The 72,089-nt window shown below is 45.0% G+C and overlaps 1 protein-coding gene across 1 annotated transcript; it reads left to right on the top strand.

The window, feature by feature from the left end:
- The first annotated feature begins 16,607 nt into the window (after positions 1-16,607).
- On the top strand, positions 16,608-58,998 carry nmu (neuromedin U). Its single transcript, XM_078220867.1, has 9 exons — positions 16,608-16,734; positions 22,636-22,694; positions 32,244-32,291; positions 32,386-32,445; positions 47,617-47,646; positions 47,750-47,800; positions 56,146-56,220; positions 58,433-58,486; positions 58,963-58,998. Exons 1-9 carry the CDS (start codon positions 16,608-16,610, stop codon positions 58,996-58,998), a joined length of 540 nt encoding a protein of 179 aa, XP_078076993.1.
- Positions 58,999-72,089: the final 13,091 nt, after the last annotated feature.

Here is a 72,089-nt window from a genome sequence, read left to right as displayed (position 1 = left end):
ACCTTCATCTTATAGCCTGTTATGTCATCTACGAAGAGTGCCGGACAGAGTCTTTTCAAGATTATCAGGTCAAGTGATGCCAGTGACCAGATCTCAGATGGCGCTCTGATATATTGTGTCGATGTCTGCTCTGGAAGAAGATGTTGGCAATGCAAAGTTCATGCTGTTCCCCCTCCTCTTCAATCCCCTTTGTCAAATATATATACTGAAAGTTGAAATAACTTTCCCCAGTACATAGCTTAAGGTTTGAATGAAATGTGCCATTAATCACCATTTGACATGAACTCATTAACAAAGCTTGTTTCGCTCAAAATTCTGTATGCCGATCTCAGTTTTGTTATTTATACTTTCAATGGCCTGTGCAGACATTGACTCAAAGGTGCAATTAGAAGCATGGAAATGTCAGTGTTGACCAACAGAATATCATCTAGCACTCACCTAATTGAGCTTTGCAGTTCACATATTTGATGAGTGGACTCATGACAGCAGAGACATTTTCTTGTTTCAAGTTGATACAGTTATACATAATCAATTTCTCAACTAGAAAACAAATCTATCGGAAACAATCTAAACACTATGGGATAATGGGCATCAATTATATTGATGATAGGTTTTCCAAAGTTCTTTGCCTCATTTCAATTCCAGAATACATGGAAAGTCTTTTAATTGAATATCTGGACTGATTTCCAGTCCTATTCACCAGAAAATTAGCACTTCCCTTTGAAACTCATCTTAATGTGCTAAATGAAAGCACCATGTGTGATAGGCTATTTCCAATGCCTTTTTGTTCTGATTTTTGCACAGGGGAGGAGCAAAAACAAAGAAATGCATTAGTCATAAAGGATTCAACTGTGTGCGGAATGGGTAGACGTTTCTGTGGCTGCAAAAGAGACTCCAGGATGGTATGTTGCCTCCCTGATGCTAGGATCAAGGATGTCCCAGAGCAGTTGCAGGACATTCTGAAGGGGGAGGGTGAACAGTCCATTGTTGTGGTACACATTAGTATAAATGACATAGGTAAAAAAAGGATGAGGAATTAGTTTTTGATCCAGATACTACCACCTTGAAGAAATTTGCTTTGGACCACATGAAGTAGGCCTCATAGTCTTGACAGCAAGTCTTTATTAACAACTCATCACTATATGTATATATACAGAAAAGTGTACAAGTATGGAGCTGACTCCATCCTAGGTCTTTACACATCTCTGTCCATCTCTAGCCTTGATGTGGAGATGCCGGCATTGGACTGGTGTGGGCACAGTAAGAAGTCTCACAACACCAGGTTAAAATCCAACAGGTTTATTTGGAATCACGAGCTTTCAGAGTGCTGCTCCTTCATCACTTACCTGATGAAGGAGCAGCGCTCCAAAAGCTCGTGATTCCAGATAAACTTGTTGGACTTTAACCTGGTGTTGTGAGACTCCTTACTGTGCCCATCTCTAGCCTGACCCTGGCTCTGAGTTACGTGCCTTCTTACATCACTGTGCAGGTGGTACTGTGCTCAATCCCACATTAACCCTGTGTGTGCCAGATCCAACTACAGAGATGGGGGCATTTAATCAGGTGGGAGGGTGCCAAGTAGGGACCCTTCTTCCTTCCCACCTCGGCCATGATTAGGTTCAGCACAGGAAGGCTCCTGGATGTATTCAAACAGTAGTGGGCCGGGCTGCCTCCATGCAGGGAGACACATGGTGCCTGATCAAGGAACTTTGCAGCAGAAATGGGATGGGTATGAGTCCACTGAGCGCCAACTCTCTGTCCTTTCTTTTGAACCCTTTCCTGCCCCTAGCCGGTGACCTTCCTATCCATGACACTCAGTCTCCCTCACTTAACTCTGGCCTGGGTCCTTCGCTGATTTTCTTTGCTGATCGTGGTCCACCAGTGGCTGTATTTCCTGCAGCTGCCACCAGTCCCACTGGTGCTGATAGAAATAAGGAGCCACTCCGGGAAGGTGGGATTTCCATCCTGGCATCCTTGATCCCAGTTAAGGCCCACCGCTGGCATCTTACGTGCCTAACTGGTACTTCATACAGTGGGTCTTCCCCAAAGGAGGCAATGCTGGGCTCTCACTGGCTCTCTACCCAATGAGTGAGATCCCTGTTGTCTGGATTAAATTGCACCCAATGTTTTACATCAAGTAATACAGATCTGGTGAATCAAATTACAAAGTTAAGCAAAGACAGAGAAAACTGGCTTCCGTTCACATAACCATGTGTACATTTATTCTGATTTATCAAGATAAGCCCAGAGTAAGATTAACAATCTATTTTATTAAATCAGATGGAATACAATGTTTCCAAAAGCAGCGATTCACTATTGAACGGTGAGTAGGTTAATGAAGTGAACTGTAAATGTCACACTAACATTGTTCAGAGATAAGTTAATCGTTGTCTTTTGAGAATCCCTTGCTCATCTCTCCGTGATGAAAAAGGGCATGACATTTTAAGCCCTCAGTCTCATGTTTGAGATGTCTTTGCTGCAATGATATACCGTTGAAGCATCAATATACTCCTGGCCAGCACACTTTTTTGAAAAACAGGTCTTAAAAATAAATTTGTACAGAATGTGAGTCTGGCTTCAAATGTTCTTTTCACAAATGTAATAAACATCTTTTCAAAATGGGCAATAACATATGTGAATATGTCCTCCCTCTAAATTAAGGTTGTATTGTTCAACATTGCTCATCACCTGGTGATGGGAATTAGTAATACCACTAAATTGAGAACTTAGCTCAAAAATGGTCATTTTCATGGTGAAGTTCGCCAAATGTACAAAATCATCCTGATTTGGACACCACTCAAATCTGACACAATTTTAAATGGGGTTGAAAGGAGATCAAGGAGGGGTGCTCTGGGGCTACACATTCCAGAGCTTAGATCTTAATTGTTGAAGGTGCATCCATCGATGGCGGTGGAAGAGATTTGGGGATGCACAAGGGGCCTGAATTGGAGGAACATGTATTTCCCGAAGGTTCAACTGGTCAGCTCGCCCTATAGAGAGAAACAGACATTTCAGATCAACAATCTTTCATTAGAACTGACACTCTTGCAGATTGTGGCAGTCATTTTGAGGTTAAGTCACAAAAAAAGCAAGTTCTAATTGGGCAGAATGGATAGTGCGCATCCCCATCACCCCCCTCCCCCCAACTCCCCCCGCCACCCCTTGCCAACGTACTTGCAAATCACTTTGGGCTCCTACTGATATCACCTGACTCCCATTCGTATGGGTTAATTGGGATCACACCTGTTTTTGCTGGGCACTTGAGTTACTATTTCAAGGCCCACAGCAAAATGACGAAGATCCAGATATGGTGGAATTGTGGCAGTGAGTACAGCACCATTTTAATTGTGCTATTGTCCATTTGCATCTGGCAGGTGGAATGTATACTGGCTTTATAGGTACAACTAAAATAAATCTTTGTCTTTGAAAGCTAATTATCAGGGCAATGTTATACTACAAACAAATGCAATTTGCATAAAGGAGTTATGTGTGTATTGGGAATACCGAATATTATTTGTCCAAAGCAATGATTTTTTAATGTTACCTCTATCTATATTTTATGTTAGCTTGAGGCCAGAATACTTCTGCTTAATTTAAATGCAACTTAGTATTTTAAGCATATGCTATGCTGATGTGAAGAACTGAAGAGCGCACAATGTTCATAGAATCCCTGCAGTGCAGGAGGAGGCCATTCGGCCCATCGAGCTTGCACCGACAACAATCCCACCCAGGCCCTATCCCCGTCATCCCACATATTTACCCTGCTAATCCCCCTGATACTAAGGGGCAGTTCAGCATGGCTAATCAACCTAACCCACACATCTCTGCAGTGTGTGAGGAAATCGGAGCACCCGATGGAACCCACGCAGACACAGGGAGACCGTGCAAACTCCACACAGACAGTGACCGGAGCCAGGAATCAAACCCGGGTTTTTGACGCTGTGAGGCAGCAGTGCTAATCACTGTGCCACTGTGTCCTCTAAGGTAGAACTGAAATTTGCAGAAATGTGTTTTTGTAGAATCTGCAAACCTAGTAACTTTTCATCAGGGTGCCTACAGCTCATGTGCTTATCAAGTATGTTAAAAGGTTTGGTACCTGGGTGAGGTATAAGCTTCTAACCCTGACAGGTTACAGTTCAGATGATAAGTCACAGGACATCAGGTTATAGTCCAACAGGTTTATGAGAAACCACAAGCTTTCAGAGTGCTGCTCCTTCATCACTTCACCTGACGAAAGAGCAGCGCTCTGAAAACTTATGATTTTAATTAAACCTGTTGGACTATAACATGGTGTCCTGTGACCTCTCATCTGAACCCGAGAGTAACCTGTCAGGGTTAGAAGCTTATACCTCACCCAGGTACCAAATTTTTAACATACTTGATAAGCACATGAGCTGTAGGCACCTTGATGAAAAGTTGGACTATAACTTGATGTTGTGTAACCTCTCATCTTGTCCACCACAGTCCAATCCTGACACATCTATGGTTCAGGCATGAGGATTATGAGAAATAAAGAGACAACACTTAAAGCGCCGTAAATTCTGAGCTCCCCAGAGTTGGATTTGAAGGAAACCTAAAGATGAACTCGGAAATATTTCTTGGAATTTCACAGCATTTACATGCCAATTGCCCAGAAGTGCAAACTTCCTCTGGGCAATTGCCCTGCATTGTGAACCATCCGAAAAGGTGAGTTAAATCCCAAACTTTTGGATGGTTCTAGCAGGGTTACACTAATAGTTACACTATCTCTTCTAACTTCTGGGTAACCATTGTAAAGACCCAGAGCGGCTGTCCCATGGGATTACACCCCCACTCCCAGCTTCCAGGGAAATCTCCAGATTCCCTGATCCCCCAGGGGACACCCCCCCACACCCCTAACTAATCAGCCCTCCCAACAGATTCCTCCCCCCTCCCCCCACCCCCAAGCATCCCATGGGTTTCCCCCCACCTGCACGGATTCCTCAACCCCCTCTATCCCTGGGCTCGATTCTCATCCCGATGCAACTGGAAGCCCCTCCTTCACCCAACTCTCCTCAGAGGTTTGACTTGATATCAAAACAAAGCATAGCTTTTAAAACAAGTTTGTTCATCAGCTTTGGATCATTCACCACTTTTGCGAGCTTTAAAATGTTTTACCAGTGACTGTTCATCTAACACGAAAACCATCCTGCAGTTGTACACAGCAAACAGCATTCTGTATTTCATTTAAACTAGTGATGTTCCCCCTGTGTTGAATAGTTTCTGCAAAGCTCAACTACATATTTTGTTATGATTAAGTCAATTGAAAATATGACAGCCATTTCCACCTATATTGTCCAGAGTTTGCCCAGAGGTGTATGTGTTATGAGTCTGCATTGTCAGTAAAAAAGGTGTCTTTAGATTTTTCAACAAGGAGAGGCACTTTGTGTTCCTCTGAATCGTTCATATTGCCTGAAATGATGGGGCTCCCTTTAAATTTTGACCTGAAGATGGAAATTTCCTGCTCCTGCATTATACAATTTTTAAAAAGCCTCCTCTTTAGGCAGGATCGGCAGTCTTCTTTTTACATTTTACAGGATGGATGTAGCTGGGTAAAATTTATTGTCCATCCCTAGTTGCCCTTGAGAAGGTCATGGTGTGATGCTTTCTTTAACTGCTGCAGTCCCTGAGGGGTAGGCACACCCACAGTGTTGTTAAAGCGAGAGTTCCAGTATTTGACTAAGCAACAGTGAAGGAACGACAATATTTCCAAGTCAGGATGAGGAGTAGCTTGCAAGAGAGCTTCCAGGTATCTGCTGCTCTTGTCCTTCTAGATGGTAATGGTTGTGAGTTTGGAAGATGGTGCCCAAGGAATCTTAATGAGTTCCTGCAGTCCATCTTGTAGATGGTTCACGCATGCCACTGTGCATCAGTGGGGGAGGGATTGAATGCTTGTGGAATATTCAGCAATCAAACAGGCTGCTTTGTCCCGGATGGTGTTGAGCTTCTTGAGTGTTGTTGGAGCTACACTCATCCAGGCAAGTAGAGAATATTGCATTACACTCCTGACTTGTCCTTGTAGATGGTGGGCAGGCTTCAGGGAGCCGTGAGGTGAGTTACTCATAAGAACATAAGAACTAGGAGCAGGAGTAGGCCATCTGGCCCCTTGAGCCTGCTTCACCATTCAGTAAGATCATGGCTGATATTTTTGTGGACTCTGCTCCACTTACCCGCCGGCTCACCATAACCCTTAATTCCTTTATTGTTCAAAAATTTATCTATCCTTGCATTAAAAACATTTAATGAGGTAGCCTCAATTGCTTCATTGGGCAGGGAAATCCATAGATTCACAACCCTTTGTGTGAAGAAGTTCCTCCTCAGCTCAGTCCTAAATCTGCTTCCCCTTATTTTGAGGCTATGCCCCCTAGTTCTAGTTTCACCCGCCAGTGGAAACAACTTCCTTGCTTCTATCTTATCTATTCCCTTCATAATCTTATATGTTTCTACAAGATCTCCCCTCATTCTTTTGAATTCCAATGAGTATAGCCCCAGTCTACTCAGTCTCTCCTCATAAGCCAACCCTCTCAACTCCGGAATCAACCTAGTGAATCTCTTCTGCACCCCCTCCAGTGCCAGTATATCCTTTCTCAAGTAAGGAGAACAAAACTGTACACAGTACTCCAGATGTGGCCTCACCAGCACCTTATACAGCTGCAACATAATCTCGCTGTTTTTAAACTCCATCCCTCTAGCAAGGAAGGACAAAATTCCATTTGCCTTCTTAATTACCTGCTGCACCTGCAAACCAACTCGCTGCAGGATTCCTAGCCTTTGACCTCCTCTGGTAGCCACATATAGTCATAGAGTCATAGAGTGATAGAGGTTTACAGCATGGAAACAGGCCTTTTGGCCCAACTTGTCCATGCCGCCCTTTTTGTTTTAAACCCTAAGCTCGTCCCAATTGCCCACCTTACCCATATAACTGTCTAAATGCTTTTTAAAAGACAAAATTGTACCCGCCTCTACTATTACCTCTGGCAGCTTCCAGACACACACCACCCTCTGTGTGAAAAAGTTGCCCCACTGGACACTTTTATATCTCTCACCTTAAACCTATGCCCTTTAGTTTTAGACTCCCCTACCATTGGGAAAAGATATTGACTATCAGCTGCTCTATGCCCCTCATTATTTTATAGACCTCTGTAAGATCACCCAGTCTGTCCAGCCTCTCCTTATAACTCAAACCATCAAGTCCCAGTAGCATCCTAGTAAATCTTTTCTGCACTCTTTCTAGTTTAATAATAGCCTTTCTATAATAGGGTGACCAGAACTATACACATTATACCAAGTGTGGCCTTTCCAATGTCTTGTGCAACTTTAACAAGACGTCCCAACTCCTGTATTCAATGTTCTGACCAATGAAACCAAGCATAATGAATGCCTTCTTCACCACTCTGTCCACCTGTGACTCCACTTTCAAGGCGCTATGAACATGTACCCCTAGATCTCTTTGTTCTGTAACTCTCCCCAGCACCTTACCATTAACTGATTAAGTCCTGCCCTGTGTAGCGGGATCCCCTTTTTAACTCCACTGGGCTTATTTTAGGTTTGGTTCTCCGTTACCCAAACCCCACCAATGCCCGAGTGATTCTCTCTCTCGCCGATGGAACAACGGCCACCTTGCGTCTACTTCACTAGAGTAGCGCTCCCAAGAGAGAGAAAAGGAAACTGCTGCCTATCCACTACCTGGCAGCCTTTCCTGAGTGGGCGGTTTCGAAGCGCCCAGGGTACCCTCAGTTCTAGACTCCGGAATTATGGTAAGGGATATTTAATATTGTGACTTGGTCAGAGATCGTTGGTGAGAAATTGAAAAGATCAAAACGGACTCCAATGGAAGTTAAAGATATATATATATATATTTGTTAAAACATCAAGGTCAATCACCAAACACCAGGAAAACAACACACAATGCCTTATGCTCTATAAGACTATAGCTATGGAAGGAATACTAAAACGGGCACAACGGAATGCTTACTTTACACAAGTTTACCAGTGTCTTAAACTATGAAAGGTGCATGCAAAAGCCCCCCCTTTCCCCAATGCCTCATCCACTATGATGATCTCGGGAACTTCGCGAATTACCGGAGGGTACTCACAATCCTAGTTTAAATTGCTCAGTGGGCTTCGGGCTGCGTGCTGGAGACGAACGAGAGGCAGGAACAGGAGAAGAGAGTGGAGAGAGCTGCCATGCTGGTCCAAAGAGAAAAGAGAGAGAGCAGAGCTTGCTTGTCCCTTTTTAAAACCTGAAGCAGTGATTCTCTCACACAAAAACAGTTTCTGATCATTGATAGTTTCGATTGACTGGGACAAAAGGGCTGGAACTGTCGGGACCGCCCTTAATTGACATTTTAATGTCTTTTAAATGTTCTCTGAGTCATCCTGATTGGAATCCCATCAGCGAGCTGAGTCATTGATGTTGTCTGTGGATGAAATGATCTCTGTTCTCATTGTCTTGCTGCTGGGCTATTTACTTCTCGTCTGCTGGTCATGGTTTCTCCTTTGTTTCCTGTTGATTAGATTATCCCTGTCTCGACCTTCTCGTTATTCCCAGCCTCTTGCATATTCATGTGGCCTGACAACCAGTCGGCCATTTTCCTCATCTCTGGGTTCTTTAATCATGGAGGATTTGCCCTAAAACTTACACCTGGTTCAATCTATCGAAATGCATCACCTCTCATTTATCTAAATTAAACTCCATCTGCCATTCGTCAGCCCACTGGCCCAATTGTTCAAGATTGCAATTGGAGATAACTTTCTTCACTGTCCACTATGCCACCAATCTTGGTGTGATCTGCACACATACTAACCATGCCTCCTATATTCTCCTCCAAATCATTAATATAAATCACAAAGAACAGTGGACCCAGCACTGATCCCTGAGGCACATTGCTGGTCATAGGCCTCCAATTTGAATAACAAACCTCGACAACCACCCTCTGGCTTCTGTCATCAAGCCAATTTTGTATCCATTTAGCTACCTCATCCTGGATCCCATGAGACTTAACCTTATGCAACAATCTATCATGTGGTAGCTTGTCAAAGTCCTTGCTAAAGTCTATGTCAATAACATCAACTGCATTGCCCTCATCTACCTTCAAGAAATTCAATCAAATTTGTGAGACATGATTTTCCACTCACAAAGCCATGCTGACTGTCCCTAATCAGTCCTTGCATCTCTAAATGCCTGTAGATCCTGTCTCTCAAAATACTTTCCAACAACTTACCCACCACAGATGTAAGGCTCACTGGCCTGTAGTTCCCAGGCTTTTCCTGCAGCCCTTTTAAACAAAGGCACAGCATTTGCCAACCTCCAATCTTCAGGCACCTCACCCGTGACTATTGATGATTCAAATATCTCTGCTAGGGCATGCGCAATTTCCTCCCTAGCCTCCCACAATGTCCTAGGATACACTTCATCAGGTCCCTGGGACTTATCTATCTTGATGCGCTTTAAGACTTCCAGCAACTCCTTTTCTGTAATATGTACACTCCTCAAGACATCACTACTGTGACTAGTTCAGTTTAAAGGCTAGTTTCAATTAATGGCTAGTTTAGTTCAGTTTCTGATCAATGGTAACCCCATGGATATTGATAGTTGGGGATCCAGCAATGATAATGCTATTGAATGCCAAGGGACAATGGTCAGATCCTCCCTCGTGGAGATGGCCATTGCCTGGCACTTGTTGGCATGAATGTTACTTGCCACTTGCCAGCCCAAGCCTGCATATTCTCCTGGTCTTGCTGCATTTGGACATGGACTGCTTCAGTATCTGAGGAGTTATGAATGGTATTGAACGTTGTGCAGTCTTCATTGAATAGCCCCACTTCTGACCTTATGATGGAAGAAAGGAAGCTAAGGTTAACATAATGACAACAACTAAGGCGTACCCTGTCACAAAGGCCAATGGCAGACTGCAAGATTGGGAAGCTTTTAAAGATTGATAAAGGGTTACTGAAAAAGTCATAAAAAGAGCAAAGGTAAATTATGAAAGAAAACTTGGGCAAAATATAAAAATGGACAGCAAAAGCTTCTAGAAGAAAGAGGAAGAGAATAACTAATATGAATGTTGGAAGATGAGACCAGGAAAGTTAATAGTGGAGAAAGCAGAAATGGCTGAGATGCTAAATCAATATTTTACCTTAGTTTTCATGGAGGAGGACATGAGTATCACCCCAGTAATAACAAAAAATACAGAGGTGATAGAAATAGAGGAACTTACAACTATCATCATCACTAGAGAAAAAATACTGAGTTAATTATTGGGATTGAAGGCATGGAAGTCCCCCGGGCCTGATGGCCTGCATCCTAGGGTATTAAAGAAAGTGGTGTTGGAAATCGTGGATCCATTGGTTACAATACTCCAAAATTCTCTGGATGCGGTAATAAGAACATAAGAACATAAGAACTAGGAGGAGGTGTAGGCTATCTGGCCCCTCGAGCCTGCTCCGCCATTCAATAAGATCATGGCTGATCTTTTTGTGGACTCTGCCCCACTTACCCGCCCTCTCACCATAACTCCTTTAATTTCTTTCCTGTTCAAAAATTTATCCATCCTTGTCTTAAAAACATTCAATGAGGTAGCCTCAATTGCTTCACTAGGCAGGGAATTCCACAGATTCACAACCCTTTGTGTGAAGAAGTTCCTCCTCAACTCAGTCCTAAATCTGCTTCCCCTTATTTTGAGGCTATGCCACCTAGTTCTAGTTTCACCCGCCAGTGGAAACAACTTCCTTGCTTCTATCTTATCTATTCCCTTCATAATCTTATATGTTTCTATAAGATCTCCCCTCATTCTTCTGAATTCCAATGAGTATAGCCCCAGTCTACTCAGTCTCTCCTCATAAGCCAACCCTCTCAACTCCAGAATCAACCTAGTGAATCTCCTCTGCACCTCCTCCAGTGCCAGTATATCCTTTCTCAAGTAAGGAGACCAAAACTGTACACAGTTCTCCAGGTGTGGCCTCACCAGCATCCTATTCAGCTGCAATATAACCTCACTGTCTTTAAACTCCATCCCTCTAGCAAGGAAGGACAAAATTCCATTTGCCTTCTTAATTACCTGCTGCACCTGCAAACCAACTCCTTGAGATTCCTGCACAAGGACACTCATGTCCCTCTGCACAGCAGCATGCTGCAATTTTTTACCATTTAAATAATAGTCCATTTTGCTGTTATTCCTACCAAAATGGATGGCCTCACATTTACCAACATTGTACTCCATCTGCCAGACCCTCGTCCACTCACTTAGACTATCTATATCCCTTTGCAGACTTTCAGCATCCTCTGCACACTTTGCTCTGCCACCCATCTTAGTGTCATCTACAAATTTTGACACAATACACTTGGTCCCCACCTCCAAATCATCTATGTAAATCATAAACAATTGCGGTCCCAACACTGATCCCTGAGGCACATCACTAATCACTGATCGCCAACCAGAAAAACACCCATTTACCCCCACTCTTTGCTTTCTGTTAGTTAATCAATCCTCTATCCATGCTAATACATTACCCGTAACATCGTGCACCTTTATCTTATGTAGCAGTCTTTGGTGCGGCACCTTATCAAATGCCTTCTGGAAATCCAGATGCACCACATCCACAGATTCCCCATTGTCCATTGCACATGTAATGTTCTCAAAGAATTCCACCAAATTAGTCAAACTTGACCTCCCCTTCATGAACCCATGCTGCGTCTTACCACTGGGACAATTTATATCCAGATTTCTCGTTATTACTTCATTGATGATAGATTCAAGCATTTTCCCTACTACAGAAGTTAAGCTAACCGGCCTACAGTTACCTGCCTTTTGTCTACCTCCTTTTTTAAACAGTGGCATCACATTTGCTGCTTTCCAATCTGCAGGAATCACCCCAGAGTCCAGTGAATTTTGGTAAATTACCACTAGTGCATTTGCTATTTCTCCCGCCATCTCTTTTAGTACCCTGGGATGCATTCCATCAAGACGAGGAGACTTGCCTACCTTTAGCCCCATTAACTTGCCCAACACTACCACTTTCGTGATAATGATAGTTTCTAGGTTCTCACCTGCCATAGCCTTCCTGTCATCAATTTTTGGCATGTTATTTGTGTCTTCCACTGTGAAGACCGACACAAAATACCTGTTCAATGCCTCAGCTATTTTCTCATTTCCAGTTATTACATCCCCCTTCTCATCCTCTAAAGGACCAATTTACTTTAGCCACTCTTTTTTGTTTTATATATTTGTAGAAACCTTTGCTATCTGTTTTTATATTCTGAGCTAGTTTACTCTCATAATCCATCTTACTTTTCTTTATAGCTTTTTTCGTGGATTTGTGCTGTCTGTTAAAGATTTCCCAATCCTCTAGGTTCCCACTAATCTTTGCCACTTTGTACGCATTTTCTTTCAATTTGTTATCCTCCTTTATTTCCTTAGATATCCATGGCGGATTATCTCTTTTTCTACAGTCCTTCCTTATCACTGGTATATACTTTTGCTGAGCACTGTGAAAGATCGCTTTGAAAGTCCTCCACTGTTCCTCGATTGTCCCACCATAAAGTTTTTGCTCTCAGTCTATCTTAGCCAACTCCTCCCTCATCCCTTTGTCGTCTCCTTTGTTTAAGCACAAGACACTGATATTGGATTTTACCTTCTCACACTCCATCTGTACTTTAAATTCAACCATACTGTGATCGCTTCTTCCAAGAGGATCCCTAACTGCAAGGTCATTAATTATTCCCATCTCATTAACAGGACCAGATCTCGGATAGCTTTCTCCCTTGTCGGTTCCATTACATACTGTTCAAGGAAGCTATCTGGTTCTGGTGGATCGGAAAAATGCTAATGTAACGTCCCTATTGAAAAAGTGAGGGAGGCAGAAAGTAGGAAACTATTGACTAATTAGTTTAACATCTGTCATTGGGAAATTGTTGGAATCCACATGAAGGAAGTAATAACAGGATATTTACAAAGTCAAAATGTAATCTATCAGAGTTAGCATGGATTTATAAAGGGTAAATCATGTTTGACTTATTTTCTAAAGTTCTCCGAAGATGTAACAATCCAAGTGGATAATGGTGATCCTGTAGATGTAGTGTATCTGGACTTCAGGAAGATATTTGATAAGTTCCTGCACAGAAAGTTAGTGCATAAGATTAGATCACATGGGTTAGAGGTCACTTATGAGTTTGGATAGAGGATTAGCTAACCAACAGAAAGCAGAGAGTCAGGATAAATGGGTCTTTTTCAAGTTGTCAAGATGTAACCAGTGGAATGCCACACGATTCGGTCTTTGGGCCCCAACTATTTACAATCATTTTAATAACTTGAATTCAGGGACAGTAGGTACTGTAGCCAAATTTGCAGATGATACTAAAGTAGGTGGGATAGTAAGTTGCGATAATGAAATAAGAAATTTACAGATGGATATGGATAGGTTAAGTGAACGGGACAAATTATGGGAGATGGCAGATTTTGACAGAAATTTTGGCAATTTTGGCCTCAGCCTTCAACACCTTTGTTCCTACAAAACTCATCTCCAAACTCTGTGGCCTGGAGCTCAGCTCCTCCCTCTGCGACTGGATTGTAGGCTGCCTAACCCACAGACCGCAATCAGTAAGGATAGGCAGCAACACCTCCACGATCATCCTCAACACCGGTGCCTCACAAGGCTGTGTCCTCAGCCCCTTACTATACTCCTTACACCTATGACTGTGTGGCCAAATTCCCCTCCAACTTAATTTTCAAGTTTGTGAATAACACCAACATAATGGGTTGGATCTCAAAAATGATGAGACGGAGTATAGGAAAGAGATAGAGAAACTAGTGAATTGGTGCGATGAAAATAATGTCTCCCTCATTGTTAGCAAAATGAAGGAGATAGTCAGCAACTTCAGGAAGCATAGTGGAGGACATGCCCCTGTCTACATCAACAGGGATGAAGTGGAAATGATCGAGAGCTTCAAGTTTCTAGGTGGGCAGATCACCAACAACCTGTCCCGGTCCTCCATGCCGACACTATAGTTAAGAAAGCCCACCAACGCCTCTACCTTCTCAGGAGACTAAGGAAATTTGGCAAATCTGCAACGACTCTCACCAACTTTTACAGATGCACCATAGAAAGCATTCTTTCTGGTTGTATCACAGCTTGGTATGGCTCCTGCTCCGTCCAAGACCACAAAAACTACAAAGGGTCGTGAGTGAGCCCAGTCCATCACGCAAACCAGCCTCCCATCCATTGAGTTCCCGCTGCCTTGGAAAAGCAGCCAGTATAATCAAGGACACCATGCACCCCAGACATACTCTTTTCTACCTCCTTCTGTTGGAAAAAAGGAATAAAAGTCTGAGAACACGTACTAACCGACTCAAGCACAATTTCTTCCCTGCTGCCATGAGATTTTTGAATGGACCTACCTCATATTAAGTTGATTTTCCTTTACACCCTAGCTAAGACTAACACTGCATTCTATACCTTCTCCCTTCCTTCTCTATGTATGGTATGCATTGTCCATATAACACACAAGGAACAATACTTTTCACTGTATACTAATACATGTGACAATAATAAATCAAATCAAATCAATGTAATAGCTCGGATAGAGGATTGGCTAACCAACAGAAAGTAGAGAGTCAGGATAAATGAGTCTTTTTCAGGTTGGCAAGATGTAACCAGTGGAATGCCACACGGTTTGGTCTTTGGACCCCAACTATTTACAATCACATTAATGACTTGGATGCAGGGACAGTAGGTACCGTAGCCAAATCTGCAGATGACACTAAAATAGGTGGAATAATAAGTTGCGATAATGAAATAAGAAATTTACAAATGGATATGAATAGATTAAGTGAACGGGGCAAATTATGGGAGATAGAGTTTGTCAGCTGAGGGGGGATGGTATGCGATAATCAGCAGATTTCCTTGTCCATGTTTGACCTGATGTCATGAGACTTCATGGGGCCCAGAGTCAATGTTGGGACAGAACATACGCAGGAATGATGATGGTAGTGTCTGAGACATTTATCTGTAAGGTATGATTCCATAAATATGACTGAGTCAAGCTGTTGCTTGACTAGTCTCAAAACAGTTCTCCCAGTTTTGACACAAGCCCCCAGATGTTGGTAAGGAGGATTTTGCAGGGTCAACAGGGCTGAATTTGCCATTGTCATTTCCAGTGCCTCGGTCCTTTCAATTTCATTCCTTTTTTAAATTTCCTTTGTAGTGGTTGAATACATTTGAATGGGTTGCTAGGCCACTTTAGAGGGCATTTCAGTGGGTCTGGAGTCACGTGTAGGCCCTAAAGGACATTAGTGAACCAATTGGGTTTTTATGACAATTGTTTCATGGTCATCAAGAGATTTTTAATTCCAGATGTTTCATTGAGTTTTTTAAAAATTCCACCATCTGCCATGGTGGGATTCAAACCCAGATCCCCAGAGCATTAACCTCGGTCTCTGGATTACTAGTCAAGCAACAATACCGCTGTGCCACTTCTCTCTCTCTCCCCTTACCACCACCCCCCCCCCCCCCCCCCCCCACCCCTCCCAACTCATTGAAAGTACACCTAAACATGGATTGGAATTGCTTTTGAAAGATTGGTCAGTTTATTTCACTTATTTAGGAATAGATTAACATGCAGTTAACCCTGAATACTAACATTACCATGAATAAAATGCTCAGGTGCTAAAATGCAATGGGGAAAGGATTGTCCCAGTTGTCAAAAGGACACTGTGATTCTGCTAAATAATGAGCATAGGAATTGTCCGCAAGATGTGAATTTAAAGTTTACCAGATTTCTTTGGGATTATATGAACATAATCATGTGCAGAAGCAATCTTAGTCTTGCTGGTCAGGATTACACATTTTAGTAACTTGAGCAGAATTTAAACAAATTCCAGTTCAGATTTTAATTCTGTGCGAATAGAACCACCGAATCTAAACAGTGCAGAAGGAGGCCACTTGGACCATTGAGTCTGCACCAATTCTCCAAAGACTCTCTTACCTAGACCCACCCTGCCACCCTAACCTATACCCGTAACCCTGCACATTTACCATGGCTAATCCAGCTTACCTACACATCTTTTCGACACTAATGGAGAATTTAGCATGGCCAATCCTCCTAACCTGCATATCTTTGGACTGTGGGAGGAAACCCACACAGACACGGGGAGAACCTGCAAACTCCATGAAGACAGTCACCCAAGACCAGAATTGAACCCAGGTCCCTGACGCTGTGAGGCAGTATTACTAACCACTGTGCCACCCGAAATGGGTTTCGAATGAGTTAAAATCTCACCCACCTCCAGAACTAACTCAGCTAGTTTATCCACATTTAGTGACACACTTGGAGGAAAGAAGTATCTTTTTTTGCTTTGGAGTGGAAATCATAAAAGGTGAGTTGCAGGACTGAAGGTGTTGTTTAAAGTCAGAGCTGAGAGTGAATGACAGCACATGATCTGTCTCATCCTGCCCCGGGAACAGGGCACATGACGTTTGATCCAGTCGGTGCTGACGTGGGGAATCTAAGGGGTGGTTTAAAGAGTGCAGCTACACAGCAGTGAAAATCCACAAGTATCCCAGTTGCCTGACTCAGATCGTGTGGGCCAACCATGCTGAGCTACAACCTGTGTCAGTACCGAGGAGCAGAAAGAGCGCCGCACAGCATCACTATGAAGTACTCCCACTGCATCTTCGCACTCACATTGTTACTCCTCTCCAGCTGCTGCTTCTCACAAGGTACGAATGTTGCTTTCACTCTCTTCCTCTCCCTTGTTTATCCATTACATTTCTGTCCGCATTGCCTTACTTTCCCCCCTCCATTCGAAGTGTTTTTTCAATTCGCTTAAGCTCGCGCTTCACTAATTTTTTTTCGCCCTTGTTTTTAATCTTCCTGACCTTTCCTGTTTCTTTTAATCGTTTCTTTTTTTTAACCTCCTGGTGAATTATTTAAAACATGTCTATCGTCCTTATTCTCTGGTTTCTCCTTCCCCTGGTAAATTCTGTCGAAAACTTTTGATTTGTTGATGCGAAGAACATTTCTGGACATAAACAATGACATTGTTTTAATACAGTACAGTATTCTACGGTGTTTGATATTCATTCACGTGTGAAATCTGAAGCTGCCTTGTCCTCTCTGGGGTCCCTGCAGAGTGGACTATATTTAGATAGAAAAAAAAGGAAATCAATTTCACCCCCCTCCCCCCTCCCCCATTGCATAGGTTAAAATTGGTACCGTTTGAGCTGGTTTTTCAAGATTTTCATTAATGAGTTGCTATTGGAAATGAAGGGGAAACCTTTTTTTTTAATCAACCCGGTTCAGAGACTTTCCAAGAGTTCGTGCTCTGTTTGGACATAAGTCCACCTTGCGCTGCCTGTTGAATGAAGCGCTTTGCAGCAATGTGCAGCTAAACAAAAAGAGAGAAGCTGTTTTATGTTACTCGGCTGTTCAAATAGAAGCAGCAGAAATTAGCATTCTTTGGGGGAATGTTGGAGCTCCAATACTAAGTTATCTTAGTAATTATATTGCCATCTTCCACCCAGCCTCTCCTGGAGCTCGCACAGATATGTAAAGAGAACATTGTAGCTTCACTCACAGTTCTTAGATTTGGGAGAAAGTACATTGGCGAAGCGGCGGTATTTCTTTACGGTATCCCAATTACGCATCTGTAACAAACGCTACATGAAGATTGGCTTTCACCTTCGATGGAGTCTGAATGTAATTAACTATCGGGAAATGAATGAGGCTGGTTATTTTTTTGTTATTACAGCAGAGGCTCAGTGTGACCGACCAATCTGTAATTGTGAATCTAAGGATAGAGACATTGCAGCTTCGAGCGCTTGCAGAAAAAAAATACTTTATCCAAATCCATTGGTTCAAAGCTTTCAGAAAAATTAAAGTCCTGTTTTATTATGAATAAAAAGGAGGGAGTTGTAGGTAGCCATTCTTAATGCTGTGTCTCCTGCAGCTCGAAAGAATTTGAAGAGTATGCGGGTAAAGACAATAAGCATGTTAAAAAAAATCTAAAACAAAGTTTTGATTAAAATTCGGAAATCAAAATTTGTTTGTTAGTTATTGTCCTCTGCTCCCATGCTTAGAGTCTAATGATGAAAGCATTTGGAGTAATCATATTTAAATACTGGTGTTTAAGTGTGAATTGTGATGTACAGATGCAAATAAACTATACTATTTAAATATGGGCATTATTGAGTTAAAGTGCTTTAGAAGCATGCAAAAAGGTTTAATATATTACTGATTTAATAAAAATATTGTCAAGGCTAAAGTAAAAATATTAATAAAGTAATTAATTAAAGTGGAAAAAGAACTGCAATTTCCAACTATTGTGCATAAATAAAACAGTGAAATATAATTAATATTTAAGTTTTAAATATTTAATATTGTCACTTTAATCCTTTTCAAACAAATTGGAAATTAATACTTTTTCTGTTTTAAATGGTACACAACAAATAGAGACAAGCTGTTATATTTACATTTGTGCTTTTATTGTTGTGTTATTAAAGTGAGAATGTTTTAAATGAATTTGTTTTTTAATCAAAGTAAATAGAAAATCTGAAAATCAATTCTGAAATCAAATCAAATCTGAAATCAATTTGATAGCATAAGTCAATTGCAAAAGAATGCATTTTGATTTAATCTATATCCAAATATTCAGTAAGTGTAACAAATTTGCTTTTGTTAAGGAGACATCACAGCACTATTTAGCGGATCACTTTTTTCTCTTTGGTACACAATAGCGTAGGTAATGCATTAATCAATTGCAAAAATATTATTGGAGTGAGAGAAATAGTTCCCATTTAAAGCAGTGAATGGGATACTTTTTAAAAATAACTTTTTAACTAAAGCATGAAACAATTATGTGAAAAAAGTAAAATTGTATGAAAACTTTCTCTGAACTACTCCCATTCTGCCACTTCAACTTTGTCAGAATTGCATTGAAAACTCTGATTGTACTGCCCTTTCTGTGAGATTCAGCAGCAGAGCAGATCTGAGGAAATTCCTGGTCATTATTTTGCTGCATAAATCAACATTGTGGATAAAAGTCAAGCTTAATTATTTACTACAGTTTCTCAAGACCTAAAATCTGATGATTACAAGGAAGCAAATAATGCATATTTGATACTACTGGTCAATAAAGGATAATGCAATTATTAATTCATTATAGAATTATTTAGCGCACAGCAAAAGGGTCTTCTAAATTTATCCTGCTAAAAAATGACTGATACATTTTTACAATATTAAATAAAATTTTAAAATCTTATTTATTATTGTATTTAACATTGTCACACTGAGAGTATTGGATGTTGCAACCATATTTCTCAATGTTTCCAGAGAATTCTTTCCAGAAAAACAAACCCAAAGTTATCCCTGTTTAAATGCAAAAAACATTCTGATGGTTCAAATTGGCCTGACTCACCTACTTCTTGAAACTAATGTCACACAATTGGTAATAGAATCATAGAAAAATACAAGCATACAGTGCAGAAGAGGCTCTTTGGTTCAACAAGTCTGCATCAACCCATGAGAAACACCTGACCTCCCACCTAATCTCATTTACCAGCACTTGGCCCGTAGCCTTGAATGATATGATGTGCCAATTTAAAGGATGTGAGGCAATTCACATCCACCACCCTCCTAGGAAGTCCCAGATTGTCACTACCTCTGGTTAAAAAATTTTTTCTCACATCCCCCGCCTGCCCTCACCTTGAATTTGTGTCCTCTTGTGACTGACCCTTCAACTAAGGGGAATGGCTGCACTTTATCCACTCTGTCCATGCCCCCCATAATCTTATACACCTCGATCAGGTCGCTCCTCAGTCTTCTCTGCTCCAACAAAAACTACCCAAACCTACCCAACCTCTTTTCATAACTTAAATGTTCCATCCCAGGCAGCATTCTGGTGAATCTCCTCTGCACCCCCTCCAATACAACACATCCTTCCTATAATGTGGCAACCAGAACTGCACACAGTACTCTAGCTGTGGCCTCACCAAAGTTCCATGCAACACCAACATGACTTCCTTGTTTTTGTAATCTCGATTGTTGAAGCAAGTGTCCCATATACCTTTTTCACCACACTAAATGCCCTTTCACCTTTAGAGATCTATGGACAAATACACAAAGGTCCCTTTGCTCCACAGAATTTCCTAGTGTCATGTCATTCATTGAATACTTTCTTGTCAAATTACTTCTTCCAAAGTGTATCACCTCACACTTTTCAGGGTTAAATTCCATCTGTTACTTACTTGCCCATTTGACCATCCCGTCTATATCTTCAAGACACTCAACCTCACTGCTAACAACCGTGTCAATTTTTGTGTCATCCACGAACTAACTAATCCTACCCGACACATAGTCATCCATGTTGTTTATATAAGTGACGAATAATAGGGGACCCAGCATAGACCCTTGTGGTATGCCACTGGACACTGGCTTCCAGTCACTAAAGCAACCTTCTGTCATCACCCTCTGTCTCCTATAACTGAGCCAATTTTGAATCCACTTTATCAAATTACCCTGTATCCCATGTGCATTTACCTTCTTTACAAGTCTCCCATGTGGGACCTTGTTAAAGGCTTTGCTGAAATCCATATAAACTACATCAACTGCACTACCCTCATCTACATATGTGGTCACCTCCTCAAAAAGTTCAATCAAATTTGTTAGGCATGACCTCCCTCTGACGAAACCATGCTGACTATCCCTAATCAAGCCTTGCTTCTCCAAGTGGAGATAGATGCTCTCCTTCAGATGTTACTCCAATAGTTTCCCTACCACTGATGTGAGACTCACTGGTTTGTAGTTCCCTGGTTTATCTCTCTAACCCTTGTTAAATAGCGGAACCACACTACCTGTTCTCCAGTCCTCTGGCACCTCCCTCATGATTGCCCACTCACCTGATGAAGGAGCAGCGCTCCGAAAACTAGTGGCGTTTGCTACCAAATAAACCTGTTGGACTTTAACCTGGTGTTGTTTGACTCCTTACTGTGACCTCCCTCATGGCCAGAGAGGAATTGAAAATTGGGTCAGAGCCCCTTCCATCTCCCCCCTTGCCTCCCATAACAGTCTGGGGCACAATTCATTCAGACCTGGAGATCTGTCCACTCTTAAACCTGTCAACACCTCCAATATCTTGTCCTTCCCTTTGTCAATTTGCTCAAGAACCTTACAGTCTCTCTCCCTGAATTCCATACCATCATCCTCATTCTCTTGGGTGAAGACATATGAATAAAGCAATGATGCCTCATTTGGCAAGAAAGAATGCAAGCAAATTATCAATCTCTTGTAGAAAAATCTGAATATTTTTGTTGGAAAATTAATCACAGTACATGACAATTAGAGAATTTTGATTTCAAAATACATAAAGTTAAAGTTAATTTATTAGTTACAAGTAGGCTTACATTAACACTGCAATGAAGTTATTGTGAAAATCCCCTAGTGGCCACACTCCAGTGCCTGTTCGGGTACACGGAGGGAGAATTTAGCATGGCCAATCCACCTAACCTGCACATCTTTGGACTGTGGGAGGAAACCAGAGCACCCGGAGGAAACCCATGCAGACACAGAGAGAACGTGCAGACTCCGCACAGATAGTGACCCAAGCCAGAATTGAACCCAGGTCCCTGGCTCTATGAGGCAACAGTGCTAACCACTGGACCACCGTGCAGCCCATCACATTTGAAATTATGGCAGGTGTTCAATATCTGGTAGGTGGGGGGTCATTAGTCATATGGAAATGTATGGGCGTTAACCTGACTACGGTGCTGGTGAGAGGCGGTGAAAATTGGAAGTCGCGATCTTGCCAGCCTGATACACAACTTCCAGGTTTTGCCATATATCGAGTCCTCGCCACCAGTTCCACTGACGGCGAAAGCAGGCTCAATATCCCACCCAATATCTCTGTCTCTGACTCAGTTTCAATTTCTATCTGCACCTACAAAATACTTTGCGATATTTTATTATTGTAGAAACTCTAGAAATGCAAGATTTTTTTTCACATTATCAATAGACAATAACAAGATACAGAAAAAAGTACTGGGGTCATTTTAATTTCGTGTGACAATATAAGTACAGTGATAGCAAATCAGCAGCCCTTTTACATCTCTCCTGATTTTCATTTCCATTGATGTCATTTGCAATTGCCTGTTTTACACTGTCACACAGTGAAAATCTAGAACAAGAGGTCACAGGTATAGGTTGCGAGGTGGTAGATTTAAAACGGATATGAGGAGGAACTACTTCTCGCAGAGGGTGGTGAATTTATGGAACTCGCTGCCCCATAGTGTGTGGAGTTTGAATCATTGAATGGTTTCAAAAGACATATTTCTCATAAAAGAAAGGGAAAGTGGGATATGGGGAACAGGTGGGGAGGTGGATTTGAGACCAAGGAGAGATCAGCAATAATCTGATTGCAGAGCAGGCTTGAAGGGCTGAATTTGCCTACTTCTGCTCTTAATTCCTATGAAAATTATACAAATGTCCTGAAAAAATAAGCATGAAAAAATAATCATAGCCAAGTTATGGATATTTGTTGTGTTAGAGTTGCAAGATATTTGTAGCTTCAGATAGGATAAATTTCCTAAATGTGATTGAAACAATCTAATGTCCAATTTATTTGACAGGTGTACCTGCATCACCCCTCGGGTTTCCAGCAGAACAAGAGTTACGTCTGTGGAGTGAGGTAATTATAGCCAAATTTTATTTGAAGAAAGTAAACCAACTAACTTGTGGTATTCTTAAAAATCAAGGAAAGAGAAAAACACATTATCAGGCAAACTGCAGGTATGGAGATCGCAATTTTCTGTGTCTCATTTCCTGTTGGAGGTACTATCTTAATTCCATTATTCACATGTTGAGAAAAGAATAGTCAAACGTTCACCTGTATCTTAAGACAGGTTTACTTATAAGGCCGTAGAGTAAATGTGGACTATTGCAATTCTCCCCTGACACCATGGCTGTAATTAAACATAGAAACATAGAAACCCTACAGTACAGAAAGAGGCCATTCGGCCCATCGAGTCTGCACCGACCACAATCCCACCCAGGCCCTATCTCCACATCCCTACATATTTACCCAATAATCCCTCTCACCTACACATCTCAGGACACTAAGGGCAATTTTTTTTTAGCATGGCCAATCAACCTAACCCGCACATCTTTGGACTGTGGGAGGAAACCGGAGCACCCGGAGGAAACCCACGCAGACACGAGGAGAATGTGCAAACTCCACACAGACAGTGACCCAAGCCGGGAATCGAACCCAGGTCCCTGGAACTGTGAAGCAGCAGTGCTAACCACTGTGCTACTGTGCCGCCGATCTTGTTTGCCCCGCCACCACTGCCAGCGAGAACAGAGTATTTGGCGCTAAAACCAAATTTTCATTCACTGCAGCGGGACTGGAGAATCCCAGCCACAGATGAGGTCAGAGAATTTTGGCTTATGTGAACAGGACCAGGCTGAGGAGAAGGCAGTTGGTTTGTTCACTACATTTATTTATTTATTTTAAGTTAAATTTGTGTAAAAAATCGGAGGTTTTTTTTAAAACAGGAAGTGGGCCCAGCAGGAGTCTGGGAAGGTTTTTGGAGGGTTTAAAAGTAGGCCGCACTTTTGAGCGGGCAGCAGAGTGAGCAGGAGGCAGAGTGAAAGCTGTAGGGCTTTAGCTCACAGGGCTTGGGCGAGCAGGGGTGAGTTAATTCATTTTTTGCTGTTTCTACCTGGTACTGGCAAGGTATCTAGAGGGGATGGGTGTGAAGGCAGTGCAATGTTCCTCTTGCACTATGTTCGAGGTGAGGGACGACGTCAGTGTCCCTGCTGATTATACCTGTGAGAAGTGCATCCATCTGCAGCTCCTCCAAAACCGTGTAAGGGAACTGGAGCTGGAGTTGGAGGAACTTAGGATCATTAGGGATGCAGAGATGGCCATAGACAGAAGCTTCAGGGATACAGTTACTCCGCGGAATGAAAATAGATGGGTGACGGTGAGAGGGGCTGGGAAGAAGCAGTCGGTGCAGGGATCCCCTGTGGTCGTTCCCCTTAGCAATAAGTATTCCGCTTTGGATACGGTTGAGGGGGACGACATACCAGTGGTGAGCCGCAGTGAGAGGATCTCCGGCACTGAGTCCGTCCCTGTGGCTCAGGAGGGTAAGGAGGAGAGCGGGAGGGCAATAGTTATTGGGGACTCGTTAGTTAGAGGGATAGATAGGAGGTTCTGTGGCAGCAAAAGAGACTCGAGGATGGTTTGTTGCCTACCGGATGCCAGGGTCCGTGACGTCTCGGACCGTGTTTTCCGGATTCTTAAGGGGGAGGGGAAACAGTCACAAGTCGTGGTACACATTGGTACCAACGACATAGGTAAGAGAAGGGACAGGGATTTAAAACAGGAATTTCGGGAGCTCGGCTGGAAGCTGAGAGCAAAGACAAAACATGTGGTCATCTCTGGTACGCTACCGGTGCCACGTGATAGCGAGTTGAGGAACAGGGAGAGAGTGCACTTAAACATGTGGTTGCAGGGATGGTGCAGGAGGGAGGGTTTCAGATACGTGGATAATTGGAACACGTTCTGGGGAAGGTGGGACCTCTACAAACAGGACGGGGTGCACCTGAACCAGAGGGGCACCAATATCCTGGGAGGGAAATTTGCTACGGCTCTTCAGGGGGATTTAAACTAATTTGTCAGGGGAGTGGGAAAAGGAGTTGTAGTCCAGAAGTCAGTGTTGAGGGTGGTGAGGTATTGGGGAAGGTATCAAGGTCAAGGGTGGGTACCGGTAGACAGGAAGATGGGTTGAAGTGTGTCTACTTCAATGCAAGGAGCATCCGGAACAAGGTGGATGAACTTGGGGCGTGGATTGCTACTTGGGACTACGATGTTGTGGCCATTACGGAGACGTGGGTAGAACAAGGACAGGAATGGTTGTTGGACGTTCCGGGGTATAGATGTTTCAGTAAGTGTAGGGAAGCTGGTAAAAGAGGTGGAGGAGTAGCATTGTTAATCAAGGATAGTTTAACGGCTGCGGAAAAGCACTTTGAGGGGGATATGCACACTGAGGTAATATGGGCTGCAGTTAGAAACAGGAAAGGAGCGGTCACGTTGCTAGGAGTTTACTATAGGCCCCCAAATAGTAATAGAGATGTGGAGGAAGAAATTGCTAAGCAGATTATGGATACGTGTGGGGGTCACAGGGTAGTTGTCATGGGGGACTTTAACTTTCCAAATATTGATTGGAACCTTTGTAGGTCAAATAGTTTGGATGGGGCAGTTTTTGTGCAGTGTGTGCAGGAGGGTTTCCTGACACAATATGTGGATAGGCCGACAAGGGGTGAGGCCACATTGGATTTGGTACTGGGAAATGAACCGGGCCAAGTGTTAGATTTGGTTGTGGGAGAGAACTTTGGAGATAGTGACCACAATTCGGTGTCTTTTGTTATTGCAATGGAGAGGGATAGGGCCGGACGGCAGGGCAAGGCTTACAATTGGGGGAGAGGTAATTATGATGCGATTAGGCAAGAATTAGGGGGCATAAGATGGGAACAGAAACTGTCAGGGAAAGGCACTGATGAAAAGTGGAACTTTTTCAAGGAACAAATACTGGGTGTCCTTGATAGGTATGTCCCTGTCAGGCAGGGAGGAAATGGCCGAGTGAGGGAACCGTGGTTCACAAAAGAGGTGGAATGTCTTGTGAAAAGGAAGAGGGAAGCTTATGTAGGGATGAGGAAACAAGGTTCAGATGGCTCGACTGAGGGTTACAAGTTAGCAAGGAACGAGCTGAAAAAGGGGCTGAGGAGAGCTAGGAGGGGACATGAGAAGTCCTTGGCGGGTCGGATCAAGGAAAACCCCAAGGCTTTTTACTCTTATGTGAGGAATAAAAGAATGACCAGGGTGAGGTTAGGGCCGGTCAAGGACAGTGGTGGGAACTTGTGTATGGAATCAGTAGAGATAGGCGAGGTGATGAATGAATACTTTTCTTCAGTGTTCACCAAGGAGAGGGGCCATGTTTTTGAGGAAGAGAAGGTGTTACAGGCTAATAGGCTGGAGGAAATAGATGTTCGGAGGGAGGATGTATTGGCAGTTTTGAATAAACTGAAGGTCGATAAGTCCCCTGGGCCTGATGAAATGTATCCTAGGATTCTTTGGGAGGCGAGGGATGAGATTGCAGAGCCTTTGGCTTTGATCTTTGGGTCCTCGCTGTCCACGGGGATGGTGCCAGAGGACTGGAGAGTGGCAAATGTTGTTCCTCTGTTTAAGAAAGGGAATAGAAATGACCCTGGTAATTATAGACCGGTTAGTCTTACTTCGGTGGTTGGTAAATTGATGGAAAAGGTCCTTAGGGATGGGATTTACGACCATTTAGAAAGATGCGGATTAATCCGGGATAGTCAGCACGGATTTGTGAAGGGCAAATCGTGCCTCACAAATTTGATAGAATTTTTTGAGGAGGTAACTAGGTGTGTTGATGAAGGTAGGGCGGTTGATGTCATATACATGGATTTTAGTAAGGCGTTTGATAAGGTCCCCCATGGTCGGCTTATGATGAAAGTAAGGAGGTGTGGGATAGAGGGAAAGTTGGCCGATTGGATAGGTAACTGGCTGTCTGATCGAAGACAGAGGGTGGTGGTGGATGGAAAATTTTTGGACTGGAGGCAGGTTGCTAGCGGAGTGCCGCAGGGATCAGTGCTTGGTCCTCTGCTCTTTGTGATTTTTATTAATGACTTAGAGGAGGGGGCTGAAGGGTGGATCAGTAAATTTGCTGATGACACCAAGATTGGTGGAGTAGTGGATGAGGTGGAGGGGTGTTGTAGGCTGCAAAGAGACATAGATAGGATGCAAAGCTGGGCTGAAAAATGGCAAATGGAGTTTAACCCTGATAAATGTGAGATGATTCATTTTGGTAGGACTAATTTAAATGTGGATTACAGGGTCAAAGGTAGGGTTCTGAAGACTGTGGAGGAACAGAGAGATCTTGGGGTCCATATCCACAGATCTCTAAAGGTTGCCACTCAAGTGGATAGAGCTGTGAAAAAGGCATATAGTGTGTTAGCTTTTATTAACAGGGGGTTGGAGTTTAAGAGCCGTGGGGTTATGCTGCAACTGTACAGGACCTTGGTGAGACCGCATTTGGAATATTGCGTGCAGTTCTGGTCACCTAACTATAAGAAGGATGTGGAAGCGCTGGAAAGAGTGCAGAGGAGATTTACCAGGATGCTGCCTGGTTTGGAGTGTCGGTCTTATGAGGAAAGGTTGAGGGAGCTGGGGCTGTTCTCTCTGGAGCGGAGGAGATTGAGGGGAGACTTAATAGAGGTTTATAAAATGATGAAGGGGATAGATCGAGTGAACGTTCAAAGACTATTTCCTCGGGTGGATGGAGCTATTACGAGGGGGCATAACTATAGGGTTCATGGTGGGAGATATAGGAAGGATATCAGAGGTAGGTTCTTCACGCAGAGAGTGGTTGGGGTGTGGAATGGACTGCCTGCAGTGATAGTGGAGTCAGACACTTTAGGAACATTTAAGCGGTTATTGGATAGGCACATGGAGCACACCAGGATGGTAGGGAGTGGGATAGCTTGATCTTGGTTTCAGATGAAGGTCGGCACAACATCGTGGGCCGAAGGGCCTGTTCTGTGCTGTACTGTTCTATGTTCTATGTTCTATACTCCTGTAATGAAGCTTTAATACTTACCCAACTGGGGACAACTGACCTCGATTACCAACATAAAGTATGTTATCTATTGCAGCATAATTCCAACTTTCACTGGTTCCCTTACCTTTTTTAAAAAAAGACAAAATATAATGTTGGCGCTGATGCCATGAGGTGGGAAAGCAGTCTCCCAAAAGGGTGACCAGGAGAAGGGGGATGCGGAAGCCTAGGCATACTGGACCAGAACATAATTCGAGGGGCTTTTGGAGGTCATGTGCCAGCTCCGCCTATCTAAGGACACGGTCCAGCACCTGTGTGAGGTGTTCGCACACCTGGCACATGAGGGGAGGGGCAGCCACCCCCTGCCAGTAGAAGTTAAGGTGACGGCAGCACTTAATTTCTATGTGACAGGGTCATTTCAGACAAGCAGTGGTGACTTTTCTGGAATCTCTCAGGCCTCAGTCCACAGGTGTGTTTGCCAGGTGACAGATGCCTTGTTCGCCCGAGCAGGCCCATACATCCACTTTGATGTTGGACAGGGTCAGCACGAGGCCTGGGCTGCAGGCTTCGCTGCCATTGCCGGGATGCCCCATGTTCAGGGGGCAGTGGACGGGCCACACATCACCCTGCGGTCTCCTCAAGGGGAGAGGCACCCATTTATTAACAGGAAGGGGTTACACTTCAGCATTCTGTGAGCTAGCCAGGCTCTGGAACCCCTCAGCATTAGCCTTCTGAGACTGGGCTAAGTTGTCGAGGCTCACAGCCACGACCTGCTGTGTCTCCAGAATCCCAGCGAGAGCCCCAGCCATGGCCAGCAGTGTCTCCTACATGCCCCCGACACCCATGGCCATGGACCGATGTGCCTCCAGAATGCCGGCAACACCCTCGGCTGTGGCCCGCTGTGTCTCTGCCATGGCCCGCTGTGTCTCTAGGATGGCCTCGATCCTGTCACCCATGAGGCCAAATCCCTGTGCCAGACTTTTCACTGCAGATGCCACCCTTGCAGTGTTGGCCTGGTTAACAAAGTTAAAGTTTATTTATTAGTGTCACTATTAGGCTTACATTGATACTGCAATGAAGTTACTGTGAAAATCCCCTAGTCGTCACACTCCGGCGCCTGTTCGGGTACACTGAAGGAGAATTTAGCATGGACAATGCACCAAACCAACACATCTTTTGGACTGTGGGAGGAAACCGGAGCGCCCGGAGGAAACCCATGCAGACACGGGGAGAACATGCAGACTCTGCACAGACAGTGACCCAAGCTGGGAATCGAATCCGGGTGCCTGGCACTGTGAGGCAGCAGTGCTAACCATTGTGCCACTGTGCCACCCCATACTGTGCTGGCACCACCTTCTGTGACAGCACTCTGTTTGACTCCTCTAAACAGCCTTGCAGTCGCAGCATGGTTGCTGACAACCCTTCCACAACTCCCCGGGTTTGCTGATGCATCTCCACCGGCTTCTGGATGAATGAACCTGAGGCTCGGCATCTGGCTTGGGGCCAGCTGCATCTTCGCCTCTGGCAGATACTGTGTGCCCGAGCCCTCGGATATGCCCACCCCCCCCCTGATGTGCATCAGCGGCTGTGATGTGCTCACCAGTAAGTGACTCAGAAGCCTCAGCACTAACATGACCAACCGTTGTGACAGTCTCTGTGTTGGTGGGTTCTGTGGTAGATCTCTGTGCCAATTCACTGGTGCTGTCCTCTGAGGATTCTTCAGAGTCTCCCTCCGAGCTATCACCTGAGGTCTCAATGGGAATTGGTTCCCGAGCAGCAGGAGAGATCGCCGACACCAGAAGGGCCTGGTTCACCAGGATCCAGCACTGTAAGAAAGAACACACATTAAAGGAAGGGAGGGAAAACAGCCTGCGCAGCATGGCGCTTACTTCAAAGAAGACTTAGGAATCGGGTTCAGCTGATGCTCACTTGCATGCCGGACGCTGACCTGGCTGTCGATGACCATTCTAGGATCATCCCCCCGCCAACTCCAGGGCACGCTGCTCAGAGCCCGTCAGCAGCCACAGCTCAGGAACACCCCACCAGTTTTCTACCTCTCATGCCGGTTGTGTGCAGTTTTCTCCTTTGGGGACATAAGGGGGATTGAAAGCATGATGTATGGAAGGACATGGGGTGCAATGTGTGTCGGGATTGGTGAGCTCATGTTGGCTGCTTCAGGGAGATGGGTCCCCACTGGGGGTTGCTTATTGGGGGGGTGCTACAGGGGTTGGAGGCAGTACTGGGCGTTTGGTGATTGCCCGTGAGGTGTATGGGGGTGGTTTGACATTGTAGGCACAGCACATGTACTGGTTTCAGAACGGGATGCACATTCACCCTTGCATCCCAAAGAAGGTTGTTTGTTTTCTTGTGGTACTGCTCTCCGGACTGAGAGGTCAGTGTCCTGGCATTCACTGCAGAAGCCACTGCCTCCCATAAGACTCGTGCTTCGTGTCCCCTTGGGCGACGGCCCTGAGTGGGATAGAGCAGATGTCGCCTCTCCTCCACTGCATCCAGCAGGCAGGCCTGCTCAGTCTCCGAAAATGTGGGAGCACTTTTCTTCGGGTCCATCTTCCTGGTGTGACTGCCTGTGCGTCCATCATTGCAGCTTATACACAGCACTGGTTAGTTAAGAGAGTCCAGGTGCAGTCAGTTTGGGCCAGTCATGGACCCGTTAGTTAAATTTCATTGTGAATAATGTACAGGCAACCCGGTTTCAATAGAGAGTGAGCCATCTCCAAAGGTGCTAATTGGGTGAACTCAACAAGGTACTGTGTCGAGAGGGGGTGCAATGCGCAAGGCTCTCATTCAATGAGGGCGAATGCTCGCAGGCAGGGGATGTGCATAGTAGCACAGCGCTCTGTGTGTGTAGTGGGGCGTGGGGGGGGGAGGGTGGTGGAGACTTGGGGAGGCCAGTGGTGTCTAGGTCAGTGGGAGATGGGGAGGTCATGAGGGCAGCGATATCCGGGTCAGCAGGGGATGGGGAGGCCGGCGATGTCTGGGTCAGTGGGGCATGGGGAAGCCGGGAGGCCTCTTGTGGGAGGGAAGGGGGGGTGAGAGGCCAGTAATGTCTGTTGGCGGGGGTGGGGGGGGGGGGGGGGGCGGGGAGAGTGAGAGGCCAGCGATGAGGCCAGTAATGTCCATGAGGGGAGGAGGTGGGGGTTCAGAGGCCAGCGATGAGGCCAGTAATGTCTGTGGGGAGTTGAGGTCAGCGATGTCTAGGCTGGGAGGACTTGTTTAGCGATCTCCCAGAGATTGGCGCATGCGCGGAGGCCTGCACCGCGCGCTGATTTCAGCCTCTTCAGCGGGATTAGGCTCCACCCCCAGATTTTTCACGTGATTCACGCTTGTGCCATCTGTAGTGCACAGAGTGTGGGAGATTTATTTTGAAAACCCTCTGAAAAAACCAGCGTGATTTACTCCAGTTTTCACGCAAATTCGACACTTAGAATTTCTTTGGGAGAATCGCCCCCACAATGTGTGTACAGAAAATATGACACTTACATTCACTAAAAATGCGATAATCATCAACTGAACTCTTTTATCCAAGTCATTTTTTATATTTCAGTATTTCTTTTTTATCTCCTTTGATCTCTGTTGTCGGTAAAAATACCTCTGAAACTAGTCGTAGGTCAAAATGCAGTGTTTATTTTCACAATTGTGGGAGAGGTCCGATTCCTAACATGGTCTCAGGCCTCTCCCCGAATATGAGTTAAGATCAAACATTTATACTTCCCGGTTCCCGCCCCTAATTACCTCCCCAATTTTCCAGGATGTCTGTCACTGTTCGTTATCCACTGTGGGATCCTTGCTGCATCGGCGGTTTCTTCCTTTGCGTAGTCCGTGTAATCGTGGCAATCTCCAAGGCCGCGACTGTCTCCGTTCTACCATCCTGCGTGACGCACATCTGCGGCCTGCCCAACCAACACATAAGGTCACAAGCTTACACAAACAAATTAACTGGCATACAATGGTACAGGGCTTACATAACACTCTATATCGATGAGAATGAATGGGATATAATGAATATATATAAATCTATTAGTATATGATCATAGAAGGCATGCATATAAGCTCCACTATGTTAAACAAAGGCACATCAAAATGGAGTCTGTTTGCTAGCTCAGTTAGCCAAATTCCTGAGCACAATTGGCAGAGACAGCTGTGTCTCTTATCTGGTCTGGATGCACGAAAACAATGAATTTTAACAAAGACAATGAATTCTACAGTACTTCTCACGAATCTCTTAAGTATTACAGAGGTGAGTCTCAATGCTTAAGTGTTACAAGGTTCATTAACCCATTCCCGTCTTCAGTCTCTTTTATTTTCATTACTCGAATTTTTTTGTTAACTTCATGTTGAGACTAATTTAGACCATGCTGTATCAGAAATAAATAATTTAAAATATTGGTTGTGAAACTGCATAAAGTAATTGCCTCAATAAATTCTAGCATTGCACAGATCAGAGTGACTTCACTCCATTTTCCTTTTATTTATTCACTGCCCATTCCTTGTAGTTGCTGATCTGATTTCAATCAAACTTCCAGGGGAGGAATTCTTCCCTTTGAGATGCTAATTTCTGAATTGTCTGTTTCTAGATAGATGGCCTGTGTTCTTCCTTTCTTTCTGCAGTTCCTCAGCCACAGGTGAGATCCAATGTGTCAGTCAAATGGTACTGTCTGTGTACTTGTAAAAGAATGAAAGAACAGTTTCTGAGAAATGTATGCCTTGCTTTTCCAGCCATCCAGCACACTTGAAGAACTGTGTTATATGGCCTTGACCATTCTGCAGCAGCCTCAGGTAACTGTTTGTTTACAGCAATGAAGCAGGAATTTCATGCAATAAAATATTAGGACTTTGAACTCGCTGTTTGCCATTTATTCGTGCTTTAAATTTAAAAAATGACAAAGAAGCCATTGTAAATGGACAACTAGAAAAATAGATTGATGTAATTATCCTCTCTCAAATATTGCTACCAATATAGGCAGATCCGTTCATTTTAGAATGTTGTTTGTTGGAAGGAGTTTCCAATTTAAAGGACAAACTCTTTGATCTCCATTTAAAATGCGGGCAGGGGCACTATTATGAGATCACTGCTGTAAGGGTGTAGCATACAGCTACAATCAAATGAGCTGGCCTTGCATTAAAATGCAAGATCATCTCATTATAATAAATATTGCTCCAGGTACATTGTTCTGACATATTGGCAAGTTCTCAAGGGTGGAATACCAAACAGTAGGTATTTCCTGAAATGAAATCTGAGAATGTAGATTGATGTTAGATTTACGAACTCGACCTCTGTGGGGGTGGATATTGACAAAAGAGGCCCATTGCTCCGGAGGAAAATGGAACTTTGGAGACCTGAACATTGAGCAGTGTGTAAGCTAGCAGAAGGTCAGCAACACCTTTATTTGAATTACTGGCTTTCCACAGGGCCTCCTTTGCAATGCCTGTTATAGTAAGCGATGAGTGATGATGTGCTGCTTACGGTCTCCAACTCCATTGTGGGTATCCGGCTGGATTATATTTAATCATAGGGCCTTAATAAACCTTGTGAACACTACAATGCCCCCCACGCTGGGATGCACAGTAGGCCTTAGGTCTGTAAACTTCGTCAATTGGAGCCCAGTGAACTTGAGTGTAAAGTACAGTGATCCCATAGCATTTTTCTTCAAATTGATTGGAAAGAGAGAGTGATAGTCAGAGATTATGGGGAAACAAGCAAGTGACGATCATAGAGTCTTGGAAATTTACAGCACAGAAATAGGCTACTTAGGCAGAATTTAATGGTCATGGCAGGGACTGGCAAGCCGGTGGCAACCCCATGGCCATTCCAGGCCCCCCCATCCTGATGAAATGTCATTCAGGTTGGCAACAGGACACTCAGCCACTTCAGGGCAGATATTCCACCTCAAAAGAGCTGCTGGTCAGTCATATCTGGCAATTCTTCTGTACTGGCAGCGCCAGTGGGAATGGTGGCCACTGCTGGTAGGTGAGGCATGATCACCGGGGCCAGCCAAGTAGGTGCAGGGGCAGGGAGTGGTCTCCATGAATGAGCAACCCTTGCCATCAGTAGGTTCCTCCGTTGGGTACAGGCTACCCAAGTAGGAGGGATCTTTCACTGAGCTGCAGAGCTGCTCGTCAGCATTTACTTGGTGGCCCATCCACTGCCAAGTAGAGTGTCAGCTAAGGTGAGATAAGGTCCTTAACATGAGGGCAATCCTTGATCAGGAAGGTGAAAGGTCACCCACCCCACACTTACGCGCCTGATTATATGCTCCCCCTCACTGGCCAGCCTGCCTCTGGAACAGCATTCAATCCTGCCCATTGAGCCCATGGTGGTCTAAAAAGAGTGATCCAGCCTCTTCTATTCTTACAGCTCTTGTATGAAATGTTTTGAGGATTTCTGCCTTTACCACCCTTTCAGGCAGTGAGTTCCACTTCCACCACCCAATGACATGGATTGCTGAATAATTAAAAATGACAGTGTATCTGTGCCTGAGCTATCTACTCTAATCCAACTTCTCTACCTCAATGGGCACCTGCTAGGTTATACCAAATATGACTGTGACTGAGCCAATGAGTGCAATGCAATGTCTTTGAGCAATGTGCCAGTCATGGTTGAGTAGCTGGCAGTGTGGATGGGGAGATTGGAGTAATGCTAAGCATGTGAAGATGAGGTGAAGCAATGAATTTAAGGTCTGATTTTGATAGAGAGTCTCGGGAGGAGAAGGATGAGGGTGTGGTGCATTGATCACTGCCTGAGGCCAGTGGCTCATTTGGTGGGATATGGAATTTGAAGGTAGATTCACTGACTATGAGACTTGTATGAGTTCATTGAACTGCATCTGGATCCTCATTGCTTCGACTCCTGGCATTGACTGCGACAGGTATCTGCTGCCACTGCCTATTCAGAGTTTGTCTGAAAGGCCTTCTGTCCCTCTACATATCCTTGACCAAGGCCTCCTGTGCAACATGGGAAAACCTTGTAGCACACTATCTACAATGGCATTCTAAGGCCTTTCTCAGGTTAAACATTTTGCAATGACTCTCAGCATCTGTTCCAGCCAAAGTACACTTCCCCTTTGAGAGGAGCAGATTTACATCAAGTAGCATAGGCTAGCTTAAACTCATGCGAGCCTCTGATGATTTTGTACCCATAACTCAGGTGTGCAGTCACTCAGCAACATGCTCATTATTCCATTTAAATGGGGAAGCATCACTAAGTTTGCATGCTGCCATCACTCCCCACAGTCATTTTTGACTCTCATACAGCTGCTGAGTGTCACCTAAAGTGGAGAGGATTTCAAGACCATAAGCATTCAAATCAATGATAATAAATAGATGATGTTTGCTCGATGATGGCACTATATGTCAAGATTTGCCCTTGCGAATCTCTGTCACATATTTCTGGTCAAGAAAAGGGAAGAGGCTTCTGCTATCATGGAAATTGTTTAGGAAAAGCTGGTCTCCTGACTAGAGGTTGCCTAAGCCAATATGATGCACTTCCAGTTCATAATGTATACAACAGGCTGCAATACAAAATTTGGACACCTAATGCCCATTTGAGCACAAATTAGGAATCCATAAAATAAATATTTCCTTCACTTTATGTGGCCAGTTTTAAATGTTATTACCCTGCATTCTCTGCATGGAGGTCAGTGACCAGTGGAGTGCCCCAGGGATCTGTTCTGGGACCCTTGCTGTTTGTCATTTTCATAAATGACCTGGATGAGGAAGTGGAGGGATGGGTTGGTAAGTTTGCTGACGACACCAAGGTAGGTGGTGTTGTGGATAGTTTGGAGGGATGTCAGAAGTTGCAGCGAGACATAGATAGAATGCAAGACTGGGCGGAGAAGTGGCAGATGGACTTCAACCCGGATAAGTGTGTAGTGATCCATTTTGGCAGATCCAATGGGATGAAGCAGCAGTATAATATGAAGGGTACCATTCTTAGCAGTGTAGAGGATCAGAAGGACCTTGGGGTCCGGGTCCATAGGACTCTTAAATCGGCCTCGCAGGTGGAGGATGCGGTCAAGAAGGCGTACGGCGTACTAGCCTTCATTAATCGAGGGATTGAGTTTAGGAGTCGGGAGATAATGCTGCAGCTTTATAGGACCCTGGTTAGACCCCACTTGGAGTACTGCGCGCAGTTCTGGTCACCTCATTACAGGAAAGATGTTGAAGCCATTGAAAGGGTGCAGAGGAGATTTACAAGGATGTTGCCTGGATTGGGGGGCATGCCTTATGAGGATAGGTTGAGGGAGCTTGGTCTCTTCTCCCTGGAGAGACGAAGGATGAGAGGTGACCTGATAGAGGTTTACAAGATGTTGAGAGGTCTGGATAGGGTAGACTCTCAGAGGCTATTTCCAAGGGCTGAAATGGTTGCTACGAGAGGACACAGGTTTAAGGTGCTGGGGGGTAGGTACAGAGGAGATGTCAGGGGTAAGTTTTTCACTCAGAGGGTGGTGGGTGAGTGGAATCGGCTGACGTCGGTGGTGGTGGAGGCAAACTCGTTGGGGTCTTTTAAGAGACTTCTGGATGAGTACATGGGATTTAATGGGATTGAGGGCTATAGATAGGCCTAGAGGTAGGGATATGATCAGCGCAACTTGTGGGCCGAAGGGCCTGTTTGTGCTGTGGCTTTCTATGTTCTATGTTCTACCTTTCTCTTTAATTCACAGCTGCAAAATTTTTAGTATAACACAATCGATAAATATCTTTATTCATGGGTGTTAGGATGGAGTAAGATCTTGTATTCACTTTTCAAACTTCAGTTTGTTGTTATGGTATTTTAATTTTCATAATGTGCTTTGAGACGGCACATGTTTTAGTTGGAAATACAAAAGCTCATATTAGATAGTAAATATAAGGATGAATAAATCATCTAGAATTTTGCTTGATAATATTTTGAAGGCTTGGTAGTAACCAATGTTTATACAGGATTTTTTTGAGGAGATCAAGTGGTTTGTGTACAGCCCAGAAGAGATCTGTGGAAGGAGAGCAGTTACAAGTCAAAGTTAGTTTTGGTTTTCATATCTATCAAAACTGAGTAAATAATTAGGCCATACATAAAGACAACAAGAACCAGTTTGAGGCAATTTTCTTTATCTTCCACTAATTGATTCATGATGAGAAACTTCTTTGACTCCTATATCTTGCTGGCTGAATTTTTAGCCATAATAATGAATTAATTTTTAAAATATACTTCATCGTGGGATGTGGCTGTTGCTTGCAGGGCCAACATTTGTTGCCCATGCCTAATTGCCCTTGAACAGAGTGGCTTGTTAGGCCATTTCACAGGGCAGTTCAGAATCAACCACATTGTTGTGGGTTTGAAGTCACATGTAGGCCAGACCAGGTAAGGACAGCAGATTTCCTTCCCTAATGGACATTTGTGAACCAGATGGGTTTTTTCTGACATTAAGTGATAGTTTCATGGTCAGCATTAATTGAATTCAAATTCCACCAGCTGCTGTGGTGAGATTTGAAACACCTGTCTCCAGAGCAGTAGCCTGGACTTTTGGATTATCAGTCCAGTGCCATTACCACTATACCATCATCTCCCACATTGCTATGAGCTTCTAATGAAACATAAGTGAAGTGCATCTTCTTTATTTCATTATGACAGTGTTATCTCATTCTTTCAGGAATGATTAAATGGTCACATAGTTACTACTTTTGTTCCATTTATGACTTTGGCCTACCTATTAGTGATCATTTAAGCTTCACAATAAATAAGCTGCTGTAACACCTTACACTTGCATAAATAGAAATCCCAGAGATAGTCATGTTAGAAAATGATTAACTAATTACTCATAAGAATGTAATAAAAAGAAGGAGTCAACCATATAAAAGCATCAGAACATAAGAACTAGGAGAAGGAGTAGGCCATCTGGCCTCTTGAGCCTGGTCTGGCATTCAAAAAGATCATGGCTGATCTTTTTGTGGACTTAGCTCCACTTACCCGCCCGCTCACCATAACCCTTAATTCCTTTACTGTTCAAAAATTTATCCTTGCCTTAAAAACATTCAATGATGTAGTCTCAACTGCTTCACTGGGCAGGGAATTCCACAGATTCACAACCCTTTGGGTAAAGAAGTTCCTCCTCAACTCTGTCCTAAATCTGCTCACCTTTATTTTGAGGCCATGCCCCCTAGTTCTAGTTTCACCTGCCAGTGGAAACAACTTCCCTGCTTCTATCTTTTCTAGTCCCTTCATAATCATTCTTCTGAATTCCAATGAGAATAGCCCCAGTCTACTCAGCCTCTCCTCATAAGCCAACCCTCTCAACTCCAGAATCAACCTAGTGGATCTCCTCTGTGCTCCCTCCAGTGCCAGTATATTCTTTCTCAAGTAAGGAGAGCAAAACTGTACACAGTACTCCAGGTGTGGCCTCATCAGCACCAGCACGTTATACAGCTGCAACATAATCTCACTGTTTTTAAGCTCCATCCCTTTAGCAAAATTCCATTTGCCGCCATAATTACCTGCTGCACCTGCAAACCAACTTTTTGTGATTCATGTACAAGGACACCCAGGTTGCTCTGCACAGCAGCATGCTGCAGTTTTCTACCATTTAAGTAATGGTCCATTTTGCTGTTATTCCTACCAAGATGGATGACCTCACACTTACCAATATTGTACTCCATCTGCCAGACCCTTGCCCACTCACTTAGACTATCTATATCCATTTGCAGACTTTCAGTGTCCTCTGCACACTTTGCTCTGCCAGTCATCTTAGTGTCATCTGTGAATTTTGACACACTACACTTGGTCCCCAACTCCAAATCATCTAGGTAAATTATAAATAATTGCAGTCCCAACATTGTGTCTGTTGAGCTTGTTTCGCCATTCAATATGATCATGATTGAGACCAAAAATCTGTTAATCTCAACCCCCTCCTATTTCTCATCTACATACTGCCTCGCAGAGACATCGTCCAAAGGTTCATGTTAGTTTTCACATATATGAGGCCGAATTTAGAGTATTGTGTACAGTTTTGGTCACCTAGTTACAGGAAGGATGTAAATAAGGTTGAAAGAGTGCAGAGAAGGTTCACAAGGATGTTGCTGGGACTTGAGAAGCTGAGTTACAGAGAGAGATTGAATCGGTTGGGACTTTATTCCCTGGAGCGTAGAAGAATGAGGGGAGATTTGATAGAGGTGTATAAGAATTTGATGGGTATAGATAAAGTGAATGCAAGCAGGCTTTTTCCACTGAGGCTAGGGGAGAAAAAAACCAGAGGGCATGGGTTAAGGGTGAAAGGAGAAAAGTTTAAAGGGAATATTAGGGGGGGCTTCTTCACGCAGAGAGTGGTGGGAGTGTGGAATGAGCTGCCGGATAAAGTGGTAAATGCGGGTTCACTTTTAACATTTAAGAAAAACTTGGACGGGTTCATGGATGAGAGGGGTGTGGAGGGATATGGTCCAAGTGCAGGTCAGTGGGACTAGGCAAAAAATGGTTCGGCACAGACAAGAAAGGCCAAAAGGCCTGCTTCTGAGCTGTAATTTTCTATGGTTCTATATACTGATAATATCTAGCTCTACCTCAGTGCCATCCCTCTTGACTCCTCCATTGTTACTGAATTATCATACTGCTTATCCAACATCCAGTACTGGATGAGCAGAAATTTCTTCCATTTAAATATTGGGAAGACTGAAGCATTGCTTCATGTCTTCTTTTGTGAAGACTGAAGGAAAGTACAAATTTAATTCCTCAGCCATTTCTTTATTCCCTGTTGTGATTTCTCCTGTTTCTGACTATAAGAGGCTTATGTTTGTTTTTGTCAATCTTTTTCTCTGCATGTCTATAGAAACCTTGATAGTCAGTTTTTATGTTCCCCACTAGTTTACTTTCATACTCTATTTTTCGCTTCTTAATCAATCCCTTGGTCCTCCTTTGCTGAATTTTAAACTGCTCCCAATCCTCCAGCCTTTTGCTTTTCCTTGCCAATTTGCATGCTTTTTCTTTGAATCTGATACCATCTCTAATTTCCCTTGTAAGCCATGGTTTGGCCACAATTCCCTTACTACTCTTGTGCCAAACAGGAATAAACAATTTCTGGAGTTCACCTATTCATTCTTTAAATTCCTGCTATTGCCTGTCCACTGTCTTTCCATTCAGTAATGTTTTCCAGTCCATCATGGCCAATTCATGCTTTATACCATCATAGTTACCTTTATTGAGATTCAGGACCCTGGAGTCAGAATCAACTACAACATTATCCACCTTGACAAAAAATATTATGGCCACTCATCCCCAAGGGTTCTCTCACAACTAGATTGCCAATTAATCCTTTCTCATTGTACAGCACCCAGTCCAAAATGGCCTGCTCCTTTTGTTGGTTCCTCAACGTATTGCTCCAGAAAACCATCCCATATACACTCCAGAAATTCCTCTTTCATTGTACTGTGACTAATTTGACTCCCCCAATCTATATGCAGATTAAAGTCACTCATAACCACAGACGCTTCTTTAACACATGCATCTGTGATTTCCTGTCTAATGCTTTTCCCAACATTACCACTACAGTTTGGTGGTCAGTATACCATCCCCACCAATGTTTTTTGCCCCTTGTTGTTTCTTATATTGTGCAGTTGTTGAATACTGGAGTACTTATTAAAGTAGTCGATGATGATGATGATGAAGTCAATGCCATGAAAATGAAAGGTCAGATATCATTTTGGATCCAAGGATGGGTAGGAACTTCATGTGGATTCAATGGTTCTTTTTGTTGACTTGACATAAACTCTTCTGATGCCTCGCACTTCTTAATTATGACTTTAGTGTCATTGATAATACACGCCAGTAGACTGTCTCTCTTGTCAGTCTTCTTGTCCGATCTATACTCAAGTGTGAGTGACAAAGTTGTGAGAGAATATTAGCTCACAAGAGATTCCGATATGGTGACCTGCCTGCCTTTAAGAATGACTCACTGGGAGATGCATAGCTTGTTCTGGTACGGCTAAAATGGTCTCGCGTATTCGTTGACATACTGAATTGAATCAGTCCATCCTTCAATTATGGTTTTCCACAGTACCTGAAGTGTAGAATCTTTTATGATTTCTTCTTGTAGTTGCTGGCTTTTGCGCTGTGCAAAATGTACCAGCTTAATTGACAGACTTGTTTTCTTCTCCATGCACAATGTTGCTGCTCTCTTGAAACTGCTAATTGTGTCAAAATATTCTGAATATTTTGATGCTAGATTGTGATCTGAGGTGATAGGAACATTCAAGGCTCCCTGGACATCAACATTTACAAATCTCATATCTTTTTTAAAAATCTATTTTTCTATTCTTGTGGCCAAAGTGAATAACCTCACACTTCTCCACATTATACTATATCTGCCACCTTGTTACTCATTCATGTAACCTGTTGTTTTTGGTGCCCTCCATGCACCTTGTCTTCTCATTTATCAACATATTGTCAGCAAACTGAGATACATTACTTTCATCTACAAGGTACAAGTACGATGGAATACTCTCACCTGCCTGGATGAGTGTAGCTCTAACAACACTCAAGAAACTCAACACCATCCAGGACAAAACAACCCGCTGATTAATTCCCCAACTTAAACAAGCACTCCCTCCACCACAATCACGCAATGGTGGCAGTATATACTGTATACAAGATGGACAACAGCAACTTTCCAACTCTTGATAGCACCTTCCAAATCTGTGGCACGCACCACCTAGAAGAACACAGGCAGCAACTTCATGGGAACACTACCACCTGCAAGTTATTCCCAAGGCACACACCACCCTCACTTGGATCTATATTGCTGTTTCTTCACTGTCACAGGATCAAAATCCTGGAACTCCCTTCGTAACATTCCCAGGATGGGCATGCACCAGATGAACTTCAGCAGTTTAAGGCAGTGGCTCATCACCATCTTCTTAAAGGTAATTAGGAATGGACAACAAATGCTGGCCTTGACAATGATGTCCGCATCCCATGGAAGAATAATGTATTTTTAAAAATCAAATGGCTTTTGAAAATCCAAGTGTATTACTCCCAATTGGTTCCCCTTTATCTACCATACTAGATAAAACCTCAAAAAACTGATTTCCTTTTATAAAACCATTTTGACTTTGATCATACTATGATTTTTCTAAGTGCATTAATAAGGTTTCTTCAATAATAGATTCCCACCCTTTAATGAGAGCCAACATCAGATTAACTGGCCTGTAGTTCCCTGTTTTCTCTATCTCTTTACTGAATAGCATTGTTACATCTGCTAACTTCCAATCTGCTGGAACTCTTGCAGAATCTATGGAATTTTGGGAAATCATAGCCAGTGCAGCCACTATCTCAGCAGAGCTCAAGGAAGAGACGTACTTTCTGCTGTAATGTTTGCTCTCTACACAAGCTGAGCATTAACATGTAGACATCTATCAAAAATGCAACAACTTTCAGCACTTCTAAAATTCATACTATGTCTAAGTGAGTATATTGGATAGGAATGTAAATTCCCTGATGAAAGCCAAGTTTTGATGTTCAGCAGTAGATTTCATTTTCTTGCAGTTTTCTGACAGATAGGTGAATGGTGATCTCATCACTGACTTATTAAAACTGCTGTTGGGCAGTCTGGTCCATGTATTGGACTAAGCCTCATTAACATAGGGTTGGAGGTCTGTGGGTGAAAAGGAGTTTCGGGCAGCAATCTGCCAGTTGCCAATGGCCATTGCCATATTGGATATAATCAAATTCTGAGCCTGGAGAAGGATAGCCCAAAGCTATCAAGTCCAATTGGAGAATCTCTGAACAACTTTCTGGTGATAATGTGGGGGCACTAGAGATAGATTTATTTCTGTTCATGGAGTCTTTTGGATGAAGATGGTTGTGCGAGGTCCAATGTTACTATTTGAAGAAGAGGAGAGAAATTCTCCCAGTGTTTTGGGAATGTTTGCTAAAACAGATTATTTAGTCATCTCCCTCATTCCGAGGCTTGCCAACTCTAATTAAACGTAATCCTGTAGGTTTTATCATGAGTTGTCTACACGTTCCTGCCATTAGTTGGCTAATACATCCTCCTTGTGAGACGCTACCTTCCTATGCCAATTGGAAAGCAAAAAACTCATTACCAAATTGGATGATGTTTTACTGTCAGCCGACCAGCCTTTTTTTCCCATTTTTAATATTTTTATATCTGATAAAGAGAGTTTATTTTGTCCTTTTCTTTGAAACTATCTTTTATAATGTCCCAATTATATTTCTTCAGTGTTGCATACTGCAATGTCAGTGAGATTGATCTTCAGTTCCTGGAGGCTCCAGGTCAATTCTGGAGGGTTGGCAACCCTACATTCCCTTGCTGTATTCCTGACTGCCGTATTTACCTATGCTACAATATTACCGCACATCAAGAATTTTTAATTGCCTGTGAAGAACTTTCGAAGATCTACAGGATGTGAGGCATACTTTACATAAACACCAGTTCTTTCTTAATGTTTCAGTGTTTGAACTGTTTAGAAAATTTCCAGAATTTTAAGTCGGCTGCAACTTCACAATGGGCAGAGGGATCACTTTCTTGAGATATAGCATGAAGAAATGTAAGACCAGATAGATGATAGTACACTGCAGCCACCAATTGGAGAACAATCGGTTTTCAAGCACTCTGAGCTTGCATGGTAAAAAGCTGAGTTGTGTGACTTTAGGTTGAGCTTCCACTACAGTACTCAGATGTTAGGTGGCTTCTATGTTGGCTGCAATGGAAACTGAGACATTGGCCATCTGACGCTGCATCATGGGCAGGTCTACAATTGATTTCATGGAGTTAGCTATCACTTACACACTGGAAGGTATAGTATACAATCTTTGTGCAATGGTCTTTGCCTAGTTGGTGCCTGACTCTACCATGCTTCTTGACAGTGAGAGCAGACTTTCTGATAGCCCTTCCAATACATCAAGCCTTTCTGTGTGCACTCGCATCAACCTTTTCCTGTATGCTGTCCCATCAAAATTCTCTCCTGAGTCTTATGCAATGGAACTTGTGTGTGACCTCTGGCAGCTCTATAGCCCTCCATCCTTCAACCCTGTAACATAGCCTGTATGGATTCCACCTCTACGCTACCCTCTAAAATACACACAGTATTTGGACTGCTGGGTGCAGGGGTGAGATTGGATGATCATCATCATCAGCAACAATCCCTCCTTCCTTTTCCGCTCCTTGCTCCTATACCACTCCTCAACAAGGTGGCAATTCTTGAGATTTGAAAGGAGTTGGATGGCAGAGTTGTTACAAAGAATCATATGGAACTTGAAACAAACTCTGTTTCTTTCTTCAGACAGGCTGGGTTCTGTTTTTATTTCAGATCTCCAGCATTGACAGTATTTTATTTTTATTTCACCGCCATCTTTGATTCTTTCTACCCCCATCACTGGCCATGAGCATCAAGTATTCTCTACTGGCGTGAGGATATGGAGCCATGCTAGTGGCCCTCTGGTTAACTCCTGCCATCTTCAGTTTTATCTTACCCTGAGCTGCAAGGGAAAGGAGTGTGTGTTAATGAGTGTGGAGCAGTGTGGCTGTCGTGATTGTATAACTGGGTGTATGTGCAAGATTTTGATTTGATTTATTATTGTCACATATATTAGCATACAGTGAAAAGTATTGTTCCTTGTGCGCTATATAGACAGAGCATGCCATTCATAGCAAAAGAAACGAGAGAGTGCAGAATGTAGTGTTACAGTCATAGCTAGGTGTAAAGAAAAGTCAACTTAATGCAAGGTAGGTCCATTCAAAAGTCTGATGGCAGCAGGGAAAAAACTGTTCTTGGGTCAGTTGGTATGTGACCTCAGACTTTTCCTGACGGAAGAAGGTGGAAGAGAGAATGTCCCGGGTGCGTGGGGTCCTTAATTATGCTGGCTGCTTTGCCGAGGCAGCAGGAAGCGTAGACGGAGTCAATGGATGGGAGGCTGGTTTGCGTGATGGATTGGGCTACATTCATGACCTTTCGTAGTTTCTTGCGGTCATGGGCAGAACAGGAGCCATACCAAGCTGTGATACAGCCAGAAAGAATGCTTTCTATGGTGCATCTGTAAAAGCTGGTGAGAGTCGTAGCTGATATGGCAAATTTCCTTAGTCCTCTGAGAAAGTAGAGGCGTTGGTGGGTTTTCTTAACTAATAGTGTCAGCATGGGGGGACCAGGACAGGTCATTTTGTTGACATTGAGGGAAAGATTATGGTTGCAGCACCTGTTCACCAGATTCTCTATCTCATTCCTGTACTCTGTCATGTCATTGTTTGAGATCTGACCCACTATGGTGATGTCGTCAGCAAACATGAACATCGAGTTGGAGGGGAATTTGGCCACACAGTCATAGTATAATAGGGGGCTGGGAACACAGCCTTGTGGGGCACCGGTGTTGAGGATGATCATGGAGGAGGTGTTGTTGCCTATCCTTACTGATTGTGGTCTGTGAGTTAGGAAGTTCAGGATCGCAGAGGGAGGAGCCGAGGCCCAGGCCACGGAGTTTGGAGATGAGTTTCGTAGGAATAATGGTGTTGAAAGCTGAGCTGTAGTCAATAAATAGGAGCCTGACATAGGTGCCTTTGTTATCTGGTGTTGCAGGGTTGAGTGAAGGTCCAGGTAAATGGTGTCTGTTGTTGGCCTGTTGCGGCAGTAGGCAAACAGTAGTGGATCCAGGCATTTCAGAATTAGTTGATGCCAAAACATTGAATGCATTCAAAAGGCAGCTGGATATAGCACTTGGGGCAAATGGGTTAAAAGGTTATGGGGAAAAAGCAGGATTAGGCTATTGAGTTGGATGATCAGCTATGATCTTAATGAATGGCGGAGCAGGCTCGAAGGGCCAAATGACCTCCTCCTGCTTCTATCTTCTATGTTTCTATGTAAAGGACCTCTCTGCTCCTATTGACCTCCTATACCAAAGCTTCTAATGCTGTGTCAGAGAATCTTGGAGTCTCCTCTTACCATCTGGGCCACCTCTGTCTTTTTCAGCTCAAAGACACTCACCCGTTAGAGAAAATCTCCATTACAAGAGAGGAAGTGTTAGGTTTTTGAGGGAACATTAAAACTGACAAAGCCCCAGGGCCTGATGGCATCTATCCTCGACTGCTCAGGGAGACGAGAGATGAAATTGCTGGGCCTCTGACGGAAATCTTTGTCGCTTCTTTGGACACGGGTGAGGTCCCTGAGGATTGGAGGATAGCGAATGTGGTCCCGTTGTTTAAGAAGGGTAGCAGGGATAACCCAGGAAATTATAGGCCGGTGAGCTTGACGTCCGTGGTAGGGAAGTTGTTGGAGAGGATTCTTAGAGACAGGATGTATGTGCATTTAGAACGGAACAATCTCATTAGTGACAGACAGCATGGTTTTGTAAGAGGGAGGTCGTGCCTTACAAATTTGGTGGAGTTTTTTGAGGAAGTGACAAAAACGGTTGATGAAGGAAGGGCCGTGGATGTCGTCTATATGGATTTCAGTAAGGCATTTGACAAAGTCCCACATGGCAGGTTGGTTAAGAAGGTTAAGGCTCATGGGATACAAGGAGAAGTGGCTAGATGGGTGGAGAACTGGCTTGGCCATAGGAGACAGAGGGTAGTGGTCGAAGGGTCTTTTTCCGGCTGCAGGTCTGTGACCAGTGGTGTTCCGCAGGGCTCTGTACTGGGACCTCTGCTATTTGTGATATATATAAATGATTTGGAAGAAGGTGTAACTGGTGTAATCAGCAAGTTTGCGGATGACACGAAGATGGCTGGACTTGCGGATAGCGAAGAGCATTGTCGGGCAATACAGCAGGATATAGATAGGCTGGAAAATTGGGTGGAGAGGTGGCAGATGGAGCTTAATCCGGATAAATGCGAAGTGATGCATTTTGGAAGAAATAATGTAGGGAGGAGTTATACAATAAATGGCAGAGTCATCAGGAGTATAGAAACACAGAGGGACCTAGGTGTGCAAGTCCACAAATCCTTGAAGGTGGCAACACAGGTGGAGAAGGTGGTGAAGAAGGCATATGGTATGCTTGCCTTTATAGGACGGGGTATAGAGTATAAAAGCTGGAGTCTGATGATGCAGCTGTATAGAACACTGGTTAGGCCACATTTGGAGTCCTGCATCCAGTTCTGGTCGCCGCACTACCAGAAGGACGTGGAGGCGTTAGAGAGAGTTCAGAGAAGGTTTACCAAGATGTTGCCTGGTATGGAGGGTCTTAGCTATGAGGAGAGATTGGGTAAACTGGGGTTGTTCTCCCTGGAAAGACGGAGAATGAGGGGAGATCTAATAGAGGTGTACAAGATTATGAAGGGGATAGATAGGGTGAACGGTGGGAAGCTTTTTCCCAGATCAGAAGTGACGTTCACGAGGGGTCACGGGCTCAAGGTGAGAGGGGCGAAGTATAACTCAGATATTAGAGGGATGTTTTTTACACAGAGGGTGGTGGGGGCCTGGAATGCGCTGCCAAGTAGGTTGGTGGAGGCAGGCACGCTGACATCGTTTAAGACTTACCTGGATAGTCACATGAGCAGCCTGGGAATGGAGGGATACAAACGATTGGTCTAGTTGGACCAAGGAGCGGCACAGGCTTGGAGGGCCGAAGGGCCTGTTTCCTGTGCTGTACTGTTCTTTGTTCTTTGTTGAATTCCAGCACTTGCTCCACATGCACCTCGCCTTTCAGAGATGGAGGTTTGACTTAGGTAGTGCAGAATTGCTTGAACTTGTGCCAGCCCTTCATGATTTTATGCCTCCTGCTTTGGTGTTGGGCCATTCAGCCACATGTTAGTGCTGTCCAGACACTACCTAGATGAAATGGACAGGAACCAAGGAGTTCACCTGCTGCCTGCATTGGTATGCCAGGCATGGGTTAAATATGCAATTCTATTCCTACATCTGTTTTTGGGTCTTGTCCAATTTTGCCCCCTGTATGTTAGTTTGTACTGTTTTGCTCTGTGCACTGTATATTTAACAAAGGTAGAGGCCCAACATTAATACCAGGCAATCTATTTACAGGATTCAGAAGACAAGGGCCAAACCAAAAGGGTAAGCATTATATATTGCAGATTATCAAACGCAATGAGAATATATGAGGAGTCTTAAGTAATCGATGCATTTTATAGTAAAATATTTCTCCGTTTTTGTACAGTTCTTATTTCATTATTCTAAGACCCATGACTCAGGCAACTCTGATTTTATGGTAAGTGATGTGGAGAATATTTTTAAATTGTCTGGCTCGATTGTGTTAAAACCCAATTTTTATTCCACTCCAGATATTTAACTTTCAAATTAGTAGATATTAAGCTGTACCACTGAAGGTTAAGGTTTGTTATTTCGCTATTCATTGTAGAAGTTATGATTGCCACATAATTATAGCTTTGTTTGCTAGATCAGTGACAGGAGATTTGATATTGTTTCCTAGAATGTCTAGCTGTAGGACAGAACATTAACTCAGCTTTTTGCAGTCTCAGAAGATGCCAGCTTTCAATTACTTCATCACACACTGAATATTGAATGTGGCAACACGTATAATTGAAATATCATAAACTAATTATATTGATACAAGCACTGGGTTTTAAAATTTTTCAGATACTTTTGTGATTGCACGTATCACAATCTTAACAAGACTAATTAAGTGATTTAATTTTTTGATTAATCTTCCATAGTATTGGTTATATACAAGTGGCAGAAACTAAGCAATATTCCTTCAATCAATTGAACTACCTTTATATCTGTGTATCTCTCTCTCTCTGTCTATATATCTATATTATATGTGTCTCTAGAAGATTTAAGCACATTTTTGCACATTGCAATTGTCAAAAATATAAAAGAAAGAGAAAGCTTTGCTTATTCTGACTTGGAGCCAGGAATTTACAAGCATCTGCCAGTCTATAAATGATGCCAGTCTTCACATTTTTACTGCAGTTAGTTCTTGTAACATTAAAGAGGTGAGGCTGAAAAAGTGGGATTGTTAGGTCTGTTGTTTTGGGTGTTGGGTGTTCAGAAGGGCACATGCAAGTTTGTGAAATGAATTATGCTGGACTCCATCTTTGTGCAGACTAGCAATTAATGTTCACCACAAGTATGCAACGCAGGTAGATCACAAATGGTGCGCAGTGCTGATTTGATATCAATGATGCCACTTCAGAATGCTGAGTTTAAACCAATGCCCTCTCTTAACACACATTCAGCAGCAAGAAGGACTGCCAGCTCTATTTATAGGGATCATTAACTACTTATAGGTTAGTTGCTGGCTGATTGCTTTATGGCTTATGTTATAACTCAACAAGTGTTTGGAGCTTTCCATATTTCAACTTACAAACGTCTACAGGGATTGGTGTGGCAACCCAGTGGGATGTTTGCAGACTTCAAGGCTTCTGCGCAAACCGGTTGCTTCTAAACATGGATGTACTGTTTGGTATTCCCCTTGGAATGCAGCATGATTTGGAAAATAAGCGGAGGTGAGATGTCGCTGCTGGAAGAGGGAGAGCCGGACTCTCGATCGGAAGCCATATCTATGCAAGGAGTCCAGGGAGCAATTCTCTAAACCTCAGTGAGGAACAATGTGTGAGACACCTCCACAGTCATCATCACTGAAATCTGCCACCTGCTGCATCCACAACTGCAACCTGAGAGCAGGACAAGTGAGTGGCTGTGAAGGTGAATGTCATGATGAACGTTTCTATGGCTAGCCCCTTTCAGGCTGGAGTTGGAGATATTTGCAACATCGTGCAGTTTGCTGTCAACTGTTTATAAAAAAGGTCACTGAGGTTCTCTATTCAGTGAGAGATAGCTACACATCATTCATGCTTGCCAGTATCTTGCAGATGAAGTTATATGGCCTGATTAATAGAGATTATAGGTAAATGATTGATGGGGTATATAATGATTTAGGTGGTAATTGAGGCTATTGGTTCAGTATGTAGCATATAGTCTGAAGTGTTTGCAGCCATTTTCAGCCAAAAGTACCAAGTGAATTCCTCCTGAGGAAGAAACAAAAATAGCTGTTTCTTGGACATATCAAAGACTGTGGATCTGACAACATGAAGTAAGATTGAATTCAATTGAGGTACTTTCTCAACTGGTCCGAGTCATATCAAGCAAAAAGGAAGTTGGTTATGGTTGTTGGAGGTCAATTATCTCAGCCCCAGAACATCACTGCAACATTCTTCAGGGTAGTGTCCTCAGACTCCGCCATCTTCAGCTGCTTCATCAGTGACCTTTCCTTCAACATAAGGTTAGAGTGAGGGTGTCCATTAATTGCATAGTATTCAATTCTGATTTCAATTTGTCAAGAAATTAGTCCATTGCCACATGCAGCATTGCGAGACAACATTGAGGCTTAGGCTGATAAATGGCAAGTAATGTTCTTGTCCCCTCCACTGTCAGCCAATGATCGTTTCCATCAAGAAAGAGCCTCTTGACGTTCAGTGGCATTACTGTCATTATGTATTTTCTTATTATTTAGCATGTGCAAAGTTACAGAACTGAGCAATAGCCTTGTCAGTGGCCAAATTTAAATCCACTTTCAAGTTTAGTGAGTGGACATCCTTCTACATTGTAAATCATTATTTGGATTGCACCACAGTTGCAGTCTGGATCCTTTTGGCTCAAAAGACACCAGTGTTTCCATGGGAGATCAAAGCCAGGTGGACAAGCAGGAGAGTCTACAAAGAGAAAGTGAAAGGGCCGGATTCTCTGACCTCATTCGCAGTGGGGGTAGAGGAGGTTCTCCGGTCCCGCTGTTGTGTATGGAGCGTCAAATTCGCTGTTCTCACTGGCAGCAGGGTATCTGACATCAGAGAATTTGGCTAAAGGATTTAATTTTAAAAATTTAACATCATTGAATTGATGCCATCAAAATTCAAGGGGTCACTATTGACTTATAACAACTCAACCATCTGCATAAATACTGTGGCTCCAAGCAGGTCAGAGGCTAGGTATTCTGTGACAGATAGCCTGACAATCATCTACAGGGTATAAGTTAGGAGTTGGATGGAATATTCCTCAATTGTCTGGATGAGTGCAGCTCCAACGACACTCAAGAAGCTCAGTGCTATTCAGGACAAAGCAACCCACTTGATTGGCATCCCGTGTAATAGAGATCTGCCCAAGGACAGGCCCTCTGCTCCTTTCTCCATGCCCGATGGTCTTGTGTTTTCCTCTTCAGCTGTTCCAAACTTATAAAAGGGCAGGAACAAGCATCCACTGAGGTCTCAAGTGACCTCTATGGCACCCCATTCACCATGTTAAACATTCACTCCTTGCACCTCACCACAACCATCTCAAGGTGAAATAGGGATGGGGAATAAATGCTAGCTTTGCCCAACTCCCATGAATGGATATAAAAATAACATGCTTTCCAAAATCACCAATGGCTTGAAACAATTTATGGTTCACTTGACCATCTAAGAATGTTCACAGGACATGGTACTTCCCAGTTAAGTGAACCAACTCACTCCAGACAGCATGTGTCCTTCGATGGTAATAATGGGAGACTTGTAATGTGTTTGAGGGCAGGCTGCTATATACTTTCCACCTTCTTTAAACTGCCAGTGAGGCCAAATTTCTTGTAAGATCCCAAATATTTTCCATGCTGACTTTGAGGTCCTCTTCTGTGTGGGCAACTAGAACATAGTGCTCAGCAAACAAGTGATTCCAAACAATTTCAACCAGTAATTTAGCATTACCCTTTGGCAGTAGAGAGTGTACAATTTACCAGCTGTCCTGAAATGAATGTAGCTTCCTTTATTCCAGCTCTTGAAGGTATTGAATCATAGAAGAATCATAGAAACCCTACAGTGCAGAGAGAGGCCATTCGGCCCATCGAGTCTGCACCGACTACAATCCCACCCAGGCCCTACCCCCATATCCCTACATATTTTACCCACTAATCCCTCTAACCTACGCACCTCAGGATACTAAGGGGCAATTTTAGCATGGCCAATCAACCTAACCCGCACATCTTTGGACTGTGGGAGGAAACCGGAGCACCCGGAGGAAACCCACGCAGACATGAGGAGAATGTGCAAACTCCACACAGACAGTGACCCAAGCCGGGAATCGAACCCAGGTCCCTGGAGCTATGAAGCAGCAGTGCTAACCACTGTACTACCGTGCCGCCCGTATAAGTAAGTGTTGACGTAAACAAGCTATTAAACAAAATCAATATATTGCAGGCGCTGGAAATCTAAACCTGTGGTGATTGTCCCTTTAAGGATCCATCTGCAGAGTTAGGGTCACATGACCTGAAGAACCAGTCGGGGAGCAGGGTGGGGGAATCACCCTGGTGAGCTCGGATTTCTGTTCCAGAACCTTCTCAGAGGCTGACAGGCAGCAATGAGGCTGTCAGCCTCTGTATTATACTTATATGTAAGTCAATGTTGCAGTTGTTATTTAACCTAACTGGTTAACAAGGATAATTACATTGGCAGCAAAGATGAAAGAAAAAAGAAGCTCCCAAGATTGTGAGTATAAAATCCTGTTGAAGTTCAGTTCAAGTTGAGAAACAGAAGAACATTTGAAGGTATGCCCCAATTCAGAAGGATAGACCCTTTCAATGCCTCTATGGAGGACTGGACACAATACATTGAATGTTTGGGCTACAATTTTCAGGCTAATGGAATAAAGGAGGAGGAGAGGAGAAAGGTAATACTTCTGAGCATGTGTGGGACCCAGGCCTACAACTTAATATGCAGCCTCACATCCTCAAGCATGCCCCACTCCCAAGTCATTCACTGGGATAGTTGAATTGGTGGAAAGCCTATCTGAGGTATTGCATAGATGCACAAGGATTACACCCCATGGAAGACAAGGTCAGAGCAATAAAGGAAGCATCGGCCCCCAGAAACATATCTAAGCTCAAGTCATTTTTTGGAATGGTGAATTACTGTGGGTGCTTTCTATCAAATTTGTCAACAAATACCTAAAGAGTACGTCTCGAGAACCCTCTCAAAGGCTGAAAAAGGCTACTCTTAGATTGAAAAAGAAAGCCTGTCAATAATATATGAGGTAAAGAAGTTCCACCAATATGTATATGGGAGGCACTTTACCATTGTTGTGGATTGCAAAACACTCTTGGGTCTTTTTAAAGGAGACAAGGCTATTCCGCTAAGTGCATCAGCAAGAATTCAGCATTGGGCGTTAATTCTGTCCATCTACGAATATACATTCAAGCATCAGCCTGGAACAAATTGTGAATGTGATTACACTTAGTCGCCTGCCTTTTCCAGAGTAGCACCTCTCCCAATACCGCAGGAAATGGTTATGGTGTTGAATTTCTTGGACACATTGCTAGTTTCAGTGCAGTTAATCAAGAATTGGACCAGCAGGGATCCGCTACTGTCCAAAGTGAGGCACAGGATACTAATAGGTTGGACCAGTGAGCCAGTTTCTGAAGAGATGAAATCATATAATATACAGAAGGATGTATTAAGTTGTGAAGATGGTATCATAATTTGGGGAGCCAGAGTAGTCGTTCTTGTACCAGGAAGAGAGTTGCTCCTAGCCGAATTGCACAGTGCCTATCCGGGTATACCTAAGATGACGATGTTCACCAGGAGTTATGCCTGGTGTTCTGGCATTGATGGTGACAATGAGAGCCTATTCAAGCACTGTGAACTGTGCTAACTGCAACAAAGGTTGCCTGTGTAGCCCCACTGCACCCTTGGGAGTGCTCTGGCCAGCCATGAGGTACGAGTCCATGCTGATTATGTTGAGCCATTCATGGGCACAATGTTTTTCCTCCTTGTCAATGCATGTTCAAAGTAGATGGAAGTGTTTGAGGTGAAGTCTCTGACATTGCATGCTACAGTTGAGAAATTACACCAATATTTTTCCACCCACAGAATACCTGAAGTCATAGTATCTGATAATGGAGCACTCAACTAGTGCTGAGTTTCAGAACTTCACTGCCCTTAATGATATCAAGCATATTAGAACTGTGCCTTACCACCCAGCATCCAATGGATTAGACAAGCCTTTGATTTTGGCCTAAAGAAGCAGTCAGACCAGACTCTGGAGACCAGAATCTCTCAAGCTATAGTTGCGTGTGGAGTCATCCTATAGCTCCTTCTGAGCCATAAGACCACTCCACATGCAACTATGGGAGTCGCACCAGCAGTGTTGTTAATGAACCGTTGTCTCAGAACGAATCTGAGCTTTGTGTTTCCAAATTTTCCAGGGTGGCTACAGGCCAGCCAAAGCAATCAGAAGACAAATCATAATTCATGTAAGTCAACAGGGTCATTTTCAATGGATGAAGCCGTGTACGTGAGGAATTCTGGAAGCCAGTCGAGTTGGGTCTCCGGAGTTGTATCTAAAACTGAATCCCTGTCTTATCAAGTGGATGTAGAACGAATTGTCTAGAAATGTGTAGACCATTTGAGAAAGCGAGAGTTGCCACAGCAGCCAGGACTGCCGTCAGGAGCTATATTGCCATCTGAGAATGTGGTTGACTATCGAAGCACTGAAGTACCTGGTCGTCCTATGTCAGGTACAACCTGATGTCTCCATGGAAACGGATAGAACTGAACTGCCTGTGCCTGAAGAAGCACCTGTCATTGTGGTTTAGGCTAACAGTAATCCTGTGGAAGCGACCCAGACAGAGGAGTAATGCTGCTCCATGAGGATGTGGAAACCCCTTGAAATACTTAATTTATAATTGACCAAATTAATGCACTAAATGTTTAATTATCTTGGACTGTGTAAGTTGAGTATTGACAATTGTATAAAAAGACTTGGAGGGGGAAGGATGTGGTGATTGTCCCTTTAAGGATCCATCTGCAGAGTAAGGGTCACATAACCCGGGGAACCAATCAGGGATTAGAGTGGGGATCACCTTGGTAAGCAGGGCTTGCTGTTCCAGAACCTTCTCGGAAGCTGACAGGCAATCATGAGGCTGCAAGCCTCTGTATTATAGATATATAAACTTTGCAGTAGTTATTTACCTAACTGGTGAACCGGAATTATTTTTTAAAAAAAACAAAAAATGTTGCAAATACTCAGCAGGTCAGGCAGCATCAGTGGACAGAAAAACAAGTTAATGTGACCTTCTATCAAAACTGGAAAAAACTGCAACAGACTTTAAGAAGGCACATAAGCATGAGGGAAAGACAAGGGGCAGGAAAGAACAAAAAGAAAGGTATCCAAAATTATGGAATACAGGAGAGGTTAAATGGTAAAAGGGATCATCGTACAAGGAAATGAGGCAAGTAAAGATATAAAAGATGAATCCAAAGGAGATGCATTTGATAATAGAATCATTATCAACCACAACTGTACAGTCAAATGGGATTGGTTATTTTGACCTGAAGTTAATGAATTCACTGTTGAATCGCAAAGCTTATAAAATGCATAAACCAAAAGCTGAGGTGCGGTTCGTCTCTGATCATCATTGGAAAAGTGTAGAAGACTAAGGAAAGGAGCTCAGAATTGGAGTGGAATGGAAAATTAAAATGACAAGCAATTGTAGGCTTGGGGTTAAGAGGTGTTCCACAGTGATCACCTAATCAGTGTTTGGTCTCCCCAGTATAGAGGACACTGCATTGTGAATAGTAAATACAGTATACTAAACTGAAAGATGTACAAGTAAATTGCTGTTTTACCTGGAAGAAGTGTCTGGGCAGTATGCTGGGGGAAGGGATGGAAACATTAAAACATGGAAAATAGGAGCAAGAGTAGGCCATCCATTCAGTTACTCCCTGTCACCAAACCCTGTGTTCCCCAACATTTCTGGTATGTTATTTTGTATCTTCCATTGTGAAGACAGAACCAAAGTATGCATTTAGTTGGTCAGCCATTTCTTTGTTCCCCATTATAAATTCCCCTGTTTCTGACTGTAAGGGACCTACATTTGTCTTCACCAAACCTTTTCTCTTCACATACCTATAGAAACATTTACACTCAGGTTTTATGTTCCCCCGCAAACTTACTCCTGGGGCAAGATTTTCCAGCCACGCTCACTCCAAGACTGGAAAATCCTGCTCGAGATCAATGGACCTTTGCATGGTCCATGTCCTGCCCGCTATGATTCACATGGTGGGCGGGACGGGAAAATTCTGCCCTCAGACTCTTCTATATACAACCCTGACTAATGGTTTTTGACCTTTGGTGTTTCTCAGCTCTGAAGTAAAACAGCCGATGTTGCCGCTCCTTTGCTTGCATGGAATGATGTATGAGAAGGGGAGGGGAGTGTTGGAGCAATCAAAGCATGGACTTGGGTGCTTGGAGGAAACTTTAAATAGATTGCATGAGCCTTGTCTTTTTAATTTTTTTTGAAAAGTCACTTAAAAATGATTTTAAAAGAGTAAGTAGAATTCATTCTTATTACAAATGTTACATGTCAATCACAGATTTATATATAACCCACAGGGGTTTAAAGGATTTTAATGCAAATTATGTGACTTTCCAGCGAGAATCATTTCAGTGTGTCTATTCTGTTTAGTCCCACATCATTGTCCACATAGCTTTCTTTGAAAATATACTATTGTGTCACATGATCAGTTGATCATTGTTCCTCATATGTCCTTGTTCATGTGCTCTCAGTCCTCTGTCCTGCATCCTTTGCTGCAGCTTGTCCCTGAGCTTCATGAGAGAAGAATGAAGAAAGGCAGAGGTGATGTACGTAACTCTTTAGTAATCCTGCCAGCATTGTCTTGTGACAATTAATCTTTGTTTATTTCTACAAGGGATGATGTCCATTTGGGTCCAAGTACAGATGGAACTGTGAACAGGTTGTCAACAAAATATGAAATCATTATCAAGCGATTTCTAATTTGAGCAAATCAGCCAAACTAAAATGTGTCCTGTATTGTTCATCCTAGGGTGTCAAGAGTTCAACAATTTTCATAATATATGCTTATGATTGTTCTGTGTTTTCTAACTTTAAGATCATGACCATTTTTCAACCTTTCTTCCTTATCTCTTATTAAGGATGATCTTGGGGGTATTAGCTAAACTCCAATTGTTACAGACACATTTAGGCGAGTTAAAAATTTGTTAATACAAAACCTTTCTGACATGAAATATTAAGTGCAATAGGATTCCCTCAGCAGGAAGTTGGTTGGGAAATCTCATAGAACATAAGAACATAAAAACTAGGAGCAGGAGTAGGCCATCTGGCTCCTCGAGCCTGCTCCGCCATTCAATAGATCATGGCTGATCTTTTTGTGGACTCAGCTCCACTTACCCACCCACTCAGCTCCACTTGTTTATCCAGGCTTACCCAGGCTTGCTATGAATGATTTTGTGTCTATCAATTAAAGAACAAGAAACTACATTTGCCATGATTTTCTGACCAATATTCCCTGTGAGCATCACATCTGAATTGGATGGTCTGCCTTTTACTGACAATAGGTATAAATGTTCAAATTGTAAAAAGTTATTTGTTAGAATAAAGATTCTACATATTCCTCTAAGCTGAGAGATCACTTGGATAACTGAGCTAAAGGAATCTGTGATATTAATTTTGTTTTCTATCAACAAGGCATTTTGGATTGTCCTGAAGATGTAAAAGGCACTAGATAAATACAAGCTTATTCTTTATATTTACTGCCTTTTTACTTGAACAGATGGGTGAGACTTTGTAACTTAGTGAGATGTGAAAGTTAAATAAATTTAACAACTTATTTTACATAGAGAGGAATTAAAGTTGGGCTGATTGATCAATTCTTTCAAATCCATAGTATAGACAGACTGAGTCTATCACCTTCTCATGCAGTTTGAGACACTGCAGAATAATATATTGGTGGTGGATAAACACAGAGCAATACTTTTTGAAATGATTGTTTGTCTCCTGCAGGTATAACTATTACTCTTGTCAAAGTCCTATAAAGTGCCCATTCACTTAACCATCATGGCACAATAATACCACTTTAAAGTTTTCATTCTGAAAGTGCTTTGTTGATTGTTGAAGTAGATTTGTTTCGGATAGGCTATAACTAAATTGCTATGCATGGATATTGAACATTTATAAACCTTAGGAATTTACGTTTTTCATTTTACAATCATAGAAAAGAATCATAGAAACCCTACAGTGCAGAAAGAGGCCATTCGGCCCATCGAGTCTGCACCGACCACAATCCCACCCAGGCCCTACCCCCACATATTTACCCGCTAATCCCTCTAACCTACGCATCTCAGGACTCTAAGGGGCAATTTTTAACCTGGCCAATCAACCTAACCCGCACATCTTTGGACTGTGGGAGGAAACCGGAGCACCCGGAGGAAACCCACGCAGACACGAGGAGAATGTGCAAACTCCACACAGAGTTTTTTACATAGAGAGGAATTAAAGTTGGGCTGATTGATCAATTCTTTCAAATCCATAGTATAGACAGACTGAGTCTATCACCTTCTCATGCAGTTTGAGACACTGCAGAATAATATATTGGTGGTGGATAAACACAGAGCAATACTTTTTGAAATGATTGTTTGTCTCCTGCAGGTATAACTATTACTCTTGTCAAAGTCCTATAAAGTGCCCATTAAAAACGGTGCCATTTTGCCCATTCCTAAATATTTCTATGACTAGATACTAAAGGTAAACTTCTAATCTCAGAGGATATGGAGTCTACTTCATGAGGTGTAATGGAAACATTGTTGTGATTTTGTTCGCAGTAACTTCCTATCTGTCACCAATGCCAACCATCAATGGAAAATTCCTAATCATTATTGATGTCACGTATTACCGTCATACATTTTTCAGAAGGAAAAAAAATTGGAAATTAAGATAAAAACGGTGCCATTTTGTCCAGAATATAGCAGAACTGAGCGAGAATAATCATTTTATTCATGTTATAGATTAATAAGATTTCTCTTGTTTTTGCCTTAGGAAGAATTTCAAGGACCAGGTGGAATTCGAAGTCGAGGTTATTTTATGTTTAGGGTATGTGTCAAAACTTTGAAACCCTAACACTTGTATAACAATTATGCAAAATTTTTAATAGTTGCACCTGAATTTGGATAATTGTAATCTTGGAAGGTCATTAGAATAAAATCACTTTCTTCAGGGGGGAGCTGCACTGGAATGGATTGGAGACAGGACAAGACAAAGTGCCAGAAATTTATTGACTTGTCTGAATTTTCAATGTAAAAAAACAATTGGGTCAACAAGTAAGAAGGTGTGATCAAGTGATATCTATAATAGTTTTTTTTCATATTTCTGGGATTAAATTCCTTTTTATTGATGTAGCACACCAAGATTTGAACCTAACAGTAAACATTAGTGGACCATTATAACCAGATTTGTCTCTGTCTTCAACCAGCAAGTTTGACTAGGAATCTCAGGGACACTGAGGTTATGATTTCACAAGCACAACTTGTTGCCGATACTTAACCATTTTTTTAATACACTTTTTCTAGCCACGAAATGGAAGAAGATCGTCCAATTTTCGCTAACAGGTATTTTTGTTTAAGTCAGTAACATAATCTCAGGTATTGAAATGTTTGTCAAAGTGATCAAGCTTCACTATCACATGCAGTTCCTTTGTAATGATTTGGTTATTATCTATTTCTTTTATTGTCATTTTGCAGTGCAAAACATTGAATTAACCACCAAATAATCCCAGAACTAATTCCTGACCGCATAATACAGCATTGTTCACTATAATACATAATTCTTTTTCAGTTCATTGCTTCTATAACAATTATTTTTTATTTATCTACTATGGATTGCACCTTCACCCCATAGGACCTGGTTCCTGTCGAGCTCTTGGTAAGAAACTCTCGAAGGACTGTCTCGTGCTGCTAAAACATGGCTAGTTTATTTCTGACTCCTGCTGCTGGCACATTGTACATGCTTCTTCAAACAAGTACAGTGCCCTTAAATATACTACAGCCCTCCCCTTCTTGGTAAATGAAAGGCATATCTTCTTTATTGTGAATCAATTGATTTTTCAAGAAATACTTTTGTGGGACATGGGCTTGCTGGCAAGGCTAGAATTGTTATTGTTTTCCCTAATTATTCCTGAGAGGATGATGGTGGGCTGCCTTCACAAACTGCTGCAGTCCATGTGGTGGAGGTACACCCACAGTGCTGTTAGGGAGGGAATTCCAAGATTTTAACCCAGCAAAAGTGAAGGAACGGCAATACAGTTCCAAGTCAGGATGGTGAGTGATTTGGAGGGGAACTTGCAGATGGTGGTGTTCCCATGCGTCTGCTGCTGCCCTTGTCCTTCAAGGTGGTAGAGGTTGTGAGTTTGGAAAGCACTGTTGAAATCCCTTGGTGACTTGCTACTGTGCATTAGCTGGTACACACTGCTGCCATTATGCATCAGTGTTGGAGAGAGTGAATGTTGAAAGTGGTGGTGGATGGGATGCCAGTCAAATGGCCTGTTTTGTCCTGCATAGTGCACTCATCCAGGCAAGTGGACAGTATTTCATCACAGTCATGGCTTGTGCCCTGCAGAGAGTGGACAGGCTTTGGGGAATCAGGAGGTTAGTTACTTTCCCCAAGATTTCCAGCATCTGACCTGCTCTTGTAACCATAGTATTTATATAGCTGGTCAAGTTCAGTTTCTGGCCAATATTAACCCCAGAATATTGATACTCAGGGATTCAGCAATGGTCATGTCATTGAATGTCAAGGGGAGATGTATGGATGCTGTCCTCTTGGAGATGGTCATTGCCTGGCATTAGTGTGGTACGAATGTTACTTGCCACTTATTAGCTTTAACCTGAATGTTGTCCAGATCTTGCTGGATCTCCTTCCCCTCCCCTGCCCCCCCCCCCCCCCCCCCCCACACACCACCCCAACAGTACTGAGGGTGTACTTACATCACATGGACTGTAGCAGTTCAAGCAAGCAACTCACCACCACCTTCAAGGGCAACTAGAGATGGGCAATAAATGCTGAGCTAGCCTCTCACTGCACATCCCATAAATGAATAAAAATAAAACTCCAACCAGTAGAAAGCTCCCCTCTTGATTCACAATGGTTTCAGTTTTGCTAGGTCTCTTTGATGCACAATTTGTCAAATGCTGTCTTTAGGTCAATAACCTCTTGAGTGCAGTTGAACAAAGGTTGTAATTAGATCAGACACCAAGTGGCCCTGGCGGAACCCAAACAATATGTCAGTGAGAACATTACTGCTGATCAAGTGCTGCCTGATGCGCGATATAACTCACGAGGCTAGAGGTACTCGGGGAAATAAAGGCTTTTATTGACTACTACAATAGAGCTACCATATATAATACACGATCCCAGACTAAAGGGTCCCAGACAGGGCAGTGACCTTTATACCTCTCCCAGGAGGCGGAGCCCGACTGGGATGTACCATAAGAACTATATTACAGGTAGAACAGCCCAACAGTAACATATATACAGACTCATAGTACTGGCCAGACCCTGGCTCAGCACTACCTGGTGGGAACCAACAATGGTTCACCACATTCACCCCTCCTTTGAAAACAAAGGCCGGCGGGGTACAAAAATACAGAACAATTGTTCATCAGTCTATAAGTTCAGACGGTCTGGGGGACCGCACCATCGTTGTGACCTCCTCAACACCGGCGATGACACCGGTGTAGGCACTCGCGGTGGCGTTCTCCCCAAGGCGGTGTCCAACGGCTCCTTCAATGTCTCACGGGCCGGTAGACCCCGAGGTGGTGACAATCCGCTGAACTCGGGCACGCCTTGAAGTGGCGACCATCTCCTGGACTCAGGCAAGCTGTACACGGGAGTAAAAGGGTTAAGTGATGGTCCCGATGCTGCCCGCGCCGTGTCAGGAGGGAGAACAATAGTTGGGGGGTCTCTAACAGGAGGTATGGGAGCGACAGGGGTTTCCAAGCCCCCTTCTGGCGCCAGGTCTCGAATCGAGACCGTGTCCTCTCGCCCGTCAGGGTATGCCACATAGGCATACTGAGGGTTGGCGTGGAGGAGATGGACCTGTTCAACCAAAGGGTCGGACTTGCGGGTCCTAACATGTCGCCGCAGGAGGACAGGTCCTGAGTACGTCAACCAAGACGGTAATGAGGTCCCAGAGGAAGACTTCCGAGGGAATGAAAACAGTCTCTCATGGGGAGTAGCGTTGGTTGCCGTACACAGGAGTGAGCGTATGGAGTGGAGCGCATCAGGGAACACCTCTTGCCAACGGGACACTGGAAGGCCTTTAGACTTCAACGCCAGTAAGACAGCCTTCCAGACTGTAGCATTCTCACGTTCAATCTGTCCGTTACCCCTAGGGTTGTAGCTCGTGGTTCTAGTAGAGGCAATCCCGTATGAGAGCAGGTATTGCCTCAAGTCATCGCTCATGAACGACGAGCCCCTATCGCTGTGGATGTAACAGGGGTACCCGAACAGGGTGAAAAGATCATGAAATGCCTTGATAACCATGGCAGCGGTCATATCCGAACAGGGAATGACAAAAGGGAATCGTGAGTACTCATCAACCACATTGAGGAAGTACACGTTCCGATCTGTCGAGGGAAGGGGGCCCTTAAAATCCACGCTCAGTCTTTCGAAGGGACGAGTGGCCTTAACGAGTTGTGCCCTGTCAGGTCGGTAGAAGTGCGGTTTGCATTCCGCGCATACCCGGCAGCTTCTGGTTATGGACCTGACATCCTCCACCGAGTAGGGTAGATTCCGGGCTTTTATGAAGTGGTAGAGCCGAGTGACCCCCGGATGGCAGAGGTCATTGTGGAGAGCCTGCAATCGATTCTCCTGCATACTGGCGCATGTTCCACGCGACAGGGCATCCGAGGGCTCGTTGAGTTTCCCTGGACGATACATGATGTCGTAATTATAGGTGGAGAGTTCGATTCTCCACCTCAAGATCTTATCGTTCTTGATCTTGCCCCGTAACGTGTTATTGAACATGAACACCATGGACCGCTGGTCTGTGAGCAGGGAGAACCGTTTTCCCGCCAAGTAATGGCGCCAATGCCGGATGGCCTTCACAATGGCCTGGGCCTCCTTTTCCACTGCCGAATGTCGAATTTCGGGGCCTTGGAGGGTGCGAGAGAAAAAGGCGACGGGCCTGCCCACCTGGTTAAGTGTGGCGGCCAGGGCGAAATCCGATGCATCACTCTCCAACTGGAAGGGGATGCACTCATCGATAGCGTGCATCGTGGCTTTCGCGATGTCGGCTTTTAGTTTTTCAAAGGCCAAACGAACCTCTGGTGCTAGGGGAAAAGAGGTAGACTTGATGAGCGGACGGGCTTTGTCCGCGTAATTGGGAACCCACTGTGCATAGTAAGAGAAGAAGCCTAAGCATCTTCTCAGTGCTTTTACGCTAGTGGGCAGGGGAAGTTCGAGGAGGGGACGCATACGGTCTGGATCAGGGCCAATGACCCCGTTTTCCACCACGTATCCGAGGATAGCTAGGCGGCGCGTGCGAAATACACACTTCTCCCTGTTGTAGGTCAGATTCAGGCGAGATGCAGTGCGTAGGAATCTAAGAAGGTTGGCATCGTGGTCCTGCTGGTCATGGCCGCAGATGGTGACGTTATCCAGGTACGGGAAGGTAGCCCGCAGTCCGTTATGGTCCACCATTCGGTCCATAGCACGCTGGAAGACCGAGACCCCATTCGTGACACCAAAAGGAACCCTTAGAAAATGGTACAAGCGACCATCCGCCTCAAAAGCCGTGTATTGTCGGTCCTCTGGGCGAATTCGGAGCTGGTGGTAAGCAGACTTTAGGTCGATGGTGGAGAACACCCGGTACTGCGCAATCTGGTTGACCATGTCAGATATGCGCGGGAGGGGTTACGCATCCAGCTGCGTGTATCTGTTAATGGTCTGACTATAGTCCATGACCATCCGGGGTTTGTTCCCACTCTTGACCACCACGACCTGCGCTCTCCAAGGACTAGCGCTAGGTTGTATGATCCCTTCCTTGAGGAGCCACTGAACCTCAGATCGAATGAAGATCCGATCCTCAGCGCTGTAACGCCTGCTCTTAGTCGCGATGGGCTTGCAGCCTGGCACGAGATTCTGGAATAAAGAGGGTGTGGTAATCTTAAGCGTCGAGAGGCTACAGGTGGAGCGCGTTGGGCAATTTAGAGGCTGCGAGTCTCCCACTGAAAGCGGAGGGAGTGGCCCACCCTACTGCAGGGTTACACTCTTCAAGTGGACCATGAAATTTAGTCCTAGGAGTATTGGCGTGCAAAGGTGCGGTAACACCAGGAGCTTGAAGCTCTCGTAAACCGTGCCCTACACCGTCAGATTTACCACGCAACTCCCTAGCACGGTGACAGACCGGGACCTTGACGCCATCGAAATTGTCTGCTTGTCAGGCTGAATCTGGAGGCCACACCGCTTCACGGCGTCTGGGTGAATGAAGCTCTCCATGCTCCCGCTGTCAAACAGACAATAAATTGTGTGTTCGTTTACCTGTATGTCCATCATGGACTTGTCGAGTCTGTGAGGCTTTGCCTGGTCCAGGATGATCGACGCCACCGTTGGTTCATGGGCACCACTGCAGGCAGCTGAGATGGATGATGACGACCCCTGCTGGTCATTCGCGGTCGGTGCCGACCAAAATGGCTGCCCCATAGGTCGCACGTGGGCGATGGCGCCAAAACCAGCGGCCCCTGGTGGTCGCGCGTCTCTTGCCTCTGTAGTCTGGAATGGCGACGTCCTGGCCTCGCATGAGGAAGAAGCCCTTGACGATGCCGACGACGAGGAAACCGGCTCCGGGGAGTCACACGCCGCACTGCTGTTCCTGGATGGAAGTTTGGATCGGCATACCTTAAAATAATGCCCCTTCTTGCCGCAGGCGGAGCACAACACCGCTTAAGCGGGACATCGCTGCCGAGGGTGCTTCACTCCCCCACAGAAGTAACACCGTGGGCCGCCTGGAGCTGCTGCCGTCGTCAGGCCTGAGGGTGGGAACGCAATCACGCAGTTTTTCGGTCCCGCTGGATGAAGTGGGGTCTGTGACTGCCCCTGCCACGCTGTCTCCACGTGGTCGTCGGGGTACATCGCCAGACTTTTGGAGGCCGTTTCTAGCGCATCCGCTAGCTCTATGGACTTAGTGAGATCGAGATTACCTTGCTCCAACAGCCGAAGGCGGATGTAAGACGAGCCGATTCCCACCACAAACGCATCTCGAGCGAGGTCGTTCATGTTCTGGTCTGCCGACACTGCTTTGCAGTTACAGCCCCTGGCTAGCTGTAGGAGCTCGCACGCGTACTGTTCCGTCGTTTCGCCGGGCTGCCGCCGTCGAGTGGCTAAGAGATATCGAGCATGCATCTCGTTCGGCGGTTTAATGTAGCGCTTCTTAAGAAGCTCGAGGGCCCCTTTGTAGTCGGTGGCCCCACGGATCGCTAAATATACAGCGTCACTTACCCTCGCGTGGAGGACCCGGAGTCTGTCGGCGTCGGTGGTGACCGCTGCGGCGGCTTCGAGGTAATCTTGAAAGCATTTCAACCAGTGGTCGAAGGTGTTCGAGGCGCGTGGGTCCAGCGTAAGCCGTTCGGGTTTAAGCATTTGCTCCATGTTCTCTGTGTCGTTTTTTCAATTTTATTGATGCGCGATATAACTCACGAGGCTAGAGGTACTCGGGGGAAATAAAGGCTTTTATTGACTACAACAATAGAGCTACCATATATAATACACGATCCCAGACTAAAGGGTCCCAGACAGGGCAGTGACCTTTATACCTCTCCCAGGAGGCGGAGCCCGACTGGGATGTACCATAAGAACTATATTACCGGTAGAACAGCCCACCAGTAACATATATACAGACTCATAGTACTGGCCAGACCCTGGCTCAGCACTACCTGGTGGGAACCAACAATGGTTCACCACACTGCCTGATAGCACAAACCATTCTATCGCTTTGCTGATGATCAAGGGTAGACTGAAGGGGTGGTAATTAATTGGCTGAGTTAGATTTGACCAACTTTTTGTGGACTGGACTGGGCAGTTTTTTATAGTGCCGGATAGATGCCAGTATTGTCGCTGTACTGGAACAGCTTGGCTAAGGATTCAGCTAGTTATGGAGCACAAGCCGCCCGTACTTTTGCTGGAATGTTGTCAGGGCCCATTGCCTTTGCAGTACCAGTGTCTTCAGTCGCTTCTTGATATCGGAGTGAATGAAATTGGGTGAAGATTGGCAACTGTGATGTTGAGGACCTCAGGAGGACGCAGAGATGGCTCATCTACTAGACATTTCTGGCTGAAAAGGGTTACAAATGCCTTTCTTTTGCCCTGGAGTCCTGGGTTCTCCAAGTTTGAGGCTGGTAATATTTGTGGAGCTTCGTCCTCCAGTTACTTATTTAATTGTCCACCAATATTTGTAACTGGATATAGCAGAACTGGAGAGCTTAGATCAGATTCGATGGCTCTGGGATTGTTTAGCTCTTTCTGGAAGCAATTATGTTTTTGCTGTTTGGCATGCAAGTAGACCAGTGTTGTAGCTTCATTAGATCAGCACGTCATTTTCTCCTCTACCCCTTGATGTCATTAAAATCTGAAGAATCATCTATATCTTTCTCCTGATAAGACAGTCCCGCCAACCTAGTATCAACCTAGTTAACCTCCGCTGCACTCCCTCATTGGCAAGTATATCCTTTCTTAGGTATGGAGACCAAAACTGCATGTAGATGTAATCTCATCAAGGCCCTGTATAACTGCAGAAAGACATCTTTATTTCTGAACTCAAATCCTGTTGCAATCAACGGCAATATAACATTTGCTTTCCTAATTGCTTGCTGCACCTGCCTCTCCACTTTCATTGCCTGGTGTACAAGGACACCCAGATCCCTTTGTACATCCACTCTTCCCAATATATCACTGTTTAGATTATACTCTTCCTTTCTTTTTTTCACATCAAGGTATATAACTTCACATTCAGCCATGTTGTACTGTATCTGCCATGTGTTTGTCCGCTCACTCAACTTGTCTAAATCACTTTGAAGCCTCCTTGCATCCTCCTCACAATTCACAATTCTGCCTAGTTTTGTGTCATCAGCAAACTTGGAAATGTTTAGCATGATTTATTTTCCCTATGCAATCCTCAATTGTTGTGTCATGTATGTTTCTCATATTACTTGGTTTGTCAACCACATATCAATGCAGATTCTGATCTGGTTCTCGTTCTTGATGACTTGCATGGGTGAGGCCCAAAAGATGGGCTCCATTTTCCAATAATGTCAAGGTTAAGTAAGCACTGAAGTTCCTTCTCTGTCTTTTTATCTGAAGTGAAACAGTATTTGTCTAAATTGCTGTTTGACTGAGGGCACATTAGGATCTACATGCAGCTTGTATGTAATATCCTTCAGTTTGCCACTGCCTATGAAGTGGTCAGCATGCAGTTCAGTAATGTGATTGGTGTGTATTGGAATTGCACATGTGACTGGCAATCAGGCAGCACAATGGCACAGTGGTTAGCACTGTTGCCTCACAGTGCCAGGGAACCAGTTTCAATTCCGGCCTTGGTTAACTATCTGTGTGGAGTCTGCATGTTCTTCCCGTGTCTGTGTGGGTTTCCTCCGGGTGCTCCAATTTCCTCCCATACTCCAAAGATGTGCTGGTTAGATTGATTGATTATGCTAAATTGATCCTTCGTGTCAGGGAAATTAGCAGGGTTAATACGTGGGGTTAGGGGATGGGATTGTTGTTGGTGCAGGCTCGATGGGCTGAATGGCCTCCTTCTGCACTGTAGGGATTCTGAGGTGCAAATCCATTGCTATTTGGAAATCGATAAATGACGTTCTCCAGATATGACAGAGTACGGCATTCATTATAGTATCTTTGAATGTGACTGGCATTTTGAAAGTCCCAAGAATTTTCAGTAGTTGGCAATGTTGGCATGGAGGATTTTATATTAAGATAAAAGCAAAATACTAAAGGTGCTGGAATCTGAAACAAAAACAGAAAAGGCTGGAAAATCTCAAAAGCTCTGACAGCATCTGTGGAGAGAAAATAGAGGCGTCAGGATGTTGCTTCATCAGGATTTTATATTTTCTGGTGTGCGAGAATGGGCAGCCCTGAAGTTTGTTGAACTTTTTATCTCCCATGATGTTGGCAGATACTCGTATAAAGGAGTGTGTTGTAATAAGTGAATGCCATTTTACATTCATTGCTATGTTACACTGAATCTATCTAGTTTGAAACCTAACCTCCAGTTAGAGAGAATATTTACTGTCTAACTATTACAATCATTTCATTTTGCAGGGTGATGAAGATCTATAGGAATTATTGACACATGATGAAAATGGTGTATGGACTACTATGTACAAACAGTTATGTCTGCGCCTTCCTACAATTTGCCTGTTTAATTGTTAAGTTATGTCTTTTCAACATCTACAATCTGCATGCTAACTTAAGCTTTGTTGAAAATTGTTGTTTTAATAATGAATGACACCATTAAAATGAAGGCAAGCTTGTGCAATATTTCAGTGTAGTTTAGCAAAGTAAGGCATACCTATGATTAGAAGGCAAATATCACTTTACAGTCAAACTATAATGTAATGCGATGCATGTTACTAAATTCCTTCTCACCTTCTCTATTAATGATGATGTCACCAAATGTACAAGTTCAATTAACATTCTTAATGAAGATTCTTGTTTGCTCTTGTTTTAAGATATTCCCTCTTTTGATTGGCTCATGTTTTAAAAGTGTTGCCAAATGTTCACAAGCTTTTAATTTTTTTCTGCCATAAACATATCATTGTGCACAATGAAGGGGGTGATTCTCCCACTTGACCCTCTGTGGCTCTTCTGCTCCTCTGGAGGTAGATGCCAATCCTGCAACGAGGTTCCAGATGCTCTGCAGAAGATTCTGGTTCCATTTTCTCATCTCCATAATAAACCTCAGTCCCGAGATAAGCCATTCCTCAATAACCTGGAAGAAAGATTGCTGGAATCTAAGTAACAGTGGACAAATGGGAGCCTCCACCACTTCCCTCCCCTCCCGCATCCCCATCCTCCCCTCCCCTCCCGCATACCCACCCTCCCCTCCCGCCTCTCCTCCCCGCCTCGCCTCCTCCCCTCCTCCCCGCCCCGCCTCCCCTCCCCGCCCCTCCCCGCCTCCCCTCCCGCCTCCCCTCCCCACCTCCCCTCCCGCCTCCCCTCCCGCCTCCCCTCCTCCCCTCCCGCCTCCCCCCTCCCCTCCCCTCCCGCCTCCCCCTCCCCTCCCCTCTCCCCCCTCCCCTCCCCTCTCCCCCCTCCCCTCCCGCCTCCCCCCTCCCCTCCCGCCTCCCCCCTCCCCTCCCGCCTCCCCCCTCCCCTCCCCTCCCGCCTCCCCCCTCCCCTCCCCTCCCCTCCCGCCTCCCCCCTCCCCTCCCCTCCCGCCTCCCCCCTCCCCTCCCCTCCCGCCTCCCCCCTCCCCTCCCGCCTCCCCCCTCCCCTCCCGCCTCCCCCCCCCTCCCGCCTCCCCCCCCTCCCGCCTCCCCCCCCTCCCGCCTCCCCCCTCCCCTCCCCTCCCCTCCCCTCCCCTCCCGCCTCCCCCCCCCCTCCCGCCTCCCCCCCCCTCCCGCCTCCCCCCCCCCTCCCGCCTCCTCCCGCCTCCCCCCCCTCCCGCCTCCCCCCCCCTCCCGCCTCCCCCCTCCCCTCCCGCCTCCCCCCTCCCCTCCCGCCTCCCCCCTCCCCTCCCCTCCCGCCTCCCCCCTCCCCTCCCCTCCCGCCTCCCCCCTCCCCTCCCCTCCCCTCCCGCCTCCCGCCTCCCGCCCCCCCTCCCGCCTCCCGCCCCCCCTCCGCCTCCCGCCCCCCCTCCCGCCTCCCGCCCCCCCTCCCGCCTCCCGCCTCCCGCCCCCCCTCCCGCCTCCCGCCCCCCCTCCCGCCTCCCGCCCCCCGCCCCCCCTCCCGCCTCCCGCCTCCCGCCCCCCCTCCCGCCTCCCGCCCCCCCCCCCGCCTCCCGCCCCCCCCCCTCCCGCCTCCCGCCTCCCGCCTCCCGCCCCCCCCCGCCTCCCGCCTCCCGCCCCCCCCCCCCGCCTCCCGCCCCCCCCCCCGCCTCCCGCCCCCCCCCCGCCTCCCGCCCCCCCCCCCCGCCTCCCGCCCCCCCCCCGCCTCCCGCCCCCCCCCGCCTCCCGCCCCCCCCCGCCTCCCGCCCCCCCCCCCGCCTCCCGCCCCCCCCCCCGCCTCCCGCCCCCCCCCCGCCTCCCGCCCCCCCCCCCCCGCCTCCCGCCCCCCCCCCCCCCCGCCTCCCGCCCCCCCCCCCGCCTCCCGCCTCCCGCCCCCCCCCCCGCCTCCCGCCCCCCCCCCCGCCTCCCGCCCCCCCCCGCCTCCCGCCCCCCCCCGCCTCCCGCCCCCCCCTCGCCTCCCGCCCCCCCCCCGCCTCCCGCCCCCCCCCGCCTCCCGCCCCCCCCCCCGCCTCCCGCCCCCCCCCGCCTCCCGCCCCCCCCCCCCCCGCCTCCCGCCCCCCCCCCCCCGCCTCCCGCCCCCCCCCCCCGCCTCCCGCCCCCCCCCGCCTCCCGCCCCCCCCCGCCTCCCGCCCCCCCCCGCCTCCCGCCCCCCCCCCCGCCTCCCGCCTCCCCCCCGCCTCCCGCCTCCCCCCCGCCTCCCGCCTCCCCCCCCCCCCCCCCCTCCCGCCTCCCCCCCCCCCCCCCCTCCCGCCTCCCGCCCCCCCCCCCCCGCCTCCCCCCCCGCCTCCCCCCCCCGCCTCCCGCCCCCGCCTCCCGCCCCCCCCCCCGCCTCCCGCCCCCCCCCCGCCTCCCGCCCCCCCCCCCGCCTCCCGCCCCCCCCCCCGCCTCCCGCCCCCCCCCCGCCTCCCGCCCCCCCCCGCCTCCCGCCTCCCCCCCCGCCTCCCGCCTCCCCCCCCGCCTCCCGCCTCCCCCCCCGCCTCCCGCCTCCCCCCCCGCCTCCCGCCTCCCGCCCCCCCTCCCGCCCCCCCTCCCGCCCCCCCTCCCGCCCCCCCTCCCGCCTCCCCTCCCGCCTCCCCTCCCCCCTCCCGCCTCCCCTCCCCCCTCCCGCCTCCCCTCCCGCCTCCCGCCTCCCCTCCCGCCTCCCGCCTCCCCTCCCGCCTCCCGCCTCCCCTCCCGCCTCCCGCCTCCCCTCCCGCCTCCCCTCCCGCATCCCACTTCCCCCCGCCTCCTGCGAGAAATTCATCCCCCTATATTTTGTGGTTAAGAGGCAACGTTATTGCAGTTTCGAGGTTGCTGCCAACTACTGTTATTTCCACACACACTGCTGAAATTGTTTGTTAATTGTATATCAATTGGGTGTTTCATTGTATTCACATGCTAGACATTAACTGGGGCCTCTCCTATGTTTATATATATTAGCAGGCTGAAACTGTGTTAGATTGGAGGTTCACTATATGTACTGTGTTTCTCTGTAAATAAACGTTTGGAAATGTACAAATAGAAGGCTCCACGTCTATCCTCCACCTCCTAGCTATCTGAGTTTGAATGATATTAATCTCACCAGTTCTTACTTATTATAAAATCCAGTAAAGACTAATGCTAGTTTTTTCGTGAATTGATTGGGTGGGCTTATTCAGTAGAATTTTATTGGTTTTCTGTGCAGAGGGCTGAAAGTTCAGATTTTGATCATCATATAATCCTTATTCTGTGTCCATCAAGTACTTTACCATTTCCTTAATTGCTCAAGTACCAGCCAATGGGATTATTCCAGTTACAGAAAACAGGAAATTAAGCATTCTAGTATATTGCTGTAACCTGATTCACCAACATTGCTTCCCTCTTGGGTTTCCAACCTCATCATAAGATGTACATTAAATAACATTTCAATGCAAATAGCCAAATTGTGGAGGGGGAGAATAATCAATAATCAAGTTGAGAACAGGATGCTTATGCTGACCAAGAAAAATACTGCTGCAGAATTTAGTGCCAGATGCTCATACACAGAACACTGAGCTAAATGCCTGAACTGTCCCTTTAATGGAGCCACCTGTCCACATTGTTATAAAGGGGAGGTTAACCTCTCTCTGAGAGTTAACACCTAACCACTCAAAGAGGAGTTCCTTGCTTTATAATCTGTTAAAAGTGTGTGAGAAATAGTATGATCTGCTCTTCAGTAACTTTTAGTGATTAAATCAAAATAACTACCTGAGACACTCTAAAATCAATAAGTAACACTTATTAGGGGTAGCAGTGGAAGGGTGTGTTTCTGAATGGAGGGCTGTGACAAGTGGCATTCCTCAGGGATCAGTGCTGGGACCTTTGCTGTTTGTAATATATATATAAATGATTTGGAGGAAAATGTAACTGGATTGATTAGTAAGTTTGCGGACGACACAAAGGTTGGTGGATTTGCAGATAGCGATGAGGACCATCAGAGGATACAGCAGGATATAGAACAGTTGGAGACTTGGGCGGAGAGAGGGTAGATGGAGTTTAATCTGGACAAATGTGAGGTAATGAATTTTGGAAGGTCTAATACAGATAGGAAATATACAGTAAATGGCAAAACCCTTGAGAGAATTGATAGGCAAAGGGATCTGGGTTTACAGGTACACAGGTCACTGAAAGTGGCAATGCAGGTGGAGAAGGTAGTCAAGAAGACAAACGGCATGCTGGCTTTCATCAGCCGGGGTATTGAGTTTAAAAATTGGCAAGTCATGTTGCAGCTTTATAGAACCTTA

This window comes from Mustelus asterias, chromosome 1 (genome assembly GCF_964213995.1).
Source record: "Mustelus asterias chromosome 1, sMusAst1.hap1.1, whole genome shotgun sequence".
Lineage (NCBI taxonomy): Eukaryota > Metazoa > Chordata > Chondrichthyes > Carcharhiniformes > Triakidae > Mustelus > Mustelus asterias.
Note: the sequence above shows the minus strand (reverse complement) of the source record. Positions and strands in the feature narration are given on the sequence as shown.

What these genes read in the sequence shown, in the direction of transcription:
- nmu (XM_078220867.1), top strand. Translation starts at nt 16,608, where the DNA reads ATGCTGAGCTACAACCTGTGTCAGTACCGAGGAGCAGAAAGAGCGCCG. An exon ending in CTGCAGTTCCTCAGCCACAG is followed by an intron (nt 32,292 to 32,385) that starts GTGAGATCCAAT and finishes TTGCTTTTCCAG; the next exon opens with CCATCCAGCACACTTGAAGA. An exon ending in CCATTCTGCAGCAGCCTCAG is followed by an intron (nt 32,446 to 47,616) that starts GTAACTGTTTGT and finishes ATCTATTTACAG; the next exon opens with GATTCAGAAGACAAGGGCCA.